Here is a 53,955-nt window from a genome sequence, read left to right as displayed (position 1 = left end):
ACCACCTTAAGAAAAAATTACGCCGTGTCAAACGAAGGCGAGCCTCACCTCTTTCCGATCCTTCCTCTGGGTTCTTAGGGAAGCAGTTACAGTCCAAGGTCCAGATCTTCTCCTAGCGAAACCTTCTCTTACGAGAAGGATGAGCTTCCGAGTTGTAGGCATAAAAAGTTTCGCTCCAAGGGCTTAGGAAATGACGTTATGAGCAGGGCATTGCATCAGATCTCCAAGTCCCCTTTCTCATGTAGGATCGAGAAGGGAAAACTTCCACGACGGTTCACCCAGCCTACCTTTACCATCTATAATGGCAGGACGGACATAGTTGAGCATGTGAGTCATTTTAATCAGAGGATGGCGGTACACTCTCAAAACGAGAACTTGATGTGCAAAGTCTTTCCTTCTAGTCTGGGACCTGTTGCTATGAGATGGTTTAACGGACTGAAGGCGGGTTCTGTTGATTCTTTCATGGAACTCACTAGGGCATTCGCGTCTCGATTCATTACATGCAGCAGGGTTCCTCGGCCTTTGGACTCATTGTTATCTATGGCCATGAGGGAGGGTGAGACCTTGAAAACGTATTTTGACGGATACTGAGAGATGTTTAATGAAATCGATGGCGATTTTGATGAAATGGCAATTAACACTTTCAAGGTGGGCCTCCCAACTGATCACGATTTAAGGAAATCTCTGACCAAGAAGCCTATGCGGAGAGTACGTCGGCTCATGGATTGCATTGACGAGTATAAAAGGATTGAGGAAGACCAACAACAAGGTAAGGGTAAGGTGAAGGCTATCCCTCAGGAGAGGAGGGATTTTAGGTTGGATAGGTACAGTAACAACAGGCCGAGGAGAGATTTATCTGGGTAATCTGGTTCAACCACTCCTCAAGTAGTTAACACCGTATTCTGAGAACCAGTGCACCAATTGTTGGAGAAAGTCCGCAAGGAGCCCTATTTCAAGTGGCCTAATAAGATAGCAGGGAACCCTGCGAAGCGAAATCAGAACCTTGTTTGCCAATACCATCAGGATGTAGGCCATACTACCGAGAACTGCCGGACACTTTGGAATCATTTGGAATAGCTGGTTAGTGAAGGAAAGTTGAAGCAACATTTATATCAGCCCAGTAGGCAAGGAAGCAATTCGGGCTCGATTAACCAGAGGAATAATTCATCTCAGCCCCCCTTGGGAACGATTAATGTCATCCTTGCAGCCCCAGGCAAGACCGGTTCCTGTCCCACTAGGGTGATGTCTGTATCACATATTCTTACCGAGGAGTCTAGCTCCAGGCCAAAAAGAATTAAAGGTGCTTCTCCGCCTATCTTGGGCTTCTCGGACGAAGATAAAGTTGGGACCATCCAACCGCATGATGACGCCCTGGTGGTTACTCTAAGGATAGGGAACTACGATGTAAAGAGGGTGATGGTCGATCAGGGTAGTGGTGCGGATATTATGTACCTTGATTTGTTTAAGGGGCTCAATTTGAAGCTCGAGGATCTTACGGCTTACAATTCACCACTGATAAGTTTCGAAGGGAAGACCGTCATACCAAAGGGACAAATTCATTTGTCGGTGCAGTCAGGTTCGGAAACAGTTGACGTGGATTTCATTGTGGTTGACGCTTATTCCCCATATACGATCATCATTGCAAGACCTTGGCTGCATGCTCTGGGTGCTCGAGAGGACAAATTGAGGAGATTCTTGGGAGTCAACCGGTAGCAAGGCAATGCATATTGGCTGCAATACTGCGTTAGGCCGAACCAGAATCCTCGGCCTCTGCTGCAGAAGACTTATAGCAATTAACGATTCTGGATGCGCTCGGTGCGATGACAGTAGAGGAGGCAACGTGTGAAGAGTTGGAAAATTTTCTTATTAATGATGACCCTGAAAGGTTCTTTCAGGTTGGGGTACGACTACCACATCAAGAAAAGATGGAATTGGTGATGTTTTTGAAAAGCAATATTGATGTATTTGCATGGGATCCCTACGAGGCTCCGGGGGTTGACCCAAGCTTCATTTGCCATCATTTGAATGTCAATTCTGCCGTTGTTCCCAGAAGACAACCACCTTGGCATTCTTCCAAAGAACATGCCGAGGTTGTCAAGGAGGAGGTGCTCAAGCTCAAAAGGGCTGAGGCTATTAAAGAAGTTTTCTATCCAGAATGGTTGGCGCATACTGTTGTGGTAAAAAAGAAGAGCGGGAAGTGGAGAGTATGTGTGGACTTCACAGACTTGGACAAAGCCTGTCTCAAAGACTCATTTCCAATGCCTCACATTGATCAGCTAGTGGACACCACGGTTGGGCATCCTCGGATGAGTTTTTTGGATGCCTTCCAAGGCTATCACCAAATACCTTTGGCGTTGGATGACCAAGAGAAAACCGTATTCATTACTCTTACGGGAAATTATCACTATAAAGTGATGCCGTTCGGTTTGAAAAATGCAAGGGCTACTTACCAAAGGATGATGACTAGGATGTTCGAGTCGTAGCTTGGAAAGACTATTGAGGTATATGTGGATGATATGGTGGTGAAGAGCAAGACGGTGCCTATGCATGTGAAATATTTGGATGACACCTTTCAAATGCTTAGGAAGTACAAGTTGCGTCTTAATGCCTCCAAGTGCTCTTTTGGGGTGGGCTCTGGTAAGTTCCTAGGCTACATGGTGACTCATAGATGAATAGAGGTAAATCCGGCACAGGTCAGGGCCATCCATGGCTTGCAACCACCTCGGAATCCAAAGGAAGTTTAAAAGTTGACTGGGATGACTGCTGCTCTCAGTAGGTTTATCTCTCGGTTCGCTGATAGGTGCAGACCCTTTTTCCAGTTGCTGAATAAGTGGAAAGGATTCGAATAGACCGAGGAATGTGTTTTGGCTTTTCATCAACTTAAAGAGTATCTTTCCCGGCCACCCATTATGTCTCGGCCGGAAATCGATGAAGTCCTGTTTGCATACATAGCTGTAGCTATCCATGCAGTCAGTTTGGTTTTAATACGGGACGATAGTGGAGTACAGAGACCGGTTTACTACGTTAGCAAATCTTTGAATAAAACCGAAGTGCGATATCTACTTTTGGAGAAGGCGATTCTAGCCGTAGTTCATGCTACGTGGAAGCTTCCTCATTACTTCCAATCCCACATCGTTGTGGTTTTGACTCAACTTCCTCTCAAGTCGGTACTACGAAGCGTTGACTACTCAGGGAGGGTAGGCAAGTGGGGAACTATTTTGGGAGTTTTCGATATCAAATATATGCCTCGCACCTCCGTGAAAGGCCAGGTCCTTGCCGATTTGGCGGTAGAATTCGCCAAACCCTCATTAGAAGAAACTGCAAATGAGTCGCACATGGATGAAAAATCAGTTGGCATGGTCACATGCGAAGGGCTTCCGGTCTGGAAAGTATATGTTGACGAGGCAGAGAATCAGAGAGGGTCAGGTATCGGGCTTGTTTTGGTATCCCCTGAAGGAATCACCTTTGAAAAATCGTTGAGATTGGCGTTCTCGGCCACTAACAACGAGGCTGAGTATGAAGCTGTCTTAGTTGGTATGGGTATGGTCCAGAGAATGGGGGGAAAGTCAGTTCATATGTCCTCGGATTCTCAGTTAGTCGTGGGCCAGGTGATGGGAAACATAGAGGCAAGGGATTCGAGAATGCAAGAATACCTGGCTAAGGTCAAATGTTTACAATCCAAGTTTGATTCTTTTATCCTGACGCATGTCTCTCGAAGTGGAAACACACATGCAGACTCATTGGCCACTCTGGCATCATCCTCGGCTCAGGGCTTGCCTAGGATTATCCTCATCGAAGACTTGCTAAAGGCTGCTTTAACAATCGCAAGTGCCATCCGTATCCATCAGGTAAGACTCGGACCTAGCTGGATGGACCCCGTAGTTTCTTTTCTAAAAAGCGATGTGTTGCCCGAGGAGAAGTCTGAAGTTGATAAGATTCGTCGAAAGGCACCTCGATTCTGGTTGTCCCAGGATTAGAAGCCGTATAAATGCTCCTTTTCCGGACCATACCTGCTGTGTGTACACCCTGAAGCGACGGAGGCACTTTTGGAAGAATTGCACGAGGGGATTTGTGGAAGTCATACTGGAGGGAGATCCTTAGCCCATAGAGCTCTGACCTAGGGATATTGGTGGCCCAATATGCAGAGAGAGGCTCAGGACTACGCGAGAAAATGTGACCAATGCCAGAGATTTGCGCCCAACATCCATCAGCCTGGTGGTGTCCTTAATCCTTTGTCTAGTCCCTAGCCATTCACTCAATGGGGACTGGATATAGTTGGGCCTTTCCCGAGAGCTGCGGGAAATAAAAGGTGGCTACTCGTGGGAACTGATTACTTCACCAAGTGGGTTGAAGCTGAGCCTTTATCAAATATTAGGGATGTAGACACCAAGAAGTTTGTCTAGAAGAACATTATCACTAGATTTGGGATACCCCACACACTTATTTCAGATAATGGTATGCAGTTTGATAGTAAAGCTTTCAGAAAGTATTGCAGTGACTTGGGCATCACAAACTGATACTCCACTCCAGCTTATCCTCAAGGAAATGGGCAGGCCGAGGCTGTTAACAAAGTTATAGTCAGTGGACTCAAGAAGAGACTGGATGACGCAAAGGGCAAATGGGTAGAAGAGTTGCCACACGTTTAGTGGACGTATCGAACTACTCCACGAAGATCCACAGGAGAAACACCCTTCTCTATGACTTACGGGGCCGAGGCACTGATACCTTTGGAATTTGGGTTTCTGACATTAAGGACAAGCTCTTTAAACCTAGAAGATAACGAGGGTTTGCTAGAGAAAAGCCTGGATCTGGTTGAGGAGCGGCGAGAGGCCGCCATGGTTTAACTGGGTTACTATCAGCAGAAGCTCAAACGAGGATCTGATGCTCATGTGAAACTAAGGCCACTTGCGCCTAGAGATTTGGTCTTGAGGAAAGTTATGGGTACTTCTAGGAATCCAGCGTGGGGAAAGTTGGCACCTACCTGGTGATATGGGATGAAAACACTCAAACCACTCAAACCGTCCATGGACGGTCATCACCTCGGCAGCCGTCCAGAAGTTATCCTCAGGACGAGGGTAACGAACAAGGGCGTCCAGAGGGTGATAGCGAACCTACATCCCTCGTCCGTGGGATGCGCACAGCCTACCCTGAAAGGACTCGTCCACGTGAAGATCCATGGACTAGGATTTCACACTTGGAATCAGCAGGTGCACTCGACGAAGGAAATTCAGGACGAGGGCACCATACTTGGGAGAATCTCCGAATATAATGTGACAATCCCGTATCCCACGCATAACGGTCATGTATCCGTTGTGAAATAGAAGTGTAACTCCTGGACGGTTATGGCAGTTACGTTTAAGCCTCGAATCCAGGAGAGGTTCCTATTTCGATAACCGTCTATGAAGGCACTATATAAAGACTGATTCAGACAAGGCCAAGGTATGTTGAGTTTTTACTCAAAAAAGTTGGAACTCAGATTACTTAGAGGGAAAACTAACTTTACCATCGGAGGATTTTTGGCCGGCAGCCCCGGTCGCCTTTGATACGCTTTTCTTTCTTTTTCAGGCCGTAGAAAGAACCAGTAGTCCTTTCAAGTCCGAAGCATCCAACCTACTGATTTTCTTGGCATCATCAGTTGGCGCCGTCTGTGAGAAACGGTAAACTTGTTATTCTATCCCAGACAAAAGGTTGAATGGTTCGAACAAGATCAAGGGCTACCAGCCCAGGCCACCAGGAGAGTAGGGATGCTTCCAGCAATCCCCTTCGTGATCGCAGATCAGCACCTGTAATGCAACCGCCTTCTATGCAGCACATACAATCCATGGCTGCCACTATGGCAGAACTGACGCGTCAGAACCAGGAATTAAATAAGGAGATCAACTTCAGGAGGCAGCGTCAAGGACACATGGAGGGAAGGGCCCCAAGTCAGGAAGGAGGAGAGAATGTAGAGTCCGAAGATCAAACAAGGGGTACCGCTTCAAGAAGGGTGCCGCACTTGGAAAAAGAAATGGACCAGATGAGAAAAGCCATGGATGAAATGAGGGAAAACATGAGGCGAGCAAACCCAGTAGATGATATGGTCCACCGAACGGACTCCCCTTTCACAGCCTCCATCAACAGTCACCCTCTACCCCCGAAGTTCAAAATGTCTTCTCTAGACTCGTACGATGGAAATCGCGACCCCTACGATCACATTGCAACTTTCAAGACGACCATGCATCTGCAGGGGGTCCCAGACGAGATCATGTGCAGAGCTTTTCCCACCACACTCAAGGGACCAGCGCGAGTGTGGTTCAGCAAGATTCCCCCAAACTCAGTGGGATCATTTGAAGAACTGAGTAAGCTGTTTGTCAACAACTTCATTGGAGGACAGCGTCACAAGAGTTCCTCCTCTAGCCTGCTGACCATAGAACAAGGGGACAATGAGAGTTTGCGATCTTTTATCACCCGTTTTAACAGAGAAGCCTTAACGGTGGACGAGATGGATGACAAGCTATTGCTGGCCGCTTTCCACAATGGGGTCAATTCTGACTTGTTTATTCATAAGCTCTACGAGCAGGAACCACAGACTATGGCCGAGCTTGTCCATTCGGCCCAGAATTTTATGAATGCCGAAGACGCCATCATAGCCAAGAAAAGAAAAAGGGCAGAGCGCTCGGAGGTGGGCCACCATCGCTACCAGGACCAGGGACCTCGTCCGAAGAAATTTCGGGTAGACGAGAGAAAAGATAAGGATGGTAAGAAGGCCAGTTCCTCTGCAAGGAATCAGCAATACACGCCCCTGACTATGCCGTTAGAGCAGGTCCTTATGCAGATCAAGGATGATCCGTCCTTGAAGTGGCCAGACAAAATGAAGGGAGACCCCAACAAGCGTAATAGGAGCAAGTACTGCCGTTTTCATAGGGACCACGGGCATGATACAGACGAGTGCTTTGACTTGAAGCAACAAATAGAAAATCTCATTAGACAGGGGAAATTGAGGAACTTCCTTGGACGAGACCAGAGAGATGAGAAAATGAAGGCCAAGGTGGAAGAATCATCACGCCCCCCACTAGGAGAAATAAGGGTAATTATAGGAGGAAGCTCGACGGTGCAGTCGTCCAAATCAAAGAAGACGTACCTGAGGGTGGTGCAGAACATCCAACAGTCTGGACGACCTACTAGGACGAGGGAGGTAGACCAACAGGCTGTTACTTTCACGGATGAGGAGGCAGGACGAATTCACCATCCACACGATGACGCGATAGTCATCACCCTACTCATCTCTGACTACATGACCAGGAGGGTATTGATAGACAATGGCAGCTCTGCAGACATTCTCTACTACCCCGCGTTCCAACAAATGAAGCTAGGACGAGATCGGTTTCGACCAGTGAACTCGTCGTTGGTGGGATTCGGAGGAATGAAGGTGCAACCTGTGGGCACCATCATGTTGCCAGTAGTCGTCGGGACGTATCCGCTACAGATAACCAAAGAGGTGAATTTCCTTGTTGTTGATTGCGCATCGTCATACAATGCAATAATTGGAAGGCCAACTTTGAACAGCTGGAAAGCGGTAACCTCTACCTACCACCTGTCCATTAAATTCCCGACCGAGCACGGAGTAGGCCAGGTACAAGGAGACCAACTAGCTGCCAGAGAATGCTACCTAGCCATGCTGGCCATGGACGAGCATATGCAGACGATGAGCATAGACGGAAAAAGGGTTGTGGCTGAGCCCACTGAAGCATTAGAGGACGTCCCTTTGGACGATGACTAGCCCAAGAAGTCTACCAGAGTTGGGGCGAGCATGGAAGAGGGGGCGAAGCACGCTTTGGTCCGGTTTCTGAGGAAAAACCTCGATGTCTTCGCATGGAGTCATGAGGACATGCCTGGAATTGATCCAAACGTCATTACCCACAGCCTGAATGTGTGTCCCTATTCGAAACCAGTGCGTCAGAAGAGAAGAGTTTTTGCTCCCGAGCGAGATAATGCCGTTAAGGAAGAGGTGCAGAAGTTGGTCGCCGCGAAGTTTATCCGAGAAGTTCATTACCCAGACTGGTTGGCGAACGTAGTCATGGTCAGAAAAGCCAATGGCAAGTGGCGGATGTGCATGGACTTCACTGATCTCAACAAAGCTTGCCCCAAGGATAGCTACCCATTGCCACGCATTGACCAGTTAGTGGACTCGACGGCAGGTCACAGGATACTTAGCTTCATGGACGCTTTCTCAGGGTACAACCAGATTCAGATGAATGAAGCGGATCAGGAGAAGACCTCATTCGTCACAAGCCAAGGGTTGTATTGATACAAGGTTATGCCCTTCGGTTTGAAGAACGCAGGGGCGACCTACCAAAGGCTGGTTAACCATATGTTCCGTCCTCAAATCGGGCGAAATGTGGAGGTTTATGTGGACGACATGCTGGTGAAGAGCCAGGACGAGGATAAACATCTTGAAGACCTTCAAGAGACTTTTGACACATTGCGACGGTACCACATGAAGTTAAATCCGAGCAAGTGTGCTTTCGGAGTTTCGTCGGGTAAGTTCTTGGGGTTTATGGTGTCACACAGGGGAATTGAGGCAAATCCGGATAAAATCCAGGCGATACTGAACATGGAGCCACCGAGAAATATCAAGGAAGTCCAGTCTCTTACTGGACGAGTCGCCGCCCTCAACAGGTTTGTATCGAAAGCTACTGACAAATGTTTACCTTTCTTTAAAGTCCTTAGGAAGGCTTTTGAATGGACGGACGAGTGTCAAAAGGCCTTCCAAGACCTGAAGGCGTATCTAATGACGGCCCCATTGTTGAGTCCGTCTATACCTGGGGAAGAGTTGTACTTGTACTTGGCAGTGTCCCCACACGCAGTAAGCTCAGCGTTGATCAGAGAAGAGGGAAGAGTCCAGAGGCCGGTCTATTACACAAGCCACGCGATGAGAGGGGCAGAAGGACGGTACCCGATGATGGAGAAACTAGCCTTCGCGTTAGTCACGGCTTCCAGGAAGCTGAGACATTATTTTCAGGCACACGTCATCAACGTCTTGACAGACCATCCCATAAAAAAGGCGATGAGCAGGTTGGAAGCTGCTGGACGGCTGGTACAGTGGGCCGTTGAGCTCAGCGAGTTCGATGTCAGGTACCTCCCGAGGAGCACAATAAAAGCGCAAGCGTTGGTAGATTTCATTGCAGAATTTACCCCCAGTCAGGACGACCTGAACAAGGACGAAGGAAATGAAATGTGGGTGGTAAATGTAGATGGATCGTCCACAATGTATGCAGGAGGGATTGGAATTGTACTGAAGTCCCCTGAGGGTGACAAGCTGGAGTATGCGACCCGTCTGCAGTATCCAACTACCAACAACGAGGCTGAGTATGAGGCTCTACTCAAGGGGTTGGAATTGGCCAAGTCCTTAGGGGTGGAGTCCTTAACAATCAAAGGAGACTCTCAACTGGTCATCAACCAAGTAAATGGGATGTGTGATGTCAAGGAGGATCGAATGAAGAAGTACCTTAACAAAGTGAAACGCCTTGCCCGAAAATTTTCAGCCATAAGTTTTATTCAACTTCCCAGGGAGGAGAATGCAGAAGCAGACGCCTTGGCAAAAGCCGCCTCGGCAGGGGTCATAGACAAGTTCGACGACATCCAGTACATGCCGAGTATAGACATCCCTGACATACAGCAGATAGGAGGAGGAGAGAATTGGATGAGTCCGATAATAATTTACCTCAAGGATGGGTGGCTTCCAGAGGACAAGGATGAGGCGAGAAAGTTGAGGGTCAGGTCGGCCAAGTATGTCCTCATTAATGAAGTGTTGTACAAGCGAGGCTTTTCCCAACCCTACTTAAGATGCTTGGCTCCTGACGAGTCAAACTATGTTCTAAGGGAAGTTCATGAAGGATCGTGTGGAAATCATTCAGGGGCAAGGTCCCTTGTCCATAAGGTCATCCGTGCCGGCTACAATTGGCCAACAATGCAGGCAGACGCTAAAGCTTATGTCAAGGTATGTGACCAATGCCAGCGTTATAGCAACGTGCCTAGACAGCCGTCAGAGTACCAGACCCCAATGATGGCCCCATGGCCCTTTGCACAGTGGGGCCTGGATATCCTGGGTCCTTTCCCCGTAGGAATCCGGCAGATGAAATTTCTGGTGGTTGGAATAGATTACTTTACCAAGTGGGTAGAAGCCGAGCCTCTTGCAGCAATCACTCAGCAGAACGTGAAAAATTTCGTATGGAAGAACATCCTATGCAGGTTCGGAGTACCCAGGGTATTAGTATCTGACAACGGGCGTCAATTTGACAACGCACCCTTCAAGGATTTCTGCAATCATTTTGGAATTAAGAATCACTACTCTTCACCCTCCCATCCACAAGCAAATGGGCAAGCAGAAGTAGCAAACCGATCCCTGCTGAAAATCATCAAGACTCGGCTTGAGGGGGCAAAAGGGATATGGCCAGACGAGCTACCGGGTGTTCTTTGGGCCTATAGGACGACCGCACGAACTCCAACAGGAGAGACCCCGTTCAAACTAGCCTATGGGAGTGAAGCTGTCATACCAGCGGAGGTCCACATGGCGAGTCACCGAGTGATAGAGTACCAGGAGAAAGACAACGGGGAACAACTTCGCCTCGACCTCGATCTTATCGATGAGGTAAGAATGGATGCGGAACAATGGACGGCAAGGTACAAAAATCTCATGGCCGGACGACGCATGACGCCATGGTGAAACCCGGACGGTTCGGTGTGGGGGACCTTGTCCTTAAAAGGGTCTCCTTGGCGACCGGGAACCCGGCTCATGGAAAACTGGGACCCAATTGGGAAGGACCCTACGGGGTGATCAAGCGCAAAAGGCAAGGGTCCTACTGCACTGGAAGCCCTAGACGGGCGGAAGTTAGAGCATCCTTGGAACGTGGAACATCTGCGAAGGTACTATCAGTGATGAGCGGGGACAAGGGAAGTCAGTGGCAAAATTACAGTTGTGATTTGCGTGTTTGCTTATGTTTACTTGTGCTTTTACTACTATTATGGTGTGTTATGAATAAAAGTGCACTAGTTCTTAAACTTTTGCACTACTTACAGACTAGCTTATGAAAGACGATGCTATGTACTTGATATCTTAATAAGGCACTAGCTTGTAAGCGTGTGCCAAGTTTGTGAACAATGTTCATGTAATAATATGGTTTGGATTTCTTATGTACTTGAATTCCAGTTTCCTTGATAATATCCACGGACGAGGCAAAAGCCTTAGACAAATAAAATCTCGGGACGAAGGCAAACTCGTCTAAGATTTCCTTTAAATGAGGATAAAGCAAAGAAAAAATGCAAAGGCATGCTCGTCCAAGATTCTTCTCGTCCAAAGCTTTCCTTCAAAAAAAAAGGGATAAAGCAAGAGAAAGAAGCCAAGGACTGCTCGTCCAAAGCTTTCCTTCAAAAAAGGCAAGAGAAAGAAGCCAAGGACTGCTCGTCCAAAGCTTTCCTTTAAAAAAGGCAGGAGAAAGAAGCCAAGGACTGCTCGTCCAAAGCTTTCCTTCAAAAAAGAATAAAGCAAAAGAAAGGCCAAGGCCCACTCGTCAAGACAAGAAAGCATAAATATTATAAACTACTTTCGAGAAGGCGAATAATAATTGCCTAAGGGACAGGCTAAAGTAATGCAGTCATCATCAGTCCTAAGTGGGTCGTCCATAAAAAGATTGTAGACGGTCATTCAACACTTAGAGCATAGTTTAAAGGACAATGACATAAATGATAAACAAACAAAGAAGATATTCTTTAACTTGAAAAGGGTAGACGGCCACCGTCCAAAAACCCTTATAAAATAAACAGTAAAAGACACTGTTCATAAGCTCGTCTAGAACACTCTAGACGAGGAAATTGTACTTAAATAATATTTCAAATTCTCAAATACATTTTAAATAAAAAAGAGAAAAGAAGAAAGCTAAACAATAACAACTTCTTCAAGAGGAAGGGGCATCAACGTTGGGGTCGTCCTGAGCTGGTTTGGTGGAAGCGTCGTCCTCGATGTTGACATCGTCTGAGCCTGTGTGGATAAGGGAACTTGTAGCAGCAGCAAGGTTGAGTTTAATGGTGCTAAAGTCAACTTCAGGAAAGTTGTCCATAGCATCCATTCTAAAGTCCTCAAACCCTGCTGCGTAGTTTGTATCCATCAGGTCAGTGAACTCTTTGGACGCTTTGAATTCTTCCACTGCCTCGTCTTTAGCCTTCTTCAAAAGTAGATTCAGCTCGTCGTTCTCCTTTTGAAGAAGTTCAAGACGCTCGTCTTTCTTGGCAGCGTCAGACTTCAGCTCCCCCACCAAAGCTTTGAACTCCTCAGCCTCGTCCTTGGCCTTGTTCGCCACCTCTGCCCACGTCCTACAGTCGTTTTTGACCTCTTCTATTCGTTTCTCCAGGAGGACCCTCGTCCTGTCCATTTCTGTGGCCTGCCTGGACGCAGCTATGAACTTGGACATTGCCTACATAGAAGAATAGGAAGTTCAGATGATAGAAGTAATATTGGGAAAACATGGACAAATCAAGACGAGGCAAAGATGGTTACCTTGAAGAGATCGTGGACGCCAGAGTGCTCAAACTCTTTCAAGGACATGTCGTAGCACGCAGCTACGTCCTCGCCCTTCACAGCCTCTTGGAATCGTTCCCAAGCCAGATCCTCGTTCTCCAATAAATTAGTAGAAGTCCTTTGAGGAGGCTGGGACGAGTCAGGAGCAGGGGACTTGGACGGAGTGGCACTGAGGGGAGTGGACGAATCTACGTCAACGACCAGGACGGGTGGCTGAGGAGGAAGTTCAGTCCTAACGGTTTCAGTCCTGGACGGCCCGGACTTAGCTTTCTTGCCCCGACGACTTGGCAAGCTAGCCAAGTCCACATGCTTGGACAGGCTCTTCCTCTTTTCTCCAGAAGCAGGACGAGGCTCAGGTCTAGCTACCTCGTCGACAACTTCCTTCCCCCTGTTTCCCTTCATGGTTGCCATTCCTAAAAAAAATAAATAAATAAATAAATAAATAAATAAATAATAATAAATAAATATGCAAGTAATCATGAACAAAAATGAAAAGTGCATATCTTAAGAGGAGCACTCACGTCTACGGGTGGTTAACTCGTGTGCTAAAGCTTCGACGGACGGTTCAGGGCCGAGTCCCCACTTGTGTAGACGCTTGAGGGTCACTAACGAGTGGAAGTCTCGTTCAGGATGTAGACGGGCCCTGTGGACGCGGTCACGATGGAACTTGCTCAAAGAGGGTCGTCCAACGGCTGGAAAGGGAAGAAAGAAATTAAGGTCAAACCATCGTCCAAACAGAAAGTATAATATAAAAAAAAAAAAGGGAAGAACGTGACATACCTTTTGGACGAAGGTTCCCTATGTCTCCAGTATAAGGAGCAAATGAGTCTCTACCAATCTCAACGGGATGCCCTGCCCAGAAACCAGAGACGAAGAAAAACTCCGTCTTCCAGTTTCTGTCAGACGAGGGCAAAGACTTAATCAGTCTACAGTCATTGCCCCTGGCTGTGAACTGATGGAAGCCTCGAGACTGATTTATCTCGGAGGGTTTATAGCAGTACAAGAACTCGTCCACGGTAATAGGACGGTCCCCGTCAAACACCTCCATCCATAAGACTTGCATGGAGACAACTAGTCTCCATGCGTTGGGGTTAAGCTGACACACTCCCAAGCCCAGCCTAGTGAGTAATTCCCTAGCAAAGGCATTTAAAGGAAGTCTAAGCCCCCCTAACAAATAGGCTTCATAAACACCTATTCCAAAACGAGGCTGGCAACACCACTCACCTCGGACAGCTAGCCTAGGGTTTAGATCATCAAGAATCTGAAACCAAGTCCTAAGGGAATCTAACCTTCTCTCGTCCGTCCTGGAAGGAACCTCTAGAGCACAACTATATACGGTTTCCTGTTCGTCTAAAGGGGAGGACGGCGGGGAGCTCGTCGAGGTGTCAGCCCCAGAGGCTGTCCTCGTCCTAATACTCTCTTGAAGAGTTTCTACAGGGATTCCAGGAACACCAGATGTATATTCCTCAGTTGTGTGACCACTACTACTACTGACGTTACTAGAGGTGTCATAATTAGAGTCGTCGCGATACTCGTCTATGGCCCTGACCACACTGTCGCTAGACGAGCAGGAGGCCATTGAAAACGTCCTAACACTTAACAAGGAAAGCTAAAGTAAGTATAGAAAGATTACCTGGCTCTAGACGAGGGACACTAAGGACGCTGAGGATATTCTTAGACGAAGCGACGGACGAGAGTGTCAAAGCGGAAAATTTGAAAAAGTGAGAGGGGCATGAGAGAGAAACCACTATTTATAAGCAGAAAAGTCTCGGTAACCGCAACGACAAACCTAATTATAAGGTGACACTTGGCGCATGCCTCGGAGGAGTAAACCAGTTGACTAACCTCCTATGGATGTGTGACACGTGGTGCGTTTTAAAATCTATTGGTACATCATATAACTCCTGGACGAGGGGCAACTGATATGGGATGAAAACACTCAAACCACTCAAACCGTCCATGGACGGTCATCACCTCGGCAGCCGTCCAGAAGTTATCCTCAGGACGAGGGTAACGAACAAGGGCGTCCAGAGGGTGATAGCGAACCTACATCCCTCGTCCGTGGGATGCGCACAGCCTACCCTGAAAGGACTCGTCCACGTGAAGATCCATGGACTAGGATTTCACACTTGGAATCAGCAGGTGCACTCGACGAAGGAAATTCAGGACGAGGGCACCATACTTGGGAGAATCTCCGAATATAATGTGACAATCCCGTATCCCACGCATAACGGTCATGTATCCGTTGTGAAATAGAAGTGTAACTCCTGGACGGTTATGGCAGTTACGTTTAAGCCTCGAATCCAGGAGAGGTTCCTATTTCGATAACCGTCTATGAAGGCACTATATAAAGACTGATTCAGACAAGGCCAAGGTATGTTGAGTTTTTACTCAAAAAAGTTGGAACTCAGATTACTTAGAGGGAAAACTAACTTTACCATCGGAGGATTTTTGGCCGGCAGCCCCGGTCGCCTTTGATACGCTTTTCTTTCTTTTTCAGGCCGTAGAAAGAACCAGTAGTCCTTTCAAGTCCGAAGCATCCAACCTACTGATTTTCTTGGCATCATCACCTGGGAAGGACCATATCGAATCACCTCTGTTGCGAGTACAGGGTCGTATCGCTTAGCCGATTTAGATGAAAAAATTGTACAACGTCTTTGGAATGTAAATAACCTGCGAATGTATTACTATTAATGAAATGCACTTTTGTCATTTTTGTTCAATTATCATTATGTTGTGTTTCGATCTATTTATTATAAATATCAAACAGAAACTTGGTCATGGATGGTCCTCGGATCACGTACCTTGTGGAAATTGATATCTTATTCAATGTTAAACAAAACCTTAGTTACGTCGGGTCCTCAGACCTTCTACTTTAGGAAAATTAACATTGCGATCTATTTGTTATAAATATCAAACAGAAACTTGGTCATGGATGGTCTTCGGATCACGTACATTGTGGAAATTGATATCTTATTCAATGTTAAACAGAACCTTAGTTACGTCGAGTCTTCGGACCTTCTACTTTGGGGAAATTAACATTGCGATCTATTTGTTATAAATATCAAACAGAAACTTGGTCATGGATGGTCCTCGAACCACGTACCTTGTGGAAATTGATATCTTATTCAAATGTTAAACAAAACCTTAGTTACGTCGGGTCCTCAGACCTTCTACTTTGGGGAAATTAACATTGCGATCTATTTGTTATAAATATCAAACAAAAACTTGGTCATGGATGGTCCTTGGACCCCGTACCTTGTGGAAATTGATATCTTATTCAATGTCAACCAGAACCTTAGTTGCGTCGGGTCCTCGGACCTTCTACTTTGGGGAAATTAACATTGCGAACTATTTATTATAAATATCAAACAGAAACTTGGTCGTGGATGGTCCTCAGACCACGTATCTTGTGGAAATTGATATCTTATTCAATGTTAAACAGAAACATAGTTACGTCGGGTCCTCGGACCTTCTACTTTGGAGAAATTAACATTGCGATCTATTTGTTATAAATATCAAACAGAAACTTGGTCATGGATGGTCATCGGACCACGTACCTTATGAAAATTGATATCTTATTCAATGTTAAACAGAATCTTAGTTACGTCGGGTCCTCAGACCTTCTACTTTAGAGAAATTAACATTGCAATCTATTTTTTATAAATATCAAACAGAAACTTGGTCATGGATGGTCCTCGAACCACGTACCTTGTGAAAATTGATGTCTTATTCAATGTTAAACAGAACCTTAGTTACGTCGGGTCCTCGAACCTTCTACTTTAAGGAAATTAACATTGCGATCTATTTGTTATAAATATCAAACAGAAACTTGGTCATGGATGGTCCTCGGACCACGTACCTTGTGGAAATTGATATCTTATTCAATGTTAAATAGAACCTTAGTTACGTCGGGTCCTCGGACCTTCTACTTTGGGAAAATTAACATTGCGATCTATTTGTTATAAATATCAAACAGAAACTTGGTCATGGATGGTCCTCGGACCACGTACCTTGTGAAAATTGATATCTTATTCAATGTTAAACAGAACCTTAGTTACGTCGGGTCCTCGAACCTTCTACTTTGGGGAAATTAACATTACGATCTATTTGTTATAAATATCAAACAGAAACTTGGTCATGGATGGTCCTCAGATCACGTACCTTATGAAAATTGATATCTGATTGAATGTTAAACAGAACCTAGGTTACGTCGGGTCCTCGAGCCTTCTATTTTGGGGAAATTAACATTATGTCGGGTCCACTACTCTAAGTATCAAACAAAAACCATGTCCTGTGGTTACATGGCTCATGGAAATTGACGTATTGATAAACTATGGTAAGATTGACGGTTTGCTTTATACCCTAAACTAAATACCAAGTTAAGTCTTAAATTGTATGTTGTTGTACTTCATCTATTACAGTTCATGCATATAATTTACATTAAGGAAAATTGAATTAGTATTTTACTATTGGAGATTGGAAATTAGTTAAAGAACAACTCTTCAAGTTTCTCATTAATTTTTGTCAAGAGATACATTGGAAATGAAACTTTGAAAAAAAAAAAAAAGTTAAGATAAAAGCCCTAATACCAAAAAATTTATTCATAAGGAAGATGGGGTCCTAACTGGCCTATGCTTTAAGTCTTGGTGGGAGGGTCCTGTTTGGACCTGTTGGCAGCCTCTTTGGTCATATCCACTTCCTCAGTTTGTTTAAGTTCCGTTTCAAATGAGGTTTGGACTTGTTTCCTTTTGTCTTTTTTCATTTTTGGAGGAACATTTGGCTTGGCATCCTTGCTCGGGCACTTCTTGACTTCGCCACCATGTTCCTTCTCTTTGTCGAAACCAGCAGGTTCTTTAGGAGTTGGAATGGGCTCTTGGATGATGGATGGCTGTGTTGAAGGCGCAGTCTCGGGGGTAGGCATGGCAGGAGGAAGCTCTTCGAACACTTGGATGTCCTAGGGAATCCAAATATTCTCAGGTTTCCTTAACTCCGAGGTCGAGGGAATTCCAAACACGTTCAGAGCTTCTACCCATATTTGTTGGCAATACTCCCTACATAGCTCTGCCAACTCCTCTGTCAGCCGATCTTCTATTGTCTCAACCCCTTCATTGAAAGTAGCTTTCCTAGCAACCTCCATGGTTTCCTTGAGGGTACGAGCCTCCTCCTTCGCTCGAGCAAGCTCTTTGTTAGGACATATGTGTTTCACTTGTTTCGAACATATGTCATTCATTATTTATGTAATTGGCTAATCCTTTTTCAAAACGCACTTTACTTGTAATTGGGTAGATTTAGGATGAGGTTAATGCTTCAAGAAACAAGGTTTCAAGATCAAGTGTTAAAGCCATGCAAGTCTATCCAAGAAACAAGTTGAGAAGTGCTCTTCATTAAAGCTCAACAGCTAGCTCGACAGCTGCATCTATCGAGCTTTAAGAAGCTGATCTAGCCCCGAGGCTCGACAGCTACTCGACAGTACCTCGACACCTGTAGCTGTCGAGATTTAAGAAAAACAGATTCCTAGTTCTGTTTTAACTCTAATCCGTGGATGTGTCTTTGGGCCTTCTTTTCTCCTTACCCTAGACATATAAAAGGATTATTTTAAGGGCCGTCAAAGTGTGGCAAGTTGCACAAGCATTGAGAATTCCTTGTTCATGCAAATTGTAACTTGAGACGAAGTTCTTGCCCTAGTTCATCTCTCTTGTGAAGAAGTTGCTGTGTCTTTGCACCGTAGGGTTTTGTAACCAAGTATCTTCTTGATCTTCATCGTGTGGATGAATTGAAGAACTTTGCAGCCAACAAATCTTCTCTAGTTGGTGATTGGAGTCGCGTACTGGGATCTGTGCAATTGGTTAGTCACGTACTGGAAGCCGTGCATCAAAAAGAGAAACTGTCACTACAGAACAAGTCCAATTGGGTATTGGGGTAAGGGTTCAACTATAGGTTGGTAAGGTACTTGGGATTCTTTTACTTGTAACCGCTTGTTGTGATAATAGTGGAGTTTCGAGAGTGGTGACCTTAAAATCACCAGGTGGGGTTTTTACCGTGTAGGTTTTCCCCATTCATAAACAAATCACCGTGTCATTTATTTTCCGCTGCATACTTAGTTTAATTGGTGATTTGTTTGTGCTACAACGCGTTTGCATGTTAAATTGGTTAATTAATTGAACTTGGCTAATTAATCAATTAATCCATCACAAGGGGTCAAATACGTTTTTGGCCTATCATTCTTTATTTAAGTCAGAGTTTTCTTGCTGAGCCTTAGACAGGTCCTCGTCCTTTTGGTGCAGGAGTTTTTGTTGCCCCTCCACTTGCGTTTTGATCATTTTAAGGCTGGCCTTGGCACCGTTTCTCTCCCTTTTTTCATCTGCCAACTTCTTGGTCAGATCCTCGTTCTCCACTAGGGCTTGGCCTAAGGCCTTCTTGGTCTCGATTCTGACCTGGAGTTCGGCTATAGCCTTTTTCCGAGAGTTTTCCACCCATCTCTCTGCAGCAAAGACTTCCTGAACGGCCTGCATTGAAATATTGAACAAATGCACTATTGTTGAAGCAAATTCACTTAGCAAATGCATTATGGAAATAATTGAAGGATACTTACCAAAGCCAAGTCTCTTTTTAGGGAGAGAAAGAGATGTGGCTGAGTCATCTTATTTAGAGCCTCCATGTCCTTCTGTAGGAGAAGAGGTTGTTCCAATGCGTCGGCCAGGTGATGGGCATGTCCTTGTTGGAACGCCCTGATGCTGGACTGACAAGAAATGGGAGCCCCATCTAGTTTTAGGTCGGGAGACCAATTAGCATGTGCCCGGCGTACCTCGGCCAGGTCGCGATTATCCCCACTTTCTACCGAAGAGGCACGCGTTTTACCTTTGCCTGCTTTCTGTTGTTGTTGTTGTTGCTTAAGTTTCTTCTGCCTCTCCACCTCTGCTTCCTTGGCTTCGTTCTTCCTCTTCCTCTTAGGATCTGGGGCATGAATCTTAGGATCGGTGGGAGGAGGAGGTGGTGGCAGAATGGGAGGGGGTTGCGACCCAACCGCCCCCTTTTGCAAGCCTGTGTGCCACTCTTAGACATCAGCTTTCTAAGAGTAGACATGTCGTCTTCCTCAGAGCTAGAGTCGGACTGTGCTATTATCAAACCCTTTATGCCAGAAGTTTCTACAGGCACGTATTCTTCATCCGAGAGGATGACGAGGTGATCCTCTTGAGGTCTCTCAGCTTCTTCAAGACAAAACTGATCAATTTCCTCGTCAAGCGATTGTTGTGAAGATGTCGGTTCTTCTCAGATGTTTGTCATCTGGGAATGCGCCGAAAGAGGAACTGCTGCAATGGGGCGAGAATACAAGATGACGGAGGGGTCGTTTGGAAGTTCGTGGGCAGAAAGGAAGCCCGGTCTTGAAATATCTATCCTTTTACGTCTCTGGTCACCTGCAGTGATCGCGTTACCAATCTCTTGGAAATCGTTTGATAAAGGATCGTATCCCAGTATCAAATGGGCTACCCTTACTTGCAGGTCTTCGCTTACAAACTATTCGCATCAAAGGATGCGATTGAGATCCGCAACGCTGCAAAGACTTAAACGAGGTCGTACGAGTTATTTGTCTGCAAAAACATCCGAAGAGACAAGTGTAGTTAGGTTAGCAGCGAATATCAGGTAAAAAGGGAAAAACAAACAAGATAACCAGAAATGGTGAAGTTAATAGGACTAAGTCATAGGTTAGGGAATCTAACTCCTATAGAGTCACACTTGGGTCTCCCCATTTGACTGGGCAATGAGGACCGTCAGACTAGTTTCCTGAGGCGATAAGATAGTCGTCTTTCATGCCTTTGTTGGATTTAGGAAGACAAGATATGAGCCTAACAATGCTAGATCTGGATTTAAGGTAGTATCCTACGTCTTTAAGTTTATGGCACTCATACATGTAAACGACGTCATGCCATGTGAAGTTCAGACCCATTTGTTCATTTAGAGCGTCGACACAACCTAAGATTCTAAATACATTTGGTGTGCATTGATCTGGGTATAACCTATGGTTACGTAGGTACTCGCTGGTTACATTTCTCATGGGAAGGGTCATCCCACCCTCTAGGAATGCGATAATGGGGATGATAACTTCTCCCTCTGTTCTAGCATTACCTATGGCTTCTACAGTGCAATATCTCAAGCCTACGTCTTAGGGAATATGATATTTGGCCTGAAAGCCCTCCATACCGGCGTCGGTATCTACTAAACACTTAAATCTACCCATTTGGTAGGGGTGTGAATGTATGTTTGGAGAGGGAAAAGGTGTAATTGGTGGCCGAGGACAATAGTCGAGGAGAAATGAATAGAGAAGATTGAGAACTTACGGGAAATAGTTAGACAATTCTTCACGAGCTTCTTGGGAGGAAAGAGAATGAGTAATTCTTAGATGTGATTGATTTCTGAAAGGATGGATGGAGATTCGGTTTCCTAGGCGTTTTAGGGTGTGGGAGGTGGCCTCGAATCAGAGTTATCCCGCCCAAATTTTGAGAAGGAACCCGAACCGTTGGATGCTCATCTCACCATTGAACGTGGGGAACAAGACATAACTTGTAGTCATTAATGCGAGTATTCCCGGTTACGAAGCGTCAGGGGAGGTTTAAAAGAAGCAAGATGACCCCAACACGTGTGGCGGTTCGCAAAGTGTGTGGACGCTGCGCTGTTGGTTCAAAACTCCATTTCTCTCCTCGGATGGGGGGAAAAATGAAGTTTTGAGTGGCTATTGTAGGGGGTAAAATTATTAAAATATGTATTTGGGCCTTAGGCCTGATTTGGTGGAGAAAGTCTGTTCGAGCATAGCCTTTGAGGTCCGCAGACCAGTTCGTGCTATAAGGGTTGGAGGAGCTGTCCGATGAGGAGTATCTCCTCGGATGGGTCAAGTAAAGGTCATAGGACATGTTAAGAGGTTTGGAGGGAGAACTCCGGAAGATCTGTTGGGTAAAGGCATGATCCCACGGTTATTGGAAGTAAGAGCGTATGATAAATATCAAAGGGGAAAAGGCTACTACCACCACATTAAAGACTCTGCACCTACCTCCCTGGCCGCATTAGTGGAGAAATGACCTCTGAACAGTAATGTTCAGCCTTCCAGCTGGTGTTTGAAGACTTCAAGAAGGTGCAGGATGGGACAAGTATCTAAGGGGAAGATCTGTGTTACACGTGGAAGAAGAAAGGAAGAAGAAGATGGATATAAAATAACAAGAGAGGTATGATAGGAGGGGGACGAAAAAAGGTAGTTGTAATATTGTTCTTAAGAAGAGAAAGGCAATACAATTGGTCCTCAGATTACGTCCGAGGAGAGTTTATTTGCTATTCTCATCTATTGAACACGCGGATAACGGCAATCTAGCCTGATTCTTCTCTTTATCCAACATCCATAGTCTAGGTTTTAAGCCCACACTCTACAAATTTTATTGTATAAGGCTCTTTGGGCCTGAGTCCGTCTAGTGATTGAACCGGGTACAAATTGTGCACTTACACTTTTATTAATTATTAAATTAATTTATCTTATTAAAATTAGGATAGCATTTTAGCTAAAACTCTATTATTTAATTTTCAAGAAATTAAAAAAAAATACAATTGAAATTTTATTTATCTTATGAATTTTTATGATAGTTAAATTTAGGTAATCTATTATCTAAGTTTCAATAAATTTAATATTTTATTCAAACTATAATTCTATTATAAAAAATGTTAAAAAAAAATTTAAAATATATTTTAATTATTTTAATCATCTACCATAATTTTGTATTTTAATATAATAAAACTTGTACGCTCATATTATCCTGCATCAAGCGAATATATATGTGTGTGGGGGCGAGGGGGGGGGGGTGTTAGAAACTCGATAAATGAAACATTGGTTAATTTAAGAACGGTTTAATCCTTAGGTAACTAAATTGCACAATTTATTTATCAATAGAACAAGTTGAAAATTCTACAGTGGAAAACTCAAACAACTGACTTCTCAAAGCAAGATTGCAAAAATATTACAAGCAAATTTGTACAACTCCTTTCCTGTGGGGGAATTAAAAAGAAAAGGAAAACATCATAAATCTCACTTTTTCTCTCTCTTCTCTAGGTTTATCTCTTGATATTTTTCGACCCCTTCCCTTTGGTTGCCTTCACCCTTTTATAAACATTTTTCCTGCCCTTATCCCTCCAACTGGCTTGCTCCCAACTGAATTTTTTGGAGATATTTCTCACATCCTTCCTTGATTCTCCCCTCTTTCAATCATGAAACATGACTTTTGGGGGTTGTTTGTACTGTTTAGGTTATCCTATATGTATTTAATGTGGAAAAGATTAGGTAAAGAACCTCTCATTAATTCGGAGATGAGGACTTTTGTGATCTTTATCCTTTCAGAAGGTTTCCAGATGTGGTCTTGGTAAGAGCGTCATCTCGCCAAAAATAGTAAGGGTGGGATCGATCTCCCGTTGTACTTCTTTCACTTATCGAAGGATCGCCCCTGCTTATAATTTTAGAAAAGTGTTTTGGGGTTGAGAGTATGCTCGGAACTCCACGGGAATAGTTTTGAGAGGTTTCCCATTGCTACTCATTGAAATGGGCTTGACCCATTTTCCATTGCTACTCCTATATATATAGTTTATTTAAAGTTTCAAGTGACACACTAATTACTATGACAGATTCAATAATATTTATAATTTTTTTTGTCTTTCACATTAATTTTTTAATCAATTCGTGCATCACATAGCTATATTTCTAGTACTACATAATAAAATGTGAGGTAGGTACTAGTACTATATAATATAATCAATTCGTGTTAGGTGACTATTTTCTCTCTACAAGGTAGTAACTAATTAACTCTCATTAATTATTTAGTTTACCTTAGATTGGACTCTATTGAGGCCCGACCTTCTAATGACAAAGAGAAGGATTTGGAGTAGCTGGTGAGCGAGGTAAAATATAGTGGCGCCACCATGAAATCATAGGCATGAAATTCCAACCATTTGCCATATTTTGTGGCTTTGGAATCATTGGAAAGTGAGGTAGAGTACAGTGTCACCCCCAAGAAATTCCAATATACATGAAGGATGTGATTCGGCTCTCAAATCCAACCATATACCTCTTTGTTGGACTTATAGTGCTAATGTGCTATACTCATGACATTTTTTGTTGTTGTTAAGAATCAAAACTTTAAATTTGTTTAAATTGAGATGAGATCATTACAAATGAAATCTATAATGTTTTATGGAACATCTACCATCCAAACTAGTAAATTAGGTGAGGCTAGCTAAGGTATAAGCAACCTTAGATTCTTCTCGTCCCGTACACGAGCAACATACTGACACTGTATGTTTGGTCATCAATTTAATTAGCTTCCTGCAGAATAAATCCAACGGGTGATAGAATTTGTCTCACAACTTTGATTTCCCAAAATTTTCCAACAACTTGTGTGACAACTAACAATGTTTGAAAGAATTAAATTATATGGCATTATTTTTCCGGGATTTAATACATCCTCAGTACTCAAATATAGTTTGTCATCATCTGTGATTTTAAGAGGAAACTTAAGGCAAAAATGACACAGTAAGAGATCATTTATATCACATTCTTACTGGATCTACATTATAACAATAGATGAGGAAGATATAATGAAGATAAAGGGCAATACAATTATGTTATTTTCCCCTCGGTGATTCAATGGCTTATTTTCATCAGAACAAGACAACTACTGTGTAGTATGCTTTCATGGTGACGCTTGAAGTGTTGAGAATTGAGATCCTCTCATAATTTACACCAAATTCAATTATTGTTCCGAAGACTATGGGCATCGAAGTGATCAGAGACATGAACCGCGCTAATGATTAAAGAGAAATAACTCTTACACAGGTATACTAACACACAATATACATGTGCATGTTTTTAAGTGAAATTATATATAGTTACAATTTCAATTTAAAAAGAAGTCACGACTTTAGTTAAAAACATGTGTTTGTGTGTTAATGCGTGTGTGTAACGACCATTGGGACCTTCCTTGTGTAAATTGGCAACTTTCTTCCAAACCTTAAGGGTGTGTTTGGTTGGGGTGAAAATAGGGAGGATGAAAAATAAGGAGAGGAAAATAGGGTGGAAAATGAAATTATCTACTGTTTGGTTGTGAGGGGGAGGGGGAGAGAAAAGTGGTGGGGCCCACAAGTTTTCTCTCCTCCCCCTTCAAAATACAATCTCTTCAAATTGGAGAGAAAATTGGAGTGATTAGTGAGAAATTTTTTTTTAACAAAACTGCCCCCACTTTTCTGGGTTTTTTTTTTTTCCACTGTAATGTTGGTTTTTTTTTTCTTCTTTTTCTTTTTTGACTTTCCACTGTAACGTTGGTTTTTTTTTTCCTTTTTTTTGTTTGGTTAGGTGGTGGGTTCTTCTTTTCTTTCATTTTTTATCTTAATTTTAATTTTTATTATTTTTTAAGAAAACACTTTTGGATGATTTCTTATACTATTTTTTTTAAATATCCACTTTCATCTATACACAATTTTTTAAAAAAGTATAATGTATTACTTTCTCTTTTATTTAAGAGGGACATGATGGTAAATTTATACAAACCTTATTTTCAACCAAACCAAAAAGTTTTCCATCCTTCTACTTTTCCACCCTCTCAACCAAACACAACTGAGGAAAACTAAAAAAATTTCTATCCTCCCACTTTTCCATCCTCTCTCTATTTTCTATCCTCTCACTTTTCCATCCTTCCAACTAAACAGACCCTAAAGGGCCATTTAAGTAGTTACAATTTCCCTATAAAAAAAATAAAAAAAGTAGTTACAATTTCAGTTTAAAAAGAAGTCACAACTTTAGTTAAAAACATGTGTTTGTGTGTTAATACGTGTGTGTAACGACCATTGAGACATTCCTTGTGTAAATTGGCAACCTTCTTCCGAACCTTAAAGGGCCATTTAAGTAGTTACAATTTCTGTTTAAAAGGAAGTTGCGATTTTAATTAAAAACTTGCGATTGTGTATTAATGCGTGTAAGTGTGTAACAAACATTGAGACCTTTCTTGTGTAAATTGGCAACCTTCTTCCGAACCTTAAAGAGCCATTTAAGTATCATAAGATTCAGAACAAGCAACAGCTGTTTATGTTTGGGTCACGAAAGCAAGAAATTAAGTTACAGACTACTAGCTGTTATGCAACTGGTAGCAATGAATTAAATCTCAACAATACAATATCTATGTCACAAAAATTTGTCTTCTATTACTTTTTCTCATTTCGTGGAAAGTGAAAAGAAATAATCAATAACACTAAGGCTGTGTTTGGTTCGACGGTAAATCAATTCAGAGCGGAAAATAATTTCAAGGGAAAATATTTTCCCGTAAAGAAAATGTATTTAGGCTATTTGGTTGCACCATGGAAAATAGGGCAGAAAATGGATTCCATTGTTTAGCTACCTCGAAATTCATTTTACTGTATTCATTTTCCCATGTTTGGTTTGTTCACACATTTCACAGAAAATATGAAATGCCTTACAAATAAACACTTGCATTGCCTAGACAAACTTGTAATAGCACACAAATAATCATCCACTTCAACATTTGCAAAGAGCATCTAAAAATAATCATCGACTTCAACATTAACAAAGAGCATCTGAATATACCCATAATATTTATATCAAAACGCATATAATGTACTGTCACCATTAGCATTACACGTCCATGGTGTACAAAATCGATACCTACACGTGGTATCTGAACAAGACACATGTGCCCTACATGCTTAAAGTCACCATACATAACTTAGGCAATCGTATCGTCCCAATAATACAAAAGAGTTCGCATCCTACAGGTTACAAATACATAGATAGCCTGTTTACCAATAATACAATTGTTACATATATAATAAAATGTTAGGTGAATGCTAGCACTACATCACCCACAATCCCTAAAGCTACTACCATCACAATCAACACCAAATAGACAATTCAGAGTCGAGTGAACAAATAACTATCCATCCAAAGCTTCCTCAGCTTAGCATTCTTGGCCAGAAATCTCCTAGCTAGCTTCTTATTTTCACACAGATGGTCAAAGGCAGTTGCGAGCATATCTTCACTATACTCATCCACCGCCATAGCCATCACCTCAGAGTAAAGACTATTAAAATCAACAGGCCCCCGGTTGATTTTTTTCAAGGCCACAGCAATTTCCTTAAGCTGATTAGACAGATCAGTCAAAATACTATCATCAGAGGGAGGTGCACGGCCTCTTTTGCGGGACTTCGAAATTGTGGACCCAATGGTGGATGATTCTACCACATTCTTCCCTTTATCCACCACACCATCCTCTTCATTGTCAGCCACCATCTTAGTGCTTTCCGCATTGTCTTACTCTGTGTCAATATTAACATATGACTTAGCAAAGCTACCTGTGACCAAATCCTTACCCACTACAATGGCCAACTCATCGTATATCTCTATCTTCTTATTCAAAAAATTAGCATGCTTATGATGCGCCTGTAAGGGAGAAAGGAACATACAATAACAATGCAATAATCACTTCACTCATAAATTCAATATTCAATTCAATATAGATATCATTAGATGATTTATATGAATGATAAACAAAAAAAAAAAGCTGTTATTACCACAAGAGATATAACCCATGATTTATGGGATAAGAACAATAGAAAATACAATGCACAAATGCTAACACTAGATTTTACAATAGATCCTCACATGAAAGTTACATTTGAAAAGCAATGGAATCCTAAAAAGAATGACACTATAATTTTCATATAAAGAGGGTACTAAGTCAGCCTTGTCTTGTTTTCAATTCATAGATTATAAAAGCCAAAAAAATATATTATCATTTATATTAAGAAAATATAGTTGGAAGCCATATCATAATTTCCTCCTAGTACGTCTTGGCATCGCACGTGATCATTTTTAAGTTATCATTTCAGCCAAACCCACTCTTCTTTTGAAGAGTTTGAATGGTAGTCCACATTGTCCTTAAAGTACGCATCCGATTCTCAATATACGAGGGGTGGCACTCGACCCCAAATTGTTCAGATATCGCCTTGGCGACAGTAGCGAAGGAACCGGGCTTAAAAGTGTTAGAGGGCTTGTTGCCCTTCGCGGCCTCTTCAGCAAGTACAGTTAGCATGGTCGTGTGCATTGGCGCCAACCATCAGAACTACTTACTGCCCACCTTTTCTTTCCCTTTCGACATTACTACATATGATAATTGTATAGTGAGACTAGCATTTAATAATGGGAGTAGCATTTACAAATTACTGTGCATATGAACAACAAATCAAACACACATACAACCACGATTAGAGATGTGCACAACAGAACGAAACAACTACTGGAAATAACAATGTATTGTTGAAAATAATTATCCTTACACCAGCAGAAGTCTATAGTAAATAGATTGACCAAACAAAAAACAAAAATACAGTACATATGACAATCATATAAATCTAAATAAAGTACTACTCTCCACTCCTGGTATAATCAGACCACATAACTTGGCATATCTCATCTCTCTTAGCATTCCACAATCTACTGTCTTCAATGGAGTCTTGACGTGACTGTGTTTCTTGTTGGGAGCCACTAGACTCTACTTGGTTCATTGCAGCTTTCATAATATAGTCAATAGGATCAACCCCTATAATGTGATTATGAATCACACAACATGCTAACACTACTTTCACTTGGGTTTCAAAAGACCAAAATGGTTCTGCATCCAACACTTGAAAACGTTTCTTCAACACTCCAAACTCTCGCTTAATGGTAGTTCTCAAGGAAGAGTGTCGGAGGTTGAACAATTCTTATTCATTCTCAGGAGGACAATCACTAAACTCTTTCAAGTGATATCGCACACTCCGATAGAGTGACAAAATTCCATTTTTATTACCATACCCAGCATCACCAAGATAATACTTACCTACATATATTCAAAAATAAAACCAAATCACTACTATGCTTAGAAAAATGCACAAAATTTATTAAACTAATAAATTCAAAATGTGAAGTAATCCTATAATACCTGAGGTAATTGAAAACCCCCTGGCCTAGCAAATGCATCATTTAATACACATGAATCATGTGCACTACCTTCCCATCCAGCCAATACATAAATGAAATTCAATTCAAAACTAATGGCAGCTAACACATTTTGCGTGGTTCCACCTTTGCGACCACCAAACCTTCCTTGTATTTCAGGTGGCACAGATGCACGAACATGTGTACCATCTATCGCTCCAACACAATCCTAATTTTCGACAGACATAATGGTTTAAAATTACACAAATCTTCACAATTTACACATATACACAAGTCGCAATATTTACCTTAAAATTTGGGTAGAACCTTCTGCTATCCCTTATCTCTGAGGGTGTATCTTCGCTAGGCAGTCTTATTAGAGCTCTATATAATTTCAGGACCCCCCTAAGGACGACATTGAAGTATCTATGAACAGTCTCAATCGATCTATAGAACCGACTACTAATTACACGAAACCTCACATTATGATTAATAATGTGTCAAAAAATTAGCACTTGCTCCATAACGGACATGTGTGTAGTCGGGCGTATATGCTCCCCCTCAGTGAGGATGTGACATAAGTGGTGGAAACTATAGGCTTCATCCTAATTTGACTAACACAAAGTCACTCACTTCCATTCAGAATACTATTTATGTAATGCTCTTTTTTGGCTGCATGATTAACATAAGGCACCCTAGGCAGTCGTCTACATCGCAATTTCCTTACCAATGCAACCCCATAAGGAGGACAGATGCAACTAAGGCAAGAACTGTTGCTTTGGTTTTTTTCTTCATCTAAAAAATCACAAACACTGTGGTCTAAGAGGTATGTAAACAAACATAATATTGATTACGCAGTATATAAAAACAGCCACAAACAGAAAACAGCAAAGCACACCCTGTCAACCAACACAACACCCATGATCTCTAACACAATCAGTATATACAACCATGTTCAAAGTTTGTTAAACAATTCAAATTCACATAAATGTTATAACAAGCCCAGTTCAAGATCAAGGAAAAAAACACAACCACTGTGGTAGTGTGTCCACAGTATTCACAAGGTGCCATATACATTAATTAGGTAGTTCACAAATCACAGTCATAACGAGTATCAAAATTTATGCACATATATTTTTGTAGCGCCATAGCCATCAACAACGTACACAACATAATACCATCACAACATAATATGTATTTAATTAAATAATTTAATAAATATATATATTTATATCAACCGATCTATATATATATATATATATATATAGATCGGATCAACCCCCATAGTGAGAGTAGCATTTGTAAAGGGTGGGTCGGAGGTGTGCGGGTCGAACGTGGGTGGATCAGGTTTTGTAGAGTGTGGGTCGGAGGTGGGTGGATCGGGTTTTGTAGAGTGTGGGTTAGAGGTGGGTGGATCGGCTTTTATAGAGGGTGGGTCCAAGATGTGTGGGTCGTAGGTGTGTGGGTTGGAGGTGTGTGGGTCGTAGGTGTGTGGATCGGCTGTTGTAGAGGCTGGGTCAGACTGAAATGATGAGAAACAGTGGAGGAAACTCACCGTGGGAGAGTGGCGGCGCTCGTCGGATTGTGGGTGGAGCTCGGACTGGCATGAGGGAGACGGTTGAGCTCGGACTGGCGTGAGGGAGAGGGTGGAGCTCGACTGGCGCGAGGGAGAGTGCGAGAACCCGAGAGAGTGCGTGAGAGCCGGAAATAAATTAAAGGTAAAATAGAAACGGAAATTGTTTTACGGGTGAGAAGGGGTATTTTACAGTCAAAGGGTAAGTGATTTTCAGTTTGACCAAATTTTCAGTTGCTACCAAACACACACAAATGTGTAAAATATTTTCTGAAACTGATTTACTGTCGAACCAAACGCAGCCTAAAAGAATCCAAAATATATTCGACAAATCAAATATATAGAATTTAGTGTTCATCAATTCACTAGACATTCATACATATAAATTATCATCAAGAACGTACGTACTGTACACCGAGAAAGAAAACAACCCCATTTCACAGGTTGTAATTTTCTCTCTCAGATAACAATATCAAACACTAAATCGAAACAATAAACATTACAATTTTCAGAAATTTAAAAAAGCAACCAATAATCACACACCCTTCTTTGAGCGTGTAACAAATTCAAGCTCCTCCTCCTCCTCCTATCTCTCTTATACTTCCTATCAAGTCCAGCTAAAAGCTATAGGACTCCCAACGGTGTGTTTCCCATCTGTCCACTCCAAACGAGCAAAGCTATTCGAATTCGATGGCAGCGAACCCGTTGTAGTGAATGTAACAGTGTAAGACTTCTTCTCATTGTTTGCAATGAAACTCAACGATTCAGGCTCAACTCGAATCTTAACCAATGGACTCTCTGATGAGATTGAAACCTTGTACGTCCCAGGTGAACCCACATTAGTAACAGTTCGTGTGTACTTAGGCACAGTAGACCCATTACCAACACTACCAGTACCAGTCAAAACCACAGAGAAAGAAGGATAATTAAGGTCAGTAACACTGTACGTTTTGCTAGCATCGCACGTGAAATTTCTCCCAGCCAAACTAGTAATCTGTGCAGCATTGTATTTTAACGCGCAAGCGAAGTTTAAGTAATCATCGGCCGTCAAATCGTAGACTAGTCCTGGATCAAGGGCTGATATGGGGTCCACGTGTCCGGACCCATAGTCGAAGGGTGTGGCTGGTTTCCCAGTAGAAACGTCCAGTAATTTTTGGCCATTCTTGTATGCAGTGTACGCCGTGGTCATAAGGGCGGAGCGAATCGCCGCCGGGCTCCAATCTTGGTGCTCAGCCTTGACAAGCGCCGCGAGCCCACTCACGTGTGGGCAAGACATCGATGTTCCCGAAATTATATTAAACCCCACGCGTCTGTCATCAATGGACAACCCTGTAGGACCCACATTCTCTGACCATCCCGCTAAGATGTTGACACCTGGCGCTATAACGTCTGGCTTCAGTATCTCCTGCGTGATTGAATTCGGACCTCTCGAACTGAACGCTGCGACCACCGGTGAAGGCTCAATCCCAACCTTAGTGCCTTCGAATAAAATCGTCACCGTTGGATTGGGATCAGCGAACAAATAACTCTTTATGATATCACCGTTTTTCTCGCCCACCGCCGTGGCTGGTAAGAGATGAGCATCAGCCACCAACTCTTCACCGTTTGCGGCGGTGTTAGCCAAAACCATACCCAATGCACCGGCGTCTTTAGCCACAGATCCTTTCTGAACCCTGGAGTTTACGCCGCGATCGCACAACACGATTTTTCCTGCAACTTTTTGTGGTATCAAAGTGCCGATCATGCACAAGTTCCCATTCGTGGCATTGCTTGCATTACCTGCATACACAAACGGCAATAATTTTCCGGGCAAAGAGTTTCCTTTGTAGAGTGAAACGCCGGAGAAGTTTTTGCCATTGCCGAGGCTAACGTACGCTGGGAAATCACGATCTATTGTGCCTGCACCTACGGTGGTGATCCATGGTGCTTGGTTTGATAAACTGTATGAACTGGGACCCGCATTTCCAGCTGAGCACGATACGAAAATTCCTTTCTCCATTGCCGAGAAAGCTCCAATTGCGACACTGTCTCTATAATAATCAGACATTCCACCGCCAAGAGACATGGAGATAACATTAACGTTGTCCTCGATGGCTTTTTCCATGGCCGCTAAAATATCGGAGCTAAAACAACCTCCCAGCCAGCAGACTTTGTAGGCGGCAACACGGGCGCGCGTGGCCATCCCACGCGCCGTCCCTTTCGCGTAGTCGAAAAGGTTCGCGTCATTCACTACCGATCCAGCTGCTGTGGTTGATGTGTGTGTGCCATGGCCGTCATCGTCTCGAGGCGATCTGGATTCTTTGCTTGTGTCAATTGGACCTAAAGTGCCTTCGTAGCCTTTGGAGAAGTACCTCGCGCCGATCAATTTGCGGTTGCAGTTTGAGGCTGTGAAGTTGGTTCCCGATTCACAATCACCTTTCCAGCTACTGGGTATGGGTCCGAGCCCAGTGTCGTCGAAGCTCTTGCTCTCCGGCCAAACTCCGGTGTCTAAAACTCCGATAATGACATCACTTTCCGAGCTTGACTCAGGGAGTAAAGCGGGGTTCTTGTCGAGGCCAAGAAACTGAGGGGTTCGAGTTGTGTGAAGCTCGTATTTCAGTTCAGGCAACACGGACAGAATTCCCGGTTGGCTTTCGAGCAATTGGGCTTGCTTGGCCGTTAATCTCGTGGAGAAGCCGTGGATGACGTTGTCATAGGTGTAAATCATTTCGGCCGAGTCTGAAACCGATTTGAGAGACGAGTCGTACCAGTGTAAGTGGTGCTCGAAACTGGCCGGCATTTCGGATTTGGCCATGTGGACTATGTAAGTCCATCTTTGTTGCTCCTTGCTCTTCACCACCGCTGCCGTGGACACGTGGCAGAGACACAGAAGCAAGACATTAATAACGAAAGTCTTTAACGTTGTTTTCATCATCTTTAGTGGCATGCTTCGCTCCCTGAGATCAAGGAAGAGAGACCCAGGAAGTAGATAAAGAAGTTTTCCCAATGGTGAGTACAGCTATGATAGATTGATAGAGAGAGCCAGTAAAGGAAGATGGGTGCTTGTCTGATTCTTTGAATGATTACGTTTAGGACAAAAATAGAAAGTGAAAACAGCTTAGCAAAAGAAAGCAAGAAATGAGAGTGGACTCTGGAGTATTAGCTTTCATCACGTGTGTTTCGGCTTTTTATCCATGCCCCTCTGTTTTCTATCTTCGTCTGCCATGTTTTATTAAGCTTTTGCAGACAAATTGATACAGACCCCACACTCTTATCAGACCTACAAGCTAATCAAGGCTATTTTTTCTAACTTTTTTTTTTTTTTTAATACTTAATTACAAGGCTGTCGTATATGCACCTTATCTACACCTAGATCACATACCCCGATGGGCCCATGAACCCAAAATGGTGAAATTTTTTTTTAACAGAGAAAATGGAGAAATTACAAGATATTCTGGGACCCAGCCTAAGTGTTTAGATGCATGTCGGGTATTGCTACGCGTAAGAATACAAGATACCACCTCCTTTCACATGTGGCCTTTGTGTGGGGCTCGGTGTACGCCAGAGAATAATTGAAAACAAATATATTTTTTGCTTTTTGTCTCAATTTTTTAAAAGTAATGATTAGTAATTACCACCTCCTTTCACAAATTTATTTTTTTTTATAAAACATAGAAGCATTTTTCTTCCCTGAATGCCCAGTATACTGTATACACACGGCAAGAAATAGCCAATAGGCGATTGATTAGGTAGAGAAAATTGGTAGCTTTTCTACCCCAAACAAAAAAATAAAATAAAATTGGTAGCCTGTAATGTCTGAAAGTACATAGTGTGGGGAGTAAAAAGACCCTTATAGGAATGTGGGCCTTTGGGCCATACTAAGGAAGGCCGACCTGCTCTTGGGTTTGGAATTTGTTAGTACTACGGGTCGGCTCTTACGCCGAGGACCCGAGAGTACAGCCGAGGGTGGATTTCTCCTCGGACGGACACTGGAGAACCAAGGACTTCATGGTAAAGGTTGGGGAATGACACGGCCAAGACCAATGGTTAAAAGGGGTGAACCCTTGAATGTCCTGGAAGCGCCGATGTTAGGAAAATACCAAAGGTAAAGACTGCCACATCCGCATTAAAGACCCTGCACCTACCACACTGGCCGCATTAATGGGGAAGTGACACCTGAACAGTGGAGAAGAAACTTTCCGTTACTATTCAAAGCGCACTTAGAAAAGAAATATCTGAAATTTAAGAGTTAGAACACGCGTACAAAGTATCAAAGAAGAGTATTTAAGGAGCAACCTAGAACGAGAAAAAGGAGACGGACTTTTGTAATCAAAAAGAAAAAGAAGAAAAGGGCAAGAGATACTATAAGAACAACTCTTGGCTACGTCCGAGGAGGTTGATTTACAATATTCTTTGTTGCTTTTCAAGTGTTAAGAATTTGACTTGTCAATTATTCCTTAGTCACTTCTAACCTGGGTTCCAAGCCCACACTCTACAAATTCATATTGTTTAAGGCTCATTGGGCCTGAGCTCGTAACTGTTCTTGGGACCAGGTGCAATTGTGCGCTTACACATAATATATACTAGTGTAATGTGAGTATAAAAGTTGCACTTTAGCCTTTACTTTTTCTTGCAGTCATGAACGTGGTAACTTTATTGTTTATCTACCAGAGTAACCACACCGATGCCTTTAGACTTTAGTCTAATAACTTTGAATTTTTCGCTAACTGACACGAATTCATGATATCAGGAACAGTTGAATGGTGCAAAGATTGATGAACTTCGAAATTTATGAGTTTATACTTTATATTTCACGGGTTTCTGTCCTTAGTGATTAAAAATTCTAGAATATCGGTAGGTGGGTGAGATGTGGAGGTTCTACCCGCCAACTAACCTATCTGTCTTTTTTAATCCCTTCCCCAAATAAGTGGCTGAAATCCCATACATAATAATAATAATAATAATAATAATAATAATAAGTGGCTGAAATAGTTGAAAAGTTCAGGTTTATTCATCAGAGGCTGAGTTCCAAGGTTAAACCATATATACAGTGAGTTCAAAATTTATGTCGCGGTGGGCCAGGGGAATCACGTGCTTCCTCTGAATAGAGAGATGATACTGTTTGGTAGTGATGGAACTGACGAACTCAACTACCGACGAGACTAAGGCATCTGATGGGACTGACGAACTCAACTACCGACGAGACTAAGGCATCTGATGGGACTGACGAGACCGCTCTCTGAAACGAGCCTAAACAAGTATACACGTCACTGACGAGGATAGCAGGATCATTCAATGTCACCAATAACACCACGGACGGTTACAGAACCAGCTAGACGAACCGTTGTAGACATATTAAAACCCCATTACTCAGCAAGAAGCGTTATTAAAAGAGGCATTAAAGCCACAATAACTGCCACAATGGCTAGAATCTAGAACAACATATATAAAGCCCACGCATTGCCAACAGAAGGTACGAACACAGTTACAAGATATTCCTAATCATTCTTATAGTCTATTATTATAAACTTCCTTGTACTAACTTTGGCATCGGAGGCGTTGTGGCAGGCACCACACCGGTGACCATTCCGGAGAATTTCTTCTTCCGTCACGACACAAGCAGACCTCTAGTCTCGTTTGGATGACCTCACTATAACTGACGAACCCGTGATTCATCAGTCTGGTCCCGTCTGGACGACCTCACTACAACTGACGAACTTGTGCTCCATCAGGTAGCATTGTTTAAGTATTATTATTCAATTTTTAGTGCTGTGAAAAAAGTGTTTGAGTGGTATAAAAATATGTGTCAAAAGTATTTTTGTTGTTTAAATATTAAAAATTATTGTTTAAAAATGGATGTCAAACAGCATCTAGATTTATTGTCAGGGCCAACCCAGCCTAATTTGGGACCTAAAGTGAAAGATTTATGTGAGGCTTTTATATTTAAATAAAATTATTTAATATTAATCAAATTAAGGTTAATTTGATATATTAAATATATAATTTAATGAATAATACTAACTAAAACTAAGGTTAATTTCATATAGATAATTGAATATCATAGTTAAAAAATTAATTTAACAAAAAGAAAAAAAAATTAAAAAGAAAGTTAATTTATCTTGGATATATAATGATACATAGTTAATTACATTCATAGTCTAATTTATAATTTATGATATTAATTGATATGTGGCTTTGTAGTAGATTAGTTTACCGATATTAAAGTTTCAAACTATTAACGGAGATTAATCATCACTGATGATTTAACACATTTGCAATTTTTAAAAAAATATTAAATGTTTTTAATACACAAGCTAGGAGAGGGGATAAGGTTTTAAAGAAAAAGCCGTGTTAGAATTAAAAAAAGGAAAATGCTACAGATACTATAAAATGTTCACAATATAACGTGACAATAATAGTGATTGATAAGCTTCAATAATTTAATTAATGAATATTTAAAATACTTTTTTATGATTGGTAACATATCAATTTATAAATCTATAGTAAAATTTGTGATATCCTTAACATCACTAATAATAAAAAGTGCACAACAATTTGAAAAAATTCATATTTTTTTTATTAAATTTTGGGCATTTTACAATGGGATGGGGCCCTTTTTTTGTAAAGGGCAAATATTTTTTGTGATGGGGCCTTGGGCCGGCCCTATTTATTTTTATCCACAAGATTAGTCTCTATTTAGATTTATTCGAGTGTTTGATTATTCTTATCTAATTATTCTCTTGTTATGTATAGTCTTCCATTTTACGCATGCTAGGTTATTATATGGAAGAATTTCTTGAAGGTGTCCCAAAATTCTAGCAAAAATTTTCGAACCCAAGATTTTATAATATTTTAGAAGCTATCATTGTTTTACACATTTATACACATGAAAAAAATAACTGTAATTATGACTACTGTAAGTGCACAATTGCACCTGGACCCAAAGACAACTACGGGCTCAGGCCCAATGAGCCTTAAACAATGAAATTTGTAGAGTGTAGGCTTGAAACCTATGTTAGAAGTACTGAGAACTTGATAACAGGCTAAAAGTTACAAACACTTGTAAATAATAAATGATAATTGCAAATAGACCTCCTTGGACGTAAGCCGAAGACTCTTCCTGTATTATTTCTCTTTCTTTCTTAAAGATTACAATTCTTAATTTTTCTTTCTTTGTTTCTTGCCTCCCCCCTTTTCTTTGGCGTTCATCCCCCTTAAATACTTCTTTTCCTGATGCTTTATCCACGTGTTGCTCCAACCCCCTCCCCCTAGATATTTCTTTTCTTAGTGCCTTTGAATAGTAACCAAAAGTTTCAGTTCTACTGTTCAAGGGTTACTTCCCCATTAATGCGGCCAGGGAGGTAGGTACAGAGTCTTTAATGTGGAGGTGTCAGCCTTTGCTTTTGGTATTTTTCCCACACCGGTGTACCTCGAAGGCTCAGGGTTTCCCCCTTTTAACCAACAGTCCTTCCAGAATTCTGCCTTGCCCTTCGTAGTGAATCTCCAAGTTCTCTTGGATCTGTCCGAGGAGAAACTCACCCTTGGCTATATCCTCGGACCCTCGGCGTATGGGCCAATTCGTAGTACTAACCAATTCTTAAATCAAGAGCAGATCGGCCCTCCTTGCTAGAGCCCAAAGGCCCAAATACCCGCTTGGGTCATTTTACTCCCACAACTACGATTAAATCGTACTTCAAGTTACAATTTTAGTCCATTTTTCAAATGTGTTTATAACTCATATAAAAGTATGTATAATAAACCTTACCCATATAAAAATTTACTGGCGTGGTGGAAAGTCCATTGAATACATTTGCAGGTGTAATAAGCAAATGTCACAATCTTCTGTTGTAATAAGCAAATGTTGCAGGTGCTATAGGTATATTAAACCTTACCTATAGCACTTCGCTCTCATCAATTGCCAATCTCCTGTTGTGTTTGGTTTGCAGTAGATTGTGTTTGGTTTGCAGGTGTAATAAGCAAGAAGAAGAAAATGTTTTGCGATGGCGTGGTGGAAAGTCCATTGAATGAGTATGCCACAATTAATGATCAATCACAATCTTTTACATCATATGATTTGGACCTCTAGCTACATATATATAAATATGCCTGCGTACCTTAAATGAGTTTTGTATACTCTCATTTAAGCAATAAGAATGATTCAGAAAACTTAACAAGATAAAGTGACTCATAAAAATTCTATAAAAAAAAAATATTTAAATATGTTTTATTTAGAAAGAAAACTCAAAAACGTAACTTGCTCTTTGCTTTCAGTGTGGGAGATAGTTTTCACGTGACTATGAGAGCTCGCAAGTGGAGTGGACGGTTCGGCAGTAATTGTTGTAATATCATAATTGAAGTTTGTTTTGATACTCAGTCTTGTGACACTTGTCAGCCTGATATGTGCGTGAGTGCGTGGCTCAGAAGTCTTCTTTAATTTATAGTTTTAAGTGGAAACTATTGACCATTTCTGCCATTTACCTGATAAAACTAAGAACCCCAGGAAAATCAGTATTATGTAACCTGAAAATATGGTTGAAGCTAGTTACTGAATGGTCCGAGATGACACTGAATTCGTAATGCGACGAAACAGAGGAATTCTAATACCATTCAAAGACGTAACATTTGTATTAATAAATAATAAAAAATCTAATTTTGAAGGGGTTCAATGTAAAGTTATTATATGATCTGTCCCGTGCCTTCAATGCATTGAACCCGCTGTGATCATGACACACGTCTATTTTTGAACATGTGTCACGATCAGAACGAATTCAATGTCACAAGACACTGAAAAGAAGTTACACTCTTATGTAACAGCCTACAAATCTTTTAATCTCATACAGATTAATGTTTGATTTCAACTTATTACTTAGTAAGTCCAATGAATTTTAGTCTTGTAAAGGGTCTTGTACTTAAATTGGCACATTTTTATGTTTAAGGAGAAAATAGTTTGAGATGCGGAATTAGCAGCACATTGTATTTATCTTTTAAAAAAAAACAATATTATTTTAACTTTTAAAAGAACTTTGGATTGTATATGTTCCGTGAATGCCATGCATCTATGATCCATTCCGCTCATTTCACGAATTAAAAAATAAGAGGTGATGACTTATGGTCAAACTAGCTTTCTATTAGATTTCTTAATTGTCTTGGGTAGGCTGAAGCTGAACAGAAAGATCCATGGTAGTCTTGGTTCCAACCTACTACATGTGTATATATTACTTAATTGTCTTCCATTTCCTGCCAACTCCCTACTAGCTTGCCAATGTGGCACAATTTAGTGGAATTGTAACAAGAATCATGTTGCACAATTATTTATATTAAACAACTTTATAATTAATTCCCTTTTGTTGAGAAAGATCATGCACGTACACATTAGTATACTATAAGAAACTTGTGAGAAGATTCCTTTCTAGAAGTTAAGAACGTGTACCTGCTTGAGCCAAGAATTATTTGCATCTTTCTAGTTGAAATGTTTATTAATACTTTATAAAATATTATTGGACTTTAATAGATTAACCCTGGTTTTTGTTAATTTTCCCAGATAGGTACTTATCAGATCTATTAGGTTGTACATAATTTTTTCTCAAATAGTGAACCAGAACAAATAAATTTTCTTGTCTTTGTCTGTACAAGGTGGCTTGTGTGATCCGTATATAGTTGTTCTCCTTATCCTTGAAGTAGACAAATAATTGCAAGTTGGCAACAGAAAGCATGGATAGGGATTAGGGACTGCCAATTATTGAACTCATAATAGAGACAGCGGTATTTAAGTTTGTGATTAATTTCTTCTGCAGAAGCTACGGATGATAGTGGGCCCCTTGTTCAAATTAACAGAATTATGGAAAACGCATTTGAAACAATAGCTATACCTTTATGATGCTTAAGTAAGAAATCTCTAAACTCAAATTTTGAAAAAATTATTCTAAAAAAAGAACCGGAAAAGTAATCAAAATGATAGCGTGCTTTTCTCCCATACCTTTGCTCTCTTGTTCTTTATATCAAGGTGATTTTATATCAAGGTAATTTTAAGGCCATTACTTCCTGGATTTTCTCCTGTTACTTAAGTGATGGTATAATCAATGGAAGTAATGTTGTTGCCGGAAGACAAAAATCTCAGGATTTGCACTCGTAATTAGGGATCTTTGTTGACGAGCATAAACTAATAAACCCCTCACATTTGAAATTTTTGGTATGAATTCATCGATCCCATGTCTCGTGTCGGTAAGGGATAATATTACATATACCATTAAAGCCTTGATGAGGCTATTTTCATAGGCATAACACATTTATTAAAACGCCACTACTTGAACCACTCAACTCTTGTCGAGTATCATATGAAACAATACGAGAACTTCTACCACTAAGCCACATTCCGCAGTAATTTACTCCTTTTCTTTTTGGGAAACTTTCGCCCTTTCCCTCACATCCATAATTGGACAATTTGGGGTCATTCGGGCGATTCTACTTTGAAGAATGATACTAATTAACTTTATGTTTCGTTAATTTCCTACTCTTCCAAAAAGGAGAGAGAAAGGAGCAGAAGAAGTGAGATTATTTTTATTTTCCACCATCATTTCTTAAGTTGTATACTTGTGGTAACTGATTGCGCACATATATAACGTTTGTATATGTAGAAAATCGTTGCCTACCTTTAACTTAAGAAAATCCTGCTGTCTCTTTTGAAGTAATCATGAAAGAGTAATGGCCAAATATGCTTAATTATGTCCTCTCTTGATTTTTGACAGAGCATATGGTTTACCAAATATAAAAGATGGTTCAACATGCATTTCAATTATTGAGAGTCATGTGGTTTTCTGATATTATCCAAATTCAGAATGAAAGGAGAATCTAGATTCGAATCCTTCATCTTCGTTTGTTGTAAGGGAAAATAACTGTAGTTAATCACAAGAAGTCAAGAACTACCAGTCAATACAGTAGGTTTAAGCCAATACAGTATACAGTATAAATTTCAGTTCAAGAACTCCAAGAGCAACTTGCTTTTGCGGGTAGTCTTTAAGCTAGCATAGGATAACTTGTTTACTTGTTTCCACTAGTTTCAAAGGTCTTTCATCCGAAGTCTCAATGCATATGATTAACATACCTACTGACTTATTAAGTTGTTATGAGCGTAATATTGGGACCCTATATTACTCAATTATTGAAGCATTTTCTTGCTCGAAATCATTCCTATGTTAGTTGGTTCTATAATCCGTTTATTCTGTGCTTATCATGGCTAATTATGTTTTTGACATGTTGGTCCCGTGAGCACTATTTATTGGCCATTTCTAACCACCTGTAAGTGGATGATCTAGTGCTTAAAATTCAAAACCAAGCAATAATAATAATAATAATAATAATAATAATAATTAATTTAGGCTATATGAAAATAAATAAATACAATTCTAAAGGAGTGGCATGTGGTTGAATCATTAAGCTCCTTTCAAGATCGAGCCCAGAAGCTTAGTGTTAAGATTTAGCCCAAGATCAATTGGCGTCATCCTTTGTTGAGATTTGGTCCTTCACAACCAGTTGCCATCATCGTCAAGAAGAGAAGCTTGAGATCGTGCTTTTCAGAGTGGTGGCCTTTAGCCAATAGTCAAGGAAATTTTCACGAATTTCTAAACCTGTAAAAAATAAAAATAGAGAAAATACACGCCACAAAAAAATAATCACACATATAAGACAGTATTTACGTGATTCAGCAATTTGCCTACGTCCACGGAGTTGCAGGAATTTCACTATTATCACAGAAAAAATACAAAGTGTGGCTACAGTCTTTTTTCTCTCTCAAAAACGACAACACCAAACCCTAATCACAAAATAGCGTTTTCTACATCCTGCACACAGGATTCACAATGGGTTACAAAACAAGCCAAGCCTCCGCTCCATGGACTAAGCCTAAAAAAATCTCTCATTAAAAACCACGTAACATTATTCGAGTTGGGTCGAGTCGTCAACTGGATCAAACACAACTAGACTCCACAAAGCTCAACGAAAGAGAGAGAGAGAGCAAGTCATGCGACAACAACAGGCTTAAAAGAATTTCAAAATGCAATTAATGCATGCCATGTTTCATTGAAAAGAGGTTAAACATGTCTAACTCAATATTATATGAGGTTTTAGACAATAAATTTAATTAATACATTTTTTATGTTAAAACTTCAAAATAATATTTATTTAAATATTTATATTATATTTTTTAATTTAAAAAAATCCTTTTTTTTTCTTAATATGCAAAATTACTAATGTAATTTTTGTATTAAGGTTTTGTTAACATCTAGAGTATTTTATAATTGAAAAAAGTTAATCTGCACTTAATTTTGTTGTGAAATAATTGATTTTAAAAATAATTTTATCTTTTTTAAATTTGAAAACTTCTATCTATTTAAACAGTTTTAACAAGTATTGTTAGTAAAATTATATAAAAGATACATGCATCTAGGGAAAAAAAATTTATAATAATAGAGGGAGAGAGGAAAGAGAAACATTATTAGTTGTGTAATTGTGTGCAAAATTAGGTGGCTAATTTTGACAATCTATCAAGAAAGATTTTAGTTTACAAAAATTAACATCTTGAACTATTATTGAAAATTAACTATCAATAATGATTTAACATATTTATAAAATATATAAAAAGAATTAATTTAGAGTTTCATTTTTGGTTGGTTTCTATTGACAAAATTGTAAAGGCCCTCTTAGAGGTGGGGAATAAGAATACACAATTTATTAGAGTCTATTTTTTGGGTGACACTAGTTAGTGATTTAGGGCTGTTTAGTACATGTGTTTAAAAACTGAAAATTGTTATTTGAAAACATTTGTGAAAATACGTGTGGGTAAAAAAGTGTATGAAAATACATATAATATTATTTAAAAACTGAAAATGGTTGTTTGAAAACACAAACTAAATATCCTTAGTTACGTAAACTATCATTGAGAATTTTTTGGTATTGGACTAATTAAGGGGCCTTAGGCATAGATCTAATTAGGCCCAGAGTTGGCCCAAGAGTTAATTATTTGGTCAGGTTGGGTGGATGGATAATATTTTCGCAAGATCATCTATCCACTTGACAATTTGAGTTTTAAAAAAAAGATTATCCCATTAATCATCCATCCAATCCATCGAAAATCACCTGGGACCCCTTGGGATGGGCCGACTAGTAAAAGATTGATTTTTTATATATATATATAAAGTAAAATATAATATGATTTTTAAAAACAAAAAATCCACCTTCCCAACCCAACCCAACTCAATTCATTTTCTAAAAAATCGACTCAATCCAACTCAGACTTACTTAAATTGGGCCGAGTTAGTTTCTAGTTTCTACACGTGTAATTAGTTAAGGTTGAAAATTTCTCAACACAACAATTTCAGTTTTCAGATTGGGTTGTGAAAAATCTTTCAAAAGCTAGTTTACAGTTCGCAAAAGAATAGTAAACAAAGCACCGAGTTCCGCGTGTCTCTGCTTATGGCGCGAAGCCTCCCAAATTCCGTGCACTCAGCGGTGATCTTACCACGAGCTCAGCTCAATTCTTCCCCCACCCAACCTCAATTCTCAGCTCTGCATCATTTCTAAAATTTCCAAGATAAAAGAAATGACTTCTCTTGTCGCACACTATCTCCGGCGGCAAATTTATCAAATTTCAGTTCAGTTAAACCACAGCGAAGCTAAAAGCTGCTTGTATCCGAGTCGTAGAACTCGGTGGTTCAGTGGCGGCACTGAGTCGGCTGGGACCGAGTTCCCCGGAAACAACGCGTACGACCTCTTAGGAGTTTCGCAGACCAGCTCATTCGCCGAAATCAAAGCCTCGTTTCACAAACTCGCTAAAGAAACTCACCCGGACCTCGCTGAGTCGAAGAACGATTTCTCTGCTTCTCAGCGGTTTGTGGAAATTCTCGCGGCCTATGAGGTGCTGTGCTCACTGCTCTACTATTCTAATCTCATTATTCCTCTTTAATGCACTGATCATATTTTGTTTATTATTTGAGCTTCTCTGTTACATGTAGCTGAATTTGAATTTATCAGAGTAAAATTGAATTATTTGAATTGTTTAATTTCTTGGCTTATGAAGTTGAGAATTGATTGACAAAGAGTAGTGCCTTATAGGTACCAAGTATTTTAGGGGACTGAATGTTCAGCTTGAAATTGGTGAACTCTAACATACATGAAGGTTGCAATTTAGATAGCTTGTCTAATACAAATGCACTAGGAAACTAAAGTCAAAATGCATATTAAGATTATGGTTTGTGAGGAAACTCAAGTATCTTAATGTATTATGCGCGCACGAATAGGTGACTCCCAAATTCTCTAGAAAACTAAAGTCAAAATGCTAGTCATTATGCAGTATTACTAAATGAGGAAAATATTGGTCTGTGAAACTTTGCCTTTTTAAAAATGCAATGTCATACAAAATCGTGGTCTGGTGATTGATTTACATTACCTGCATCAATACAAGTACCTCAGTTCCAAGGGATTCTGATTCTAACTTTGGTGTGACACTGACATGTATTTATCTATTGTTTCATACAATGTGAGCCGCCGGAATGAGATGCTGGATTTTTATTTTCCTTAGACTTGTATTATCTCTGGTTTTTTGTCCCCTATTGGCTTCTGTATTTTTTATATAGTTGAATGAATCTTGTTATGGAATTCGTTTTCATGTCGATAAGATGTTTACATGGTCAAGACACATTTCTGTGGGCAACGGCACTGTGCTTACATAGGTTGATGAACCTCTAAACAAAAATACCTTCTATGTTGTAATGTGCATTTATAGTGGGTGATGGTAATGTTCAGTTTTGTGATATGCTTTAACATTACAGGGTATTCTGACTTCACAGAATAATCAATAATGGATTGCAGATTCTTTCGGATTCTGAGAAGAGGACCCATTATGACAGGTATCTGTTATCTCAGAGAAGGCATATGCAGAAACATTCACGACAAGGAACAAGATTATCCACATATAAGCCCCATGATGTGACGACATTTAAGCAAATGGAAGTTGTTGAATGGTTAAGGTGGTATAGATTTGCTGTAAATGATATAGTGTCAAACAAGAAGGTGGTTGTTGGAACGGGCTATTTTGATGAGCTTGAAAGGGATTTTTATTCTGCCATAAATGCAGCGTACTATGGCCCTGTAATTGATTCAATGGATCTTCTTCCTGACCGCTTTGAAGCTGAGGAGAGATCCGTTTATGAAACTCCTGAGGTTCTGCACTTGGTTTCAGGGCGTGATCTTTTTGGGATGGTCTGCTTGGTCAATAAACTTCCCAAATTATCCTTTTCCAGCAATGAAAAATTAGCTTCATTTGCATCTATGGGTTCAGGCATGCGTCCTACATTTGAGGATATGAGCATCCACATGAAATCAGATAATGTGGATGATTTTGGAACTCCTTTGATGCAATCTCAGAATGTTACAGATCACACATCAGATGCATATAAAGATCTAGAATTACATATATTTGGGAGGCTGGTTGCTGTGGCTACTAGACTCCCTCCTAAAAGCTATTGCGATGGGGTACAGAATGAAGATGCTCAAGATCAGATACATGTATTTCTTAGTTCACATGAAGATCCATCCATGCATATTAGTGAAGGGTCCTCTATAGATCAGTTTTCTTGTGGTGCAGTTGGATCAAGGATTCCGTTGGGAACCATAACTGGACTAGGGGCTGGCCCAGAAGAAGGGTCTTGCTTTGTCTATGATAGCAGTGGTACAAAAACCCATGTGCTTATGAAACATAGAACATTGCTGGTTTGTAAAACTGGTTCCCTTTGGTTCTTAAGCTTTTAACTTTACATGCTTCTCAATTTTTAATTTGATTTTGCAATTTTCTCATTGTTGTTTCATATTTGATAAGAGCAAAGGGGACTTGGTCCCTGCATGAATGCTTTCTTGCATATGCTGTGCAGTGCCTATTGTAAATCATTTGCAGCTGATTGAACATGACTTGTTCTACAACTTTATTGGGCTTTGGCATTGTTGACAATAAGAACTATCTTTCGGTGCTCTGATAGCCTCTAGTGGAGACAAATACTTGGGTTTCCAATGATCTTTTCTGCAGATAATAGTGTTGAAAGTACTAATTTCGAGCTAGTTGCTCCTTACCTGTATTGATTCATATCATTGCAGCATGCAACTTTTTCTTTTTGGGTAAATAGTTAATTGCTTCATGCAAATTGTGAAGAATCATTTGTGAACAGTCAAAAAGGATTACTTGTACAAAAGATTTTGTTATTTATGCGTGATTAAAAAAATTTACTTTTTGTTCATTTACAGGTTTTTGATTGAGAAAAATGCTTTGAACTTTGAGGACCATGCATAACATCTTTTCTGCTACACTTGTTTACAAACTTTTCCTGCAATATTGTTGATTTTGAGTGCCTTTTTCTTTTTTCTCATTGACTTCTTTTATTCCGAGAGAATGTTTGGCATGAGTGTATAATATATCCACCATTATCTTGCTGGCTGGTCTAGTGATCCCTCATACTAGGGACATCTCTTGTTCTCATTTATGTTTAGATAAATTCATGCCTTAATAAAATTTTGGAGCTAACTTAATATCCACATTTGCTTTTATAATTGTAATTTGTAAATATACTGTGCCAGATGAGCACTATGTCAAATGAATTGGCAATCTATTGCCTATTTTTATATAGTAGTGTATTATTTATTTTGGTCCTCTAAAAAGAAAAAATATATATTTTCAGGTTAAGCACATGCACTGGTTTGGAGTGGGAGAAGAAGTTTCTGTGTGTGAATGTAGATGCAGTAGAGCCCGTTTACCCCCAAGCAAGTAAGCTGACATCTCTTATATCCCTATCACTGGATTCACCACTCAACCAAACTTATTTCTGATCCAATTTTTGGAGCTGGCTAAAAGATATATGCTTACTCCCATTCCCCTATTGTTTTTATGCCTGTGACATTTTTTGTCATAGGTTTCACTGAAGGACTTTCATAATCTTTAATAGTTTCTGTCTTCTGTGCAATAACATCTTATGATTTAGTTCATGCATAATTGTTCTCTGTTCCTTATTATTTCTTCATTTTCTTAAGGTTGGTGTTACCAGCCAAAACTTACCATGTGTTTTATTTTTAGTTTTCCAAATTTTATGACAACCAAGAAACAGTATTGTTTCTATTGTGATCATTAGCTCTGAGAGTGTTGTTAATTTTACCTTGCAGTTGAAAATGATTTTGGAGGCCAATATGGTGAATTTGGCTTGGACTGTGCTGAGTCTTTGTTTCTTCGTTTAGGCTGGTTTTGTTAGCAGCCACTTTAGATAAATAGTTAGATACACATCAAGTTTAGTTTCATTATACCTTCTTGAAATGGTATAATGCTTCCTTCTTCTGTAATTGAGAGTGCATGACATTGAGGATGAGGCCAAAATAAATCAAACTACTAATTGTTCTCAATTTGAGCTTCATATCTGTATGCCATCAGCAAAATAAATTTTTTTGAATATCATGTGTTATTCCGATTCTTGCACTTACCAAATGAACTCTCTTCAAAGAAATCCTCTCTTCAAAGAAATCCTAAGTAATACTCCTTGATCATCTAAACTTGCTTACTTCAACAGATTTTGGCTGTTTGAGCCTCGCAGTGCCATGCATGACATTGGTGGTTGGTATGTTGAAACATTCGGCAGAGATAAGAGAGGCCACACGGTCCTATCACAAAGGTATTGGGACGGATTTGATGCAGGTGAAGAATTTGACAAGTAAGTTCATAACATGTAACCTTAACAAAATCTTGAGTTTTTCTCTGATTTGCATGTTTTTGTTACCCACTTAACTGTCCAGGGCAGAGGTTTTGCTTCTAAACTTGTTTGGAATCAATTTTGACTTTTATAGGATAACAACCAGACATATTGAGAATTTTAGAAAGTATCGAAAAATATGGTAATAAATTTAATTTGGTTGTATTCAAGAGATTGGACCTTGGTGAGATGGCAAGTGCCCTTTGTCCAAGCAGTTGTTGTGGGTTCGAGTCTAAGAATCAGCCTCTCTTGGGGTTTAGGAAATACTTCAGTGGTACATTGGGGTTTATACCAAACAAGGCCCCTCCCCATATTTACCTATCCAAAAAAAAGGAAAAAGAATAAGCCTCTCAAAAATTGGGGGTAACACTGTCTACCAACCACCTCTCCTAGATCCCACAGGGGTCTTGTGCACTGGATATGATTTTTATTTTTTTTGGGTATTCAATAAAGTTTCCATGGACATAGGCATTTATTGCCCCTGATTTATTATTGCCATTGTCAAAGATACTTGAAATTTTGAAGTGTACTCACTGTAATTCATGTGTACATGTGCAGGAGGCTCCATCCAGCAATGTATTTGTTTTCTCTTGCATATAGAACTCTAGATCTTGAAGATGCCCAAAGAAGGAAATCAATGGTCAGGGATGCTGTTGAAGGGCAGCTGTATAGAATTCTCAGTTGGTGCAAGAAAATTGTTTAGGATGTATACCACATAGCCTTCTGATGCTATAAATGCTTCATTTCTGATCTGAGATGACTATCTGTTGATTAGCATTCATATTCAATTGCACAAGAGTTTAAGGAAGCAGAGTTGCTTGCACTGACTGCTATTTATGCAAAAGGAATAATTTTGTACCCTGCTATTGTTGTTAACAAAGGAGCCTTGGGAGATGAAATATAATTGAAGAACTTTCAGAATCTCCTGACATTACTAGAAACAGCTTTCTGACACTATAAACAGTTCTGCTGTCTGCCATGGGAGAACGGTTCATTTTGCGGTCAAAGAAAGCTTAGGTTTCACTGGTAGTGATTTCTGCACAGTTTATCATCCAGTATCTTGTGTTAGCACTCATGAAGATGATATTTGGGATATGTACAGGAAATTGTTATCTCTGTTTTGCTGATAGGATTCCTTGGGTAAGGAATGTACCTGTTCAGGCATTGCAGTTTAGGCATCATAAGAGATCTAATTTCTTGGAAACTCAGCTCGGTTAATGTGGGGAATGAGAAGAGAATAAAACTTTTTTTTTCTGGTAGGTCGTTATCTATCTGGTGGAGGCTAATATTTGAAGGATTTGGTGATATTTAGCTAGAGCTCTGTTATATCTATTTAGGTTTGCCTAGCTATTTCCACGTCCATTTTGTATTTTTCTTTATCATAATAAGCTGAAATGCTTGTTTGAAAGCCTGGGTTATGTTGTCTTTTCTCCATTCATGAATTAAATGTATAGGCAAGTTGTATATTAGACAAATAATAATCTGTACATAAAAGTGCTTATGTTTCAAAATCTTGTCCGCCATTTACTTCTTCAACCCTATGGTTATGCTTCTGATTTTTAAACAATGTAAATGTTTCCTTGAAATAATCGGATAAAATTTTTAAAATTAACATCCAGGAAATAGAAATTACAAGGCACAGTTATAATATGAGACTTTATATGATTTGTGCCTCCTTTATTCTCATTATTTAAGTAGGTCCTCCCATCTGCAGTACTGTCCACCTGCTAATGCACGATAAAACCTATCTCTGCAATAGACTGGTCTTCCATCAGCAGCCTCAGCAGCTGCTGCTGCTAGATCGTCGTTAGCCACCACTTCGCCTGGCAATTTAAGCAACTCCTCTTTCCTACAAGATTTACAAGAAACTTTGTAAGGAATAATGGAAGTATGTTACATAATTAATGCCAATGTTGGAATGCCTATTGTGTTTATACCTTAAGTTCAACTTTGTGCTGATCTTTGAAGCTGGAATGTCTGATGGGTTTTGTTTTGTGCCAAAGGTGGTTTGAAGGAAATCCTCCACAGGTGTAGCGAAGGTGAAAAGCAATGCTGCTGTGACAAGTAATGCCCCTGTTCCAACTAGTGTCTGTTTCAGCAATTTGATGACTGGCTTAACCTAGAGGCATTAATTTTCCATATGAACTTCTTATTCCGTCAAAATAAAATAAAATCATGTAACTGTAGTTCACACCACTGTGTTGCCTACCATACTTACATATATGTCCTTGAATTACACTGTGTGTGTGTGTGTGAATGTAGTGTTTCACTGCAGGTAGTCTAGTTTTGCACCTTGACTTGTTCAGGAAATATAGCAATAATTGCTTTCCAAAATAAAAATCCCAGGATTTAATACCTTGTAAGAGCCCAGCAGTCTATCACGAGCCAGGACCTGCATGGTAAGAAAAAACGAACTACTTGTTTTCAGTAGCTAGATATGAGATTTCTGAACTAGTTCTCTTTATGATTCTGCTAAGCAGAATGAAAATGAGTCCTATGACCTCTTTACCATACTCATTCCATCTTGCCATCAACCAGACTGCTCAATCAATAGGCATCTCTTGAATGATTATAGTTGAAACTTGAAAGTCTTAAAATTAACTAAAAATCCAATGGTTTTTATTTTAGACATGGTTTAAGATTATACACTTGATTTAGACCATTTATTTTGATTCATCCCAGAGCTGTTTGTTGCCATCTGCATTGTACCAATTGAAACAAATTGGTAAAAGGGGATGTCCTAGTGCAAATAACACCAATAGATGCGCATATCTGGGTTTCCATGCATTAAATATTCCCTTTTACCTGGCCCAACATCATTTTTCTACTTAAGAACTTTAAATTGCTTAATATGGTCTATTGACACTTTTGTGGATTCCAACTATGGTTACTTGCTCGGGATGGGATGTTCTGTAATCTGAATATTTTTGCTATCTCTAATGATCCTGCTCATTGAACTTTAATGTTGAGCAATGGAAATTCATCTTCAGCAGTGTGAAATCAAAATCTTTAGAATTTCTCAATGTAGAAAGATCTTATACACTTCTGTCACTTCCTTGTGTGATTATTTTGCTCTTTTGTAATCATGTATTAAACCTATCTAGCCTGTCTTTTAGTCAAAAACTTATTTTTCAGTCAAAGGACTCTTAAGAGGTTGACTAATTCATTTTTTATCGTTTCCTGGCATATTCAGGTTGAGGTCTGTGATTAAATATTCTGTAGCAGAAACTCATCCTTGTTGCAGAAGCCCAGAATCAAGGAACAGAAGTGGCATTATAGCATTCTCCTGTTTCTAATGATCTCTCTTTTCTCCTCACAAGAAAGAAAGAAAGAAAGAGACTTAGAAAGTTCTAACCTCAGGTGGCTTTACCCACATTTGTCCATCATACCATCCACTCTCTTCATAAGGTATCACTGCTGAAAGAAGTCTGTCACCAACATAACTCCATCCCTGCAATATGCATTAAGAATACTAGTGAATGAATTATGATTTTTTTACTTTATTTTAACTTGACAGCTATTAAGAAGTATTGTGAATGCTCGGGGTATGGATGTCTATTATCTGTATTGCCACAAGGTCCTCCTAGTTGAGTAGTGCAGAGTAGTGAATTCTTAGACTTCCCAGACCTACTGTTTTATTGTTGTCAGAAACTCAGAATGCAACAGACAATTCTAATGTATTTGTATCATCATTAATACATGGCATTTGTAATTGTCCTCTAAAAATAAGCTCTTTTAAGTGCTTGCTGCTAACTTTCACCCATACACACTAGAAACAAAATGACTGTAACATGAAAAAGAAGAAGAGGATACCAGGTATATTCTTAAGACAATCAATGACACAAGGAAAAGGGTTCCTGTTCCGGCAGCTAACACAAATCTTAGAGGATCCTGCATGGTTGGAATATTTATATGTAAACATAGATATTAGCAGAAATCTTTTTTCAACAATTAAAATATCTCTTGCTGGATTGTACATTTATTCCCATGTTGGTGTGAAACTATACTGTTAATTGTCTTTGTGCTTTCAAAATATAAGGTGCTTTGCGGTTTTTGTGACAGTTTTCTTGTAGATATATGATCTTACTCTTGCAGGATTAAAGCTTGCAGCTGCAATTGGCACTCCTAGAACTGTGAAAGTTATTAACCAGAGGCCTCCAAGACGAAGGAAAAAGGGCCCAGGACCAAGTTCGCCCCATGAATATAGGACTCCATCTTTTAGAGATGAGTACTCGTTCACCTATAATGGAAGCAAATTACTTCTAAGTATATCAATTGATTATGACATATTGCATACAACTCATAATATGGGCTGAATCTTTTGAATAAGTTTCCTCTACCAAGACGCACTCCACCCACTAATCATGTTTTTATAACCATTTGTTCATTCCCTTTTCTATATGGTTTCATATTAGTGAGCAATTAGATAGACTTAATTTGTTGTGCTGACGGATGGAGTCTGCCTCCAAGTAAATTCCTCCAACCCACTAATTGGCAGCTCAAAGTCTCAAACGAACAGCTACACATACTTTTAGTTACAAGACTTATATAATAAGTCATGTGACTTTTTAAAATAATTTAATGATTTGTGTGATTTAATATGTGTAGATGATTTTATGAATTGCCACCTAATGGGTTGGGAGATACTTCTCCAATTTGGAAGAGAACTTGATCCTAACTCCTGTACAGAAAGCTATATTAAAGGTTTGCACAACGGTTTAAAGGGTTAGTGTGGCCATATAATTCTTGCAACTTGAATTAGAAAGAAATGATGTATGCCTCACCATTAGGTGATTTTGTCTGTAACATGCAAGGATCATTGAGGAAACAACTTACTGTAACAGGCATATACTTTTTTTTTTCTGGTAACATGTAGTTTTACAGTGTAAACATACCGGCCTTTGTTCAAAAGGAACCTCGATTTCCGACCCAGGGTCCCAGTTCCGACTGGGGAATCCGCTTCTTTCTCCACCTGTTTCATCTTTCAAGGCTTTAACAGAAATTCCCTGACGTGGTTTCCATGACCTGTGATACTGAAGGATCAATGAACCATAGCTGCTCCCAAGCTTGACTTGGCTTGAACTGGGAATCAGAGAGCAATACACATTTAGCTTGAGCATTTATGCCCAGAAGCTGAACTAAGATAAGTGCAGCACAGCGAATATTCTGAACTAATTTTCAGTTCTTGGTTAAATTTGGAGGATGAAGAATCTTAGGCTCAATAGTTAGAGACTAAGGGGTTGTTTATTTCAGGAACCATGAATTATTTTACGTGGATGGGAATAATGGATACAAAAATGATTTTTGTTGCTTGATTAAGTGGACCACTCTTTGGGCCACGGTGACAAAACAATTCACCAATCAGGGGTTGCCATCTCATCGTGGGGTCTATTTAGATGGTTATGTGTACAAGTTTAGAACTGTGCACGTGTTTTTGTTCTATACCATTCACTTGATGGGCTTAGAAGTTAGATCATAGATGATCCAAATGTTGTGGTCGTTGTGCGTAATTTTTGTGGTTTGAAAAAGGAAGGCGCGGGCTCGCTTTTGCAACGCGTTAGCTGTTCTCTTACACGCGAGTTCGAGTGTAGTCCTGATGGTTTGCACGTGCTGAGAGCCTGAGAGTGAGTGACCAAGGCCAGTGGACTTTTCAAATGGATGGTAATTTTGTTAATGAAATAGGTTTTTCACCAAAAAAAGAAAAAAGAAAAAAAGAAATAGGATTAGGTTGTATTATATTTTGTTTAATTTTTATCAATCTTATACTATTTAATATTTTTATTTTGGCTGGCCTAGCGTTTACCTTGGGCACAATAGCTAATACACTAGAGGAATCCTTCCCAGTCCTCTTGCTCAAATATATATATTAGTTAGAATGCAAAGACATTTTATTTGGGGGTGTTGTACAAGTGCCGTATATGTGTCTTATCTATCATATTATATTATAATTTTTTAAAAATTGCATGTATTATCGTATCGTACCTATACTTGTATCTATGACTATGTTCTTGTGTGTGCATCCTAGGTTTTTAATAAACTATTCTCAAGTATCATTACCTCCTTA

The 53,955-nt window shown here is 40.3% G+C and overlaps 3 protein-coding genes across 3 annotated transcripts; 1 reads left to right on the top strand and 2 right to left on the bottom strand.

Annotated features, from left to right (window-relative positions):
* Nucleotides 1–30,459: 30,459 nt before the first annotated feature.
* Nucleotides 30,460–33,356, bottom strand: LOC142624257 (subtilisin-like protease SBT1.7). The gene has a single exon (XM_075797785.1). It carries the CDS (start codon nt 33,062–33,064, stop codon nt 30,746–30,748), a length of 2,319 nt encoding a protein of 772 aa, XP_075653900.1. The 5' UTR covers nt 33,065–33,356; the 3' UTR covers nt 30,460–30,745.
* Nucleotides 33,357–43,507: 10,151 nt separating this feature from the next.
* LOC142624194 (uncharacterized) lies at nt 43,508–48,752 on the top strand. The gene is made up of 5 exons (XM_075797731.1): nt 43,508–44,026; nt 44,980–45,879; nt 46,836–46,921; nt 47,712–47,852; nt 48,450–48,752. The coding sequence occupies exons 1-5, from the start codon at nt 43,712–43,714 to the stop codon at nt 48,592–48,594; spliced, it is 1,587 nt and encodes a 528-aa protein (XP_075653846.1). The 5' UTR covers nt 43,508–43,711; the 3' UTR covers nt 48,595–48,752.
* Nucleotides 48,753–49,329: 577 nt separating this feature from the next.
* LOC142624195 (protein CONSERVED IN THE GREEN LINEAGE AND DIATOMS 27, chloroplastic) lies at nt 49,330–53,164 on the bottom strand. The gene is made up of 7 exons (XM_075797732.1): nt 52,787–53,164; nt 51,979–52,131; nt 51,705–51,782; nt 51,247–51,342; nt 50,248–50,283; nt 49,829–50,010; nt 49,330–49,740 (listed from the first exon to the last, which is right to left on the bottom strand). Exons 1-7 carry the CDS (start codon nt 53,009–53,011, stop codon nt 49,578–49,580), a joined length of 933 nt encoding a protein of 310 aa, XP_075653847.1. The 5' UTR covers nt 53,012–53,164; the 3' UTR covers nt 49,330–49,577.
* Nucleotides 53,165–53,955: the final 791 nt, after the last annotated feature.

This window comes from Castanea sativa, chromosome 2 (assembly GCF_040712315.1).
Source record: "Castanea sativa cultivar Marrone di Chiusa Pesio chromosome 2, ASM4071231v1".
Classification (NCBI taxonomy): domain Eukaryota; kingdom Viridiplantae; phylum Streptophyta; class Magnoliopsida; order Fagales; family Fagaceae; genus Castanea; species Castanea sativa.
This window is presented reverse-complemented; position numbering and strand designations above follow the sequence as displayed.

Excerpts from the sequence above, each read along its gene's own strand:
- LOC142624257 (XM_075797785.1), bottom strand. The coding sequence starts at position 33,064 with ATGCCACTAAAGATGATGAAAACAACGTTAAAGACTTTCGTTATTAAT.
- LOC142624194 (XM_075797731.1), top strand. The coding sequence starts at position 43,712 with ATGACTTCTCTTGTCGCACACTATCTCCGGCGGCAAATTTATCAAATT. Across the intron at positions 45,880-46,835 it reads TGAAACATAGAACATTGCTG|GTTAAGCACATGCACTGGTT; the intron begins GTTTGTAAAACT and ends ATATATTTTCAG. Across the intron at positions 47,853-48,449 it reads GCAGGTGAAGAATTTGACAA|GAGGCTCCATCCAGCAATGT; the intron begins GTAAGTTCATAA and ends GTACATGTGCAG.
- LOC142624195 (XM_075797732.1), bottom strand. The coding sequence starts at position 53,011 with ATGCTCAAGCTAAATGTGTATTGCTCTCTGATTCCCAGTTCAAGCCAA. Across the intron at positions 51,783-51,978 it reads CAAGCTTTAATCCTGCAAGA|GATCCTCTAAGATTTGTGTT; the intron begins GTAAGATCATAT and ends CCAACCATGCAG. Across the intron at positions 51,343-51,704 it reads TTGTCTTAAGAATATACCTG|GGATGGAGTTATGTTGGTGA; the intron begins GTATCCTCTTCT and ends TGCATATTGCAG.